Raw genomic sequence first — 72,089 nt, forward strand, 5'->3', positions numbered from 1 at the left:
CTCGGTAAACGAGAAGCTCATTAGAATTTCAAACCCTCTAATCCTGCCTTTTAACCTGTTCAAAGCCTGCCCTGCCTCCTCTGAAATGGATCCCTTCCCACAATTGCCTCATCTTCTATTTTCTCTTTATTTCTAATATCTTCATTTATGGTCTCACCTACATACTTTAGCGCTTGCTTTTATACTATTTACTCTTATTTTTCCTATGTTTTATGTGTTTATATCTTTTCCCTGCTAATGAAAATATAAGTGGGGATAAAACCATACCATTTAATTTTCAATATATTAAAAATTACATATTGACCAATAATAAGCACTAATTTTAGAGACAGGGTCTCACTTTTTCACTCAGGCTGGAGGGCAGTGGCACAATCACATCTTACTGTAATTTCCAACTCCTGGACTCAAGCGATCCCCCTGCCTCAGCCTCCTGAGTAACTGGGACTATAGGAGTGCATCACAGTCCCTGGCTAATTTTTAAAAAAACTTTTTGTAGAGACAAGTTCTCACTAAGTTGCCCAGGCCAGACTCAAACTCCTGACCTCAAGTGATCCTCCCACCTTGGCCTCCCAAAGTACTGGGATTACAGGTATGAGCCATCATGCTTGGATAATAAGCTCTTATAATGTGCTACTCTGTAAGTCTTTTACATACAGATCATGTTGATATTTACAACTATAAGAGGTCGGCACTGGGGAAACCAAGGCTTGGTAAGACTAACAGCTTTGTTTTATGTGTTGTCCAGATGATGAGTGACAGAAGCAGAATTTAAATACAGACCACTTCTGCCTCTGCACCATGAACAATTTAGAAAAACAGAGACACAACAAAAATATAAAAACCAAGGATAATTCTGATCCAGCATTTAGAGACAACCATTGCTAATATTTTGATATGTGGCTTTTGTATTCTTGGCAACCAGCTTCTATGATTGGTCTCAATGACCCCCACCTTCTGCCCCATACACTTTTGTGTAATCCTCTCCTTTGAGTGTGCGTTGGATTTAGTGACTCACTTCTAATGAACAGAATAAGGCAGAAGTGATTGGAAGTAACTTCTGACACTAGGTTATACAAAGACTCTTCTTCCATCTTGGGTTTCTCTTTCTCTGAGATACCCTACTGTGGGAGAAGCAAACTTTTACTGTGATCAGAAATCTACGTGGTAAGGAACATATGTCTCTGATCAACAGCCAGGAAATACCTGAGACCTGCCAAGACCCACATCAGTGACTCTGGAAGGAGATTCTCCCCAGTAGAGCTTTATGGTGACCACCCCAGTCAACACATGGAGTTCGGCTCTGTGGAAGGTGAAAGAGGGTGAGCCTGAGGGGCTCCGCTAAGTGGAGCCTGGATTCCGGACCCAGAGTCTGTGAGGGAATATATGTTTGTTGTGTAAGCCACTAATGGTGGGGGTAATTTGACAAATAGCAATAGGTAAATAATATGTAATCCAAGACACATTTATATAAATATTTGGGTAATCTATGTTTTCCTATCTATCACACTTCAAAATTGAATTTATTGAGTGAAGCAAACTGATGTTATGCTTGTGTTTAATAGTCTTTAAAAAAATTTTTTTAAATTGTAAAATAGAACCACATATAGAAAGTGCACAGTCTACGTGTAGAGTTGAACCAGTTATAAACAAACATCATGGTTCCAATTTCATTACACTGTATTTTTTAAATGAAATAAATATGCAGAGTATATAAAAAATCAGTGACTGTTTCATCTTCAAAGAGAAGATGAAAGGAATACTAAATAGATGCACCATTTTGGGATAGTTTATGAATTAGAGTCTCTAAATCAGTATGAAATATTGCCATATACTTTTCTTTAACCAACGAAAGAGGAAATTCTTAGTCAAAATTAGTCATCAGGAAGAAGTCTAGAAATTATGTCATGGTGGAGCAAACATAATGTGTGGGACAGAGTGGGGCCTCAGTACAAAACTGATGAATGGATGAATAGACTTGGAATTAAAAACATGAATTTCCACTCTCTCTCCCAGCTTGGAAGTGTGTGAATGCTGTATTTGTCACTTAACATATCTGAGCCTTAGTTTTCTCGTCTTTAAAATGAGAACATGCTCATGAAGTTGTGATGTTTAAAATAAATGGCACCTTTATATAAGGCCCTCAATAAATCAATTACTAGTGAATAATGATTTCAGTTTTAGGGCATCATCTAATAGTGATTTATTATTATGTTAATATTAATTGTGCCCATTTAAAATTAAAATTATGTATTATTTGTTTACTTTTTCAATAAAACTTTTTTATCATGGTGTAATAAACATAACATAAAACCATTAACCATAAAACCATCTTAACCATTTTTAAGTGTACAGTTCCCTGGTATTAAGCATACTTCCATTGTGAAACTGTGACACCATCCATCTCCAGAACCTCCTTCATCTTGCAAAACTGAAATTGCATCTGTTAAACAATAACTCCTCCTTCTCCCCTTCTCCCAGCCCCTGGAAACCATCATTCTGCTTTTTGTCTTCCAGAATTTAACTACTCTATAAATTTGAAGTTCTCTAGGTGCCTCATATAAGCAGAATCATATAGTACTGTATGTGTCTTTCCATGACTGGTTTATTTCACTCAGCATAATGCCCTCAAGGTTTATCCATGTTGTACTATATATCTGAACTGTTTTGCTTTCTAAGGCTAAATAATATTTCATTGTATGTATATGCCACTTACTGTTTATATATCTATGTACATTGATAGACACTAAGTTGCTACCCTCTTTTACCTGTTGTAAGTAATGCTGTTATGAACATGGGTGTACAGATATCTCCGTGAGACCTTGCCTTCAATTCTTTGAGATATATGCCCAGAAGCGGACATACTGGATCATAGGGTAATTCTATTTTTAAATATTCTGAGGGACTAATTGCCATACTGTTTTTCACAATGGCTATACCATTTTACACTCCCCTCATCGGTGCACAAATGTTCCATTTTCTGCACATCCTTTTCAATACTTGTTTTTCTTTCTTCTTTTATTTTTTTTTTCAAAAAATAGCAGCCGTTTTGTTTTTTCAAAAAATACAGTCATCAGTATAATTCTAATATATGGTACAACATGGATAAACCTTGAGGTCCTTATGCTGAGTGAAATAAGCTGGTCACCAAGAGACACATACAGTATTATATGATTCCGCTTATATGAGGCACCTAGAGCATTTCAAATTCATAGAGTAGTCAAATTCAGGAAGACAGAAATGCATGCGAAGTGGTATCTCATTGTAATTTATAAACATGTTATTTTGGCTGGGCACGGTGGCTCATGCCTGTAATCCCAGCACTTTGGGAGGCCGAGGCAGGCAGATCACCTGAGGTCAGGAGTTCAAGACCAGACTGGCCAGCATGATGACACCCCGTCTCTACTAACAATACAAAAGTTAGCCAGGCATAGTGGCACATGCCTGTAATCCCAGCTACTCCGGTGGCTGAGATAGGAGAATCGCTTGAACCCCGGAGGCGGAGGATACAGTGAGCTAAGAAGGTGCCACTGTACTCTAGCCTGGGCGATGGGGCAAGACTCTGTCTCAAAAAAATATGTAAAATAAAATAAACATAAAAATTTAGATTTATTAGATGATACATGGTCATAATAAACTAATTTTAAAATATTTTTATAAGTACAAAGAAAGCAACAAATCACCCCAAAATTCCACCAGCAAGAAGTCAGTAGCCAGCCTTGACTTTTGGTGGACATCATTCCAGATATCAGTGTGCATCAAAAAATGCAAGAATTGGAAGCTATTTAGGTAAACAGCTAGTTAATTAAATATACTGGCCATATTTAGCGAAATGAAGCATTTACTTAACTTTAGTCGAATGCAACCAGAGAAAAACTGAAGTTAAACTCAAGCAATTGCTGAAATTTGGATCATGTTTCTTTCATTGCCAGTGATACTATTTCCTCAAATATTCTTCTAAGTTTAGATAAAAACATGCTGAAACCAGGTAAGTTAGTGCCATGTTATTTACTTTTAACATACATATTTCAGTTTTTCATGTGGCACAAATTCTCTTCCTATTATGAAAAATCAGGTGATTCCCACTCTTAATATCTCCTCCCATTTTCTTTCACCCCCTGATTTTTGTTTCTTTTATAATTTTGAATTTAAATGATTGATACACATTCTGTTCTGCAAACACCATTCTTACTGTTGTGTTGCCTGCACTATTTAATGGATTTAGTCCTAACCACTAGTTCTCTTAAGCAAAACTTCTTCACTCTAGAGGTGTCCTTTTTTAAAAAAAGGAAATAAATGTATCATATGATTGTGTTTAGTCTTCCAGTATATTTTACAACATGGCCCATATATTCCCTGGATTCTTTTGTGCTTGGGAATGTGTTTAGTTTTAATATTCTTGGGTTACGCTTTCCTTTATTTGACTATGTAGACTTTACTCTGATTTCCTTTGGAAAAACATTTGTGCAAAGCAGTCAGAGACCAGCTTGATTCCTCCACTCCCTTTTTTTTTTTTTGCCTGGATGAAAGCATTCTCTATGTTTAATACTAATCGGGATACATTCAGTGTCTCTATGTAAATTACGTTGTTTTTCTTCCAATTTATTCATTTTCTTATGATTTGCAGATTTAGCGCAATAGTTTTCTAATATCAGAAAAAAACTTCAGACACGAAGTTACACATCTGAATACTCTTCCATTTGTGGGGTGCTGTGCTTGAGAAATCCAAGGGACCTCTATGTGGTTCAACTTCAAAGTCTTTATTTATCACCATCTCAGATTGATTTATTTGCTTTATCTCTTACCTTTGTATTCACGGTGATGCCCTAAAGCCTTTTTTTTAAAAATGCTTTTGTTTGAATTTTTAGTCGTGCCTAGTCAGTTCTTTGCTGGTTTACATTTATTTATTTAATCTGTAAAGATGTTGCTTTGGCCCTTCCTTGTTTCCTTAACTCGGGAATCTTCCTTTTCATCACAGCATATTGCTTCATCATCTTATTTCTCAGTCTTGTATAAATGATTCCATACTGAGTTTTTTATTGTGCTTTTACAGATCGTGTTTCCTTTCTCTTCTGTGCTCTAGAATGTTTGCATAGTTGAAATGCCATTTCCCCCCTTTTATTCTCAGGCTTAGCTTGGTGAGCTCTGCCCAGATCATCTCTTCGCCCTGATTCAAGGTGGAGGACATATCATTGTTCCTTTGTTGCCTTATCTTTAATAAGGTGGTATTGTCTTGTCATTTCTAGTTAAATTTATGGGCTGTCTGTTTCTTTATGAACATTATTCCAGACTCTGAGGATACAGAGTGTGGGGTGAGAGCTCAGCTCTAGTTGCTGGTTGACCCCACACTGGTTTCGTCTAAGAGTCCACAAAGTGTCCTGTATCAGGGCCCACCACCAGCTGTGTCTCCCATTCATTCACCATCTCAGCGTGGGATACTGCAACAGGCTGGGCTCTGATGGCCCTTGTTCTTTCTGCTAAAGCCTAACATGCTTCACTAATACTGTATTTTCTAAAAATGTTTTTCATATCACAACACTCTCCTGCTCAAAATTCTGCTCAAGATAAAAGCCCTTCAGTGCTTCCTAGGCTTCTATGTGATGGCCACTGGCACCACTCTCCTGTCCCTTGGCTCGCTTGGCCCAGTCACACTGGCTTTCTTGTTGAGCCTCAAATCTGCCAGGCCCACACCATCCACAGGTCTTTTACAGTGTAGTCCCCTGCCTAGAATACTTTTCCCCCAGATAAACACATGGCTTCCTTCTTCAGATCCCTCAGGTCTAGGCTTAGATGTCAAGATATCAATGAGATATTTGCTCATATATACTATTAAATATACTTTCATATATATCGTTATATATAGCAGATGACATGGCACCCTCCATCCCCCATCTCTGTTTTCTTCCTTCCTTTCTTTCTTTCTTTTTTTCTTTCTTTCTTTTTCTTTCTTTCTCTTTCTTTCTTTCTTTCTTTTTCTTTCTTTCTCTCTCTTTCCTTCCTTTCTTTCTTTCTTTCTTTCTTTCTTTCTTTCTTTCTTTCTTTCTTTCTTTCTTTCTCTCTCTCTCTCTCTCTCTCTCTCTCTCTCTCTCTCTCTCTTTCTTTCTTTCTTTCTGCCTCTCTCTCTCTCTCTCTCTTTCTTTCTTTCTAGATGGAGTCTCTATCTGTTGCCCAGGCTAGAGTGCAGTGGCTTGCTATCGGCTGACTGCAACTTCCGTCTCCCGGGTTTAAGCGATTCTCCTGCCTCAGCCACCTGAGTAGCTGGGATTACAGGCACCTGCTACCATGCCTGGCTGATTTTTTGTATTTTTTAATAGAGACGGGGTTTCACCATGTTAGCCAGGCTGGTCTCGAACTCCTGACCTTGTGATCTGCCCACCTCGGCCTCTCAAAGTGCTGGGATTATAGACGTTAGCCACTGCGCCCAGCCCATCTCTGTAATTTTTCTTCAAGGCACTTCACATCATCAGAAACATTTTACCTTTTACTGTCTTTCTTTTTTAAAAAATCATTTGCTTCTCCCCTCAACCACCATGAAAATATAGGACAGCAGCTTTTTTTCTGCTTTGTTCCCTGTTATCTTCAAGTGCCTGGAATGGTGCTTGACATAGAGTAAGCACTCAATTATTTGCTGAATGAATGGATGGATGAATAAGCGAATGTTATGTGGGACTTCTTGCCTCAAATGTTTATTCTTGGCCTTTGCCTTCACTGTCTATTTGTGCATGTTCACTGTTCCTACATGTTCTTTTCCTAACTGTATCTTTGAGAAATTGATCATGGCTTTAGTTTCTGGTGGACCAGAATCTTGTTTGTTTTCTGATTTGCTGTTTTTGAAGTTTGTTGGATAAGGTTGTAGTGTCTTTTCTTATTAAACAGTTTCTGGTGAATTTTTGGCTTGTTGTTCTTTTCTAATTTGTGTGTATGTATGTATGTATGTATGTATGTATTTTTAAATGGAGTCTCGCTCTGTTATCCAGACTGCAGTGCAGTGGCACAATCTTGGCTCACCACAACCTCTGCCTCCCAGATTCAAGCAATTCTCGTGCCTCAGCCTCCCAAGTAGCTGGGATTATAGGCGCACACCATCATGCCTGGCTACTTTTTGTATTTTTAGTAGAAATGGGAGTTTCATAATGTTGGCCAGGCTGGTTTCGAACTCCTGACCTCAGGTGACCTACCTGCCTTGGCCTCCCAAAGTGCTGGGATTACAGGCATGAACCACTGCACCCATCTCTAATTTGTGTTTATTTTAGTAGGTACCAGGGGAGGAAGAAGCTATGATCCCATTTCTTTTCGTTCAGTTTTATCCATTATTTGCATTAAATTATGGGTCTTCTTGAACTAGATTCTACAGATACTAAAAGAGCAGTGCAGTGGGTATAAAACTCAGGCTACAACATTTATAAAAGATATGTGACTTCCTTTCTCTTTTATACTAGACCTTACCATCTATAGCAAGTATAGTAGGCCTCTGCTCCCTGGTGCTAGAAATTTGATCTCAGTGAATTTGAGATCTCTTCTCTGTACCTCGGTGATGTGTCCAGGTTTTTGTTTAAAGGTGGGGGAATCACCTGTTGTTGAAATTTTGAGAGAAGGGAATAAAGGAATCTGTTCTGGATCATCATTTCTCTTTGGTGGCATCAACTAAGCCATGCTTGTTCTTATGTGGCCTCCCTTTTCTGTGCCAAATGAGTGTCTGCTTCATGCCCCTTCTTTACCTCACAGGGCTCTTTCAGATTCACTGGCTCTTAGCTGCTTTGGCTGCATAGTAAATACTTACTCGGCTCGCACACCATGCTGAGTACTTGAGAACTCGCCACTTTCTCAAGTCCTATCTGGCAAAGAAGGTACGGGCTCTGTATTAGTCCATTCTCATGCTCTATGAAGAAATACCAGAGACTGGGTAATTTACAAAGAAAAGAGGTTTAATCGACTCACAGTTCCGCATGGCTGGGAGGCCTCAGGAAAATTACAATCATGGCAAAATATACCTCTTCACAGGGCCACAGGAGAGAGAATGGGGGGTCCAGTGAAGGGGGAAGCCCCTTACAAAACCGTCAAATCTCATGAGAACTAACTCACTATCATGAGAACACGATGGGAAAAACCGCTCTCTTGATTCAGTTATCTCCACCTGGTCCTTCCCATGATGTGATGGGAATTACAATTCAAGATGAGATTTGGTGGGGACACAGTCAAACCATATCAGGTCCCCTCTGTTGTAGAAACCCCAACTTTATGGGGATTCTGTCAGTCTTCAACCCCACCCCCATCTTCACCTGGCACTCAGGTGACAAGACATAGGGTTCATTTCCAAGGATATTCTTTACTCCATTATTTCATGCTATGAACTCTTCATTTAATCTGGGGAGACAGGAAACAGCTTATTTGTGACCTATTATGTATTCTCTGTCTGGAACCAATATTTAAACTTTTGAAGATTGAAAGACTTTTACTCTTCTGTTACTATTACCCTTCCCTGAATCACTCAATGCTACTATGTCTAAATGCCAGAATGAGAGAAAATGAGAGAGAGTCTAGAAACATCAGGAAATATCAGGAAGATGACATTACTTAATATATATGTCATTTCACAAGTGAGCATTCAAGGTATGTCCAAAAGCCTGTACATTGGTTGTAGTCCCCTCAACATCCTACAAAGTCTACTCCCTTTTAGATTTGGGAAACATAAGGCCCAGTGAGATCTGAGAACACCTTCTTTGAGTCTTGCATTTGGGTATTTGAACATATTTTATTTAACACACTAGTAGAGAACAAGAGAGGAATGTACTTAAGCAAAGGGGACCTGAAGGACCTACTCTGATAGACACCCTAAGAAGACTCTGACTCAAGCTCAAATAACATTTCCAGGTTCTTCATGAATTCTTTTTCTGCAATTGGCTCAGCAACTGAATGAAGAGACTTGATAAGTTCTCACCTTTGAATGCACACATCACTCCTGTGGGGTATGGTGAAAACAGCATGGACATTGGCTGGGAACTACCTGATTGTCATCTTGGTTCTACACCTGAATCTCAGAACCTCAGTATGCTCAACTTGAATGTGTGGGTAAGCACGTCTATTTGGCAGAGCTATGGGGAGGCTATGGAGAAATTACTGGGGAGGGGAAAGCATGTTTATTCGAGGAAATGATTCCAGTTTGCCCTCAAGGAAGGCATTGGTTGTCAGAGTGTGGCCCATTCAGGGTGAACTCTCTTTCTCACATCTTGCCACCATGTGTAAGCAGACCAGGTCTCCATCTAGGAGCTGGTCACATCACCTCTATTTCTCAGTCTGTCCCTATGTGGGAGAGGCAATTGAACATTCTTGTCTAGGTAAAGGGATGGATGAGTGGGCTCAGTGACTGCCACAGAGAACTGACCTTTCTAGGACATGGTGTTGTCTTCACTTCAGACCTCAGGCTTGGTTATACACTCACTATGCTGAGCTACCAAGTTTAGTTGAGTAATCCTGCTCTCTCTTGGGAGGAGTGGTGATGGTGATGTTTTTGTGCATCTAGTTACCACACTCTGACTTTGTATCCTATTATTCCTCTTATGTGGAGGAAATACGCCTGGAATATGCAGAGTAAATACTCCTGGAGAGAAGAACAGATAAGTAGATGAAATGCCTACAATAATATGACCGAAAGAACTTTCCATGTGGTAGGTGATGTTAATAGCTAACAGACCTTGGACATTTATTTCTCAAAGAACTTTCAAGATATTAACTTACTTAATCTTCACACAACTCTACAAGGTAGAGACTCTTATTGTCCTATTCTACAGATGAGGAAATAAAGCACAGAGAGGTCCAATAACTTGCTCAAATATATACAGGTGCTAAGTGACAGAGCTGGAGTTTGAACCTGGGGAGTCCTGAGTCTTTGATCTTAATTGTCATGCTGTTCTTAACATGAATACACCCTAATCATATTAGTTTCTTTTCAAATTAGTCTTTCTCTTAGTTTGCATTTTGTATCTTTTTGCCTGGTGTAGACTCAATGAAAATCGGCCCATAAACTGGGTGGAGGTCTGGGAGATGGGCAGGATAATTATCCTTGAAGGGGATGAAAGATGAGAAGGAAGTCTAAAACTGACAATTAAAGATCAGAAGGTTTGAGGTAACTCCTTCCAAGACTGTAAGTACAGGGCTCCAGTTCAGCCACCCTGCAAAGCAAAGACCACCTTGGCCTCCCAGTGAGAAGGACAAAGGCTGACTCAGGAAGCTTCATGGCTGTCCCTGAGAAATGGGACTTCACAGATTTGACCTGAGGTAATCTGTAGAGTAGTGGAGAGGCCACTGGTGAGCCAATCTGCAGAGGCTGAGATGTTGAGTGAAAACTAAACTGGCAGTTTGAAAGATTCTCTGAAGAAGATTTACTAAAATGGAAATAATAATAATAATACTTTGTCATCTTTTTCTCTTGCTTTATGAACAAGTTTTCTACCAGACTGAGTAGAAGAGAGAGGGACAGGCCACCATGGGGTTTACATGTTTGGATGTTTTCTTTCTGACTTTTTGAGATAATAGCTGCTTGGAAATTGGAAAAGTTTAAAGTAAGCTGCCTACTGACTTTTGGTTCAAAATGGCAGCTGCCTGGGGCCTTCCAAAGCTGAACCCCACAGTTTTTCTGGTTAAAACTGTTAAAACTATGGGTGAGAAAGGAAATGAAGACCAAGAGTACAGCCTAATGATAGAATCTGGAACGATTGGTAGTAATGACAGGGTAGATGGATCTGGATTGAGAAAGACCTACCTTGGCTCCAGAATGTGGCATACCCTTGCTTCCCTTTGTGAGAAAAATTCCTCTGAACAAGTAAGAAGAAGCTTTGCTTTTGCCCACTCCCTGAACCTAGACTCAGCCCTAAACTTTGCATCAACTTGAAATGAAGCAATCACTTATTTCCCTTCCTCAGGTGCTAGTCTCTTAAACATTATTCTTTATCTTTCCTCAAGCTCCCTTTTTCCCATTTCCACCAATCCAGGCAGATTCTGCAAATCACAGCAAATTGCTGGGCAGGAATCAGGGCACAATTAAAGTGACCACGGGGAGGCAGGAAATAATGACAAAGCTCTGGAGACAGCTGTCAAGACATGAAGACTTGCACCACTGGGACTAGCTCTGCATGCTGGGCCTTGGGCTGGTCCCATCTTGCATTATCTCTAAGTACCAGAAGCTGGGCTGAGGGCGAGGAAGGGGTACCATACTCAAGGCAGAAGCATCACAGGTGAAAGCTGGTTATTGAGTAGAGCTAGACTGGAGTCTGAACACAAATCATGGATTTGAGATGAGAATTTGACCAAGAGGGCAATGCACCGTGCAAATCATTTCCTGGCATTAATAAATACTGACAAATTGACCTTGACCTATCCGAGGATGAGTAAAACAAACAATATTATCAGCAGCAACAACACCAAGGGGCCGGTGAAAAATGATGCATAGAAAAAGGCATGTGTGTTGAGGGATGAGTAGGGGAGGGAATAACTTCAGGAAGGCAGAGCAATCTTGAAAATGATTTTCCACAAAATCTAGATGATTATTTTAGACAACTGTGCGGCATGCTCAGAAACTGCATGAAGCCTCGGTCTCTCTGAAATTGAAGCAGAATTCTGAAGGCAAGACCTGGAGGGAAATAAAAGCAAAACATGGCTTACATCAGGGAATAGTGATGGGCTAAAGTAAGAAGAATATGCATCAATGGCTGGAATTAAATCCGTGTGAGAGGCAAAAAGGGGCAGTATTTTTGCTCCCTGAAGGTGCGTCACTGCTGTGAACATAGGTGAGAAAATCTTACAGAATTGAGAAAAAAGAGGACAAAGAGTGGAAAGAATGAAAAAAACAACAATTCCTGAGCTAAAACAAAGCAAGGTCATGGCAGATAGAAAGAGCTGACCCCAACTTAGGAAAACTCAACGATAAGAGCCTCCCATCTATGTAGCTTGGTGAAACTTCCAGCCTACTGAGACAAACACAAAACCCAATAAATATCCAGACATAAAACTATGGGTAGTTTCTGAAGAGAAAAATTAGCCTGGTCTTAGTCTTCTTCCTAGCACATTAAATGCCAGAAGACAATTTGGTAGCATCTACAGAGTTTGAGGAAGACAAGGATATGCACTAAGAATATTACGTATATATTCCAGTTAGCATTCACATACCCAGGGAAGAGAATGATATCACTGGATATGGAAAAGAGACAAAATATATTATCTATAAACTCTTCTTGTACATTTTTTAAGACATACTGCAGACTGAGTAGTAAAACACAATTAAGGACTCCGAACTAGATGGTTACCATATAGAAGGACTAGCAATAAGCAGTGATAACAATTAAAGAAGAGATAAGTCTAAATGTCACTATTAAGGCTCTAAAACTGAAATAAAGCCTGAAATCCATTCAGCACACAAAACGTTTATAATATTTAAAATAATGTCACAATAACAATCTAGGTCCCAAGACTTCAAAGAATTATTGACAAAGACTGGGAAATACACAAAATGGAATGTGGAGAAGAAAAATAAAGTGCTGAACTCATGTGTTACAGAATACCTAAGTATTTTTATATTTGCAATGTGTTTATGTATTTTATTTTCATCCAGGCCTATATATATTTTTAATGTTTCTTTCTTTCTTTTTCTTTCTTTCTTTTTTTGTTTTTTGAGATAGAGTCTCTCTTTGTTGCCCAGGCTGGAATGCAGTGGCACGATCTTGGCTCGCTGCAACCTCTGTCTCCCTGGTTCAAGTGATTCTCATGTCTCAGCCTTCAAAGTAGCTGATATTGTAAGTGTGCACCATCATGCCCGGCTACTTTTCATATTTTTAGTAGAGACGGAGTCTCACTATGTTGGCCAGGCTGGTTTCAAACTTTTGACCTTAAGTGATCCACCTGCCTCAGCCTCCCAAAGTGCTGGGATTACAGGTGTGAGCTGCTGTGCCTGGCTCCTATATTTTTTATTTTTCTAACACAAGTTAGTATGTACTTGGCTAATAAAGAAATGGTGGAAGGTGAAAAACACAAGAATTTACAAGAAATAAAACACCCAAAGGTGAATTTGATCTGAAAATTTGAAAATCTACCAATATTAGATTAACTTCTAGTCTCTAAGGAGCCATTTGTGTTTGGTTTTTGGTTTTGTGTCTTTGGGAAAATGGCACAGAGGGAAGTTGGGGTCTGTGGGGAACTCCAAGGTGGCTACTGTTCTGGCCATGGTGTGACCTCACTGTCTCACATTTTCTAGGGTAAAGGAGGGAAGAAGAGAAGTTCCAAGAGATGGATTTAAGGCTCTCCATGGTTTTGCAAAGCTCCGAGAGTGTTATGACCTCTATGTGACCCACGATTGCCCCCAATGAATTCAGGATTCATTTATAGTAGAGAAGTGGGGTCTCCCTACTCCCCATTTTCTATGGAGCAAAGTAGTAGATGTGTGACCTCAGCATTATTAGTCTATCTTTTTTTGCCTCTGCCTCCTTGTCTGGAAAGTGCAGATAACGATCTTATCTCAAAGGTTCCTTAGAAGATTTAACTGAATCAGGCACACAAAGCATCGAACATAGCAAGAGACATGGTAGGTGCTTAATTGATGCTTCACCTTTACCTTCACAGCACTGTGAGATTTCTGTCAATGTAAATCTTGAGGGAAAGATGAAGGATCAATTGCCAGTGGGATGGTTATTTGGAGGTTTCTGGTGTGTCTCTGAAAAGAAGGGGAGGGGGCAACAAAGGAGATAAAGAATAATATCACGGGAGGGATGCTAGGATCTGACTTCTGTGCATTGCCCAACAACCATGTAGTTGGTCAATTTTCCCACACTTGCACAATCTCTTGGCACAACAATTCCACATTGCTTAGGAAATACATTGGGAGAAAAATCCTTCCTCACGTATATTTCTAACGTGAAGGGCTACTTGGTTTTAATAACTGTAAAGCATATCTTTCTTTCTCTAGGAAAGAAAGATTGCTCTCAGTTATGCATTTTGAACACAGAATGGTGAGCAAGTCAGGCTATTTATGGATACCTCTTCATTTGGTTGCATAAGATGAATGCTTCTTGGGAAGGCTCTACTTCCCTAATTCAGGTTCTTGCAGTCTAGAAAGGGAAACTCTCTTGATGAATCATTGACCAAGGCCAAGGATTGGCCAACTTTGATTTTTCAAAACTCAGTCTCTGGTGTCATATTCTTTAGGAAGTCTTCCTGGATCCCCCAATATGCTGGGTTATTTAATATCAACTCAGCATTATCCTCTCCTTCCTTTTATGTTCTTCCCTGCATGAGAGAAGCTAGCCTTGGACCACATTTTCTAGATTTTTGCCAGGAGCGTTCAGGGTTGGATTCTTTTAAGAAGTGTTGGTATGGTATTTTAAAGGCAAAGGAGAAGAAGAAGTTCTTATTCTCAGCAGCAGCCATCAGGGAGTAGGTGTCAGTAGATGCAGAAAGTTTCCGGTGGTTTCCTTCCATGCATCTTCTTGAGAATTATCCAGTTCTGCACAGCTTCCTGGATTCTAGCTTCTCCAGATTTCCTGACCAGCATGACTCCAATTCATCCCACAGTTGTTTAAGCTTTTAATTTCCCATATTAAGTTCCTTTCTGCCTCAACCATGCAGAGTGACCTGTCTTCCTTTCTAGACTTTGAAACTCCAGATTGAGTTAAACATTCTATTCTTAACATTATTTTAGCATCTTTTTCTTGTTATTGTTTAAATCCATAGCTTGCATCCATAGGCTGTGGAGTAAAGAAGAAGCTTCCACAGTTTCTTTAGCTGCCAAGGGAAGTCAAAGGCTCTTAAAATAAAAATTTGGACAGGCTCACGCCTGTAATCCCAACACTGGGAGGCCGAGGTTGGTGGGTCGTAAGATCAGAAGATCAAGACCACCCTGGCCAACATGGTGAAATCCCATCTCTACTAAAAATACAAAAATTATCTGGGTGTGGTGGTGTGCGCCTGTAATCCCAGCTACTCAGGAGGCTGAGGCAGTAGAATTGCTTGAATCCGGGAGGCAGAGGTTGCAGTGAGTAGAGATCGGGCCACTGCACCACAACCTGGTGACAGAGCTAGACTCCATCTCAAAAAAAAAAAAAAAAAAATTTAAAAATGCCCTTACAGCAAATCAAGAACCTGTGCAGCTGACACATATTGGGCACTTTTAGGAACACTAGCAGCATTAACACAGTGACTGGAGATTGAAACTAAGGAAACCAATAGTAGTAAAGTCAGGGACTCTGATGAGTCATTTCAGTATCACAAGGTTAACCACCCCCATGTATTGTGACTCCTAGAGTCACTGGCTTTTTTACTATGCTTAAGATATAACAAACTTACCTACCAGTAGAAAACCAGTTACATTTCTGCACTGCCTGCCACTTAACACCAATCACTATTACAAAGAAGGATGAAGGAATTTAGTAAAAGGTGGTCCCCAGACTGTTAGAGCTGCAAAGCATATGCTCCTCCTTCTTTTTGTCATTCTTTCAATTGTACACCACTTCATCTTGGAGATTTGGAGAAGAAAATAGGAGGTGTAAATCATCTTTTGATAAAATAGCAAACGTATTATAAATCATAGGTTGGCCATTTTCTTTCTTCTTTTTCTTCTTTTTTTTTTTTTTTCTGGTAAAGACACAGATAGTAAATATTTTCAGCTTTATTGAACATAGAGCCACTGTCCTTCCTGCTCCACTCTGCCATTATAGAGAAAACATCATAGATAATATATAAATGAATGAATGTGGCTGTGTTCCTATAAAACTTTATTGACAAAAACAATGGATGGGTCAGAGTGACATTTGGCCCATGGGCTGTAGTTCCTCATCCTCTGCCCCAAAGTAGATCAACTTGGCAAAGCTGTTTTCTTCTAATCTGAAGAATCCTCTGCCCTCATTTATCTTTGCTCCTTGGCCTTAGAAGATGGTCATGATAAAGGTGACAGATGATGTGAAAACTAAAACAAACAAACAAACAAAAAAAACTATTGGGCAAAAGTGTACAGATGGAGGAGAAAGTTAATATTTATTCAACCACTCCTGTACTTCTAACAGATTTTACAATGACTAGCTTAAGACAGACAGACCCTCTCCTTCCTCCTGCATGATGGCTCAAAAAGCAGAGGTTGGCCACCATAAACACAGCATATCCTTAACTATAAAAACCTGCTTAAGAGAAGCACTCACATAGATTCTGCCCACACAGCACTCCTTTCTATGAAGCTCTTCTCATGGTGGTGGTTTGGTTGTGTGTAAGGTGGCCATTGCAGAGTGAAGTGAAGAATAAGCAATAATGCTAATGGTGATAACAAAGAGAAGTGAAAATGCAGCAAAGCATAAACTTGCATCTGACATTTTCTACTACATTTCACCTCTCTGCAAATACACTTTGTATGCAGAACTGTGGAGGGATAAGGAGATGGAGAGTGGCTGTTTCAGAGCCTGGTATAGCTTTGATGCTCAATAAATGTGAATGAAGAATGGAAGAATGAATAAATCCATGCATAAATGGATAGATGGATGGGTGGACTGATAAGGAAGGCACGTTTAGGATAGCTGGATTACAATCTGGTGTCTGCCACAAAACTGTCTATGCAACCCTAAGCAAATCGTGTCACTTCCATGGGCTTAAATTTCTTTGGGAGATTTGAGGTGTTTAGGCTAAATGTTTTCTAAGATCCCTTTAATCTCTGAGTTTTAAATTCGGTATCTTAATTGGTAGTGGGCCAGAGAAGGGACTCTCCCTTCTACCAGTCTTCACTGTGCCTGCTTCCACCTTCTGGGGCAGCTCTCAAACAGATGTATTACAAGATCCTCCTTGCAGCAATGCCTATCTCCACCCAGAATTACAACTCTGACTCTACTCTCGCTACCTATTCTCTTTAATGTGGATGAAGACCTCCTGCTTCTGGTTATTCAGAATTCTCTTTTACAAAGGCTGAGCATCTGAACACAGGAACCTAATTTGAGGAGTGTGCACCGTCTGCCTGATTGGAACCACTCTCCTGCAGAACCTGTGGTCCATCCCTCCCTGTGTACGTGGGTTGTAGGTTCCTTTTCCTCTACTCCAGCTTTCACTCCCTCTCACGGCTTTTCTCTTGTCTTGAAGATAATTTTAAAAAATCTTATTACTAGTTCAATACATGTTTTTTGTAGAAAAAATAGAAAAACAAGCAAAAATTAGGTATGTTTGTAAAATGATAATCCAATGCGAGTTACTATCAACTCATTGTTGTATATCCTTTTGGATATTTTTTCATGCATACTGTAACCTGATTTTTTTCTTTTCTTTGTTTTCCTCCTCTCCCTTCCTTCCTTCCTTCTTTCCTCCCTCCCTCCCTCCGTCCCTCCCTCCCTTCCCTTCCTTCCCTTCCCTTCCATTCCTTCTTTCCTTCCTTCCTTCCTTCCTTTCTTCCTTCCTTCCCTCCCTCCCCGCTCGCTCCCTCCCTCCCTTCACTCCCTCCCTCCCTTCCTCTTTCCTTTCTTCCTTCCTTCCTTCCTCCTTCCTTCCTTCCTTTCAGTTTTAAGTTCAATAGTCTTAAGTATACCCACACCATTGTGCAACTAATTTCCAGAACTCTTTTTATCTTGCAAAACTGAAACTCTGTGCTTATTATATGATAACTCCCTATTTCCTCCTCCTCTCAGGCCCTGGCAACCACCATTCTACTTTCTGTCTCCATGAATTTGACTACTCTAGGTGTCTCATATACTTAGATTCATACAGCACTTGTTTTTTGTAACTGCCTTATTTCTCTTTTGCATAATATCATCAGTGTTCATCTATGTTGTAGTTCATGTCAGAGTATTCCTCCTTTTTAAGGCAGTATAATATTCCACTGTACGTATAAACAGGAGTAACACAGAGATTTTGCAGGCTTGGTTCCAGACCCTCTGAATAAAGCAGATATCACAATAAATTATCACACAATATTTTTAGTTTTCTAGTGTGTATAAAAGCTATGTTTACACTATACTGTGGTTTAAGTGTGCAACAACATGTGATATGGTTTGACTGTGTCCCCACCCAAATCTCAACTTGAATTGTATCTCTTATAATTCCCATGTATCATTGGAGGGACCCAGGGGGAGGTAATTAAATCATGGGAGCTGGCCTTTCCTGTGCTATTCTCATGATAGTGAATAAGTCTTACAAGATCTGATGAATTCATCAGGGGTTTCCGCTTTTGCTTCTTCCTCATTTTCTTTTGCTGCCACCATGTAAGAAGTGCCTTTTACCTCCCATCATGATTCTGAGGTCTCCCCAGCCATGTGAAACTGTAAGTCCAATTAAACCTATTTTTCTTCCCAGTCTTGGGTGTGTCTTTGTCAGCAGCATATATAAGGACTTATAAAACATGTGTGTAAAATAACAATGTACATACATTAATTAAAAATACTTTATTGCTAAAAAATGCTAATGATTATCTGATCCTTCCAAGAGTTACTAATGTAATGTTTTTTCTTGTGGAGGGTCTTGCCTCAATGCTGATGGCTGCTGACTCATCAGAGTGGTGGGTGCTAAAGTTTGGGGTGGCTGTGGCAATATCTTAAAATAAGACAACAATGAAGTTCACTGCAATTGATTCTTCCTTTCAGGAAATATTTATCTGTAGAAAGCTGTTTGATGGCATTTTCCTGACAGTAGAATTTCTTTTATATTTGGAGTCAATCTTCTCAAACCCTGCTGTTGCTTTACTAACTAAGCTTATGTAACATTCTAAATCCTTTGTTATTTTAACGATGTTTACAGTATCTTCACCAGGAGTTGATTCCTTCTCAAGAAATCCCTTTCTTTGCTCATCCATAAGAAGCAAGTTTTCCTCTTTCAAAGTTTTACCATAAGATTGTAGTGACATTCTTTAGTCTCCAATTCAAATTCTAGTTCTTTTGCTATTTTCATCACATCTAGAGGTCTTGAGCCCCTCAAAGTCATCCATGAGAGTTGGAAACCTCTTGCAAACTCCTGTTAATGTGGATATTTTGACTTTGTTACATAAATCACAAATGTTCTTAATAGCACCTACAGTGGTGAAACCTTTCCAGAGGTTTTCAATTTATTTGGCCTAAATCCGTTAGATGAGTCACTATTAGTGGCATCTATAGCCTTATGAAATGTGTTTCTTAAATAATCAGACCTGAAAGTTGAAATTATTCTTTGAGCCATAAGCTGCAAAGTGGATGTTATGTTAATAGGTATGAAAACAACATTAATCTCCTTGTACATCTTCATTGGAGCTCCTGGGTGACTAGGTGCATTGTCAATGAACAGTAATATTTTGTAATAAATCCTTTTTTTTCTGAGCAGTAGGTCTCAACGGTGGGCTTAAAATATTCGGTAAACCACACTGTAAACCAATGAGCTGTCATTTAACCTTTGTTGTTCTATTTATAGAACACAGGTAGAGTATATATAGTGTAATTTTTAAGAGCCCTAGGATTTTTGGAGTGGTTTATGAGCATTGGCTGCAACTTAAAGTCGTGAGTTGCATTACTCTTTAACAAGAGCATAGGCCCATTCTTTGAAGCTCTGAAACTCAGCAGTGATGTCTCTTTAGCTATAAAAGTCCTAGATGATATCTTCTTGAAATATAAGGCTGTTTGGTATACATTAAAAATCTGTTGTTTAATGGAGCTACTTTCATCAATTATCTTAGCTAGATTTCTGGATAACTTGCCATAGCTTCTGTATCAGCACTGTGACTTCATATTGTACTTTTCTGTTGTAGAGATGTCTTCTTTTCTTAAACTTCATTAATCAAACTCTGCTAGCTCCAAACTTTTCTTCTGCAGCTTCCCCACCTCCCTCAGCCCTCATATAATTGAAAAGCATCTTCAGTCCTAGGGCCTTGCTCTGGATTAGGCTTTGGCTTGAGAGAATGTTGTGGTTGGTTTGATTTTCTATTCATACCATTAAAACTTTCTCCATATCAGCAATAAGGTTGTTTTGCTTTCTTATCATTTGTGTGTTCACTGGAGTGGCACTTTTAAAATTTCTTTCAAAACTTATTACTATGCATTCACAATTTGGCTGCTTGGAACGACAGACCTAGCTTTTGGCCCATTTCAGCTTTTGACATATTGTCCTCACTAAGCTTAATCATTTCTAGCCTTTGATTTAAAGTGAGAGACACGTAACTCTTCCTTTCACATGAACTTTTTGCAGCCATTGTAGGGTTACTAATTGGCCTAATTTCAATAGTATGTGTCTCAGAAAATAGGGCCATCTGAGGAGAGAGAAAAAACAGGGGAGTGGCTGGTTGGTGGAGCAGCCGGAATACACAAAATGTGGGTTCATTAAGTTTGCCATCTTGCATGGGTGAGGTTCACTGCACCTCAGAACAATTACAATGGTAAGGCCCAAGGTGACTGATCACAGATCACCATAATTATAATGAAAAACTTTGAAATATTGTGAGAGTTACTAAAATGTGACAGAGACAGGAAATAAGCACACGCTGTCAGAAAAAATGGTGCCAGTAGATTTGCTCAACTCAGAGTTGCCACAAACTCTTGATTTTTAAAACATGGAATATCTGAGAAGCACAATAAAGCAATGTGCAATAAAGTGAGTTGTGCCCTATTACATTTTGTTTTTCCATTCTTCCATCAGTGGGCACTGGGTTTGCTTTCATGTTTTAGCCGTTGTGAATAATGCTACTATGAACATGGGTGTACAAATATCTCCTTGAGATTCTGCTTTCTGTTGTTTTGAACATATACCAAGAAGTGAAATTACCAGATCATATGGATTTTCTTTCCTAACATTTCTGAGAAACGGTTATGCTGTTTTCTGCAGCGGCTAAACCGTTTTACATTCCTACCAACAGTCCCCATTTCTCCACATCCTCACCAACACTTGTTCTTTTCTGTTTGTTCTCATTTTATAGTAGCCATCCTAATGGTGTGAGGTAGTACTCCTTTTTGTGAGTTAGAAAAAGTGGGATCACACAAGTTGGGAACTTGCATTTTCTCCTTCAATACCATACCATGTATATGTTTTTGAATCCACACATATTCATTTCTAGTACCATTTCTAGTGGCTGCAGAGCTTTCTGTTCCATCACTTGCTTCATGCAAGACCCTGAGCAACTTGCTCAAATTTTCCCTGCCTCAGTTTCTGTAGTTCTACAATGGAGGCAATAAATACCCTAAGAGAATGTTGTGAGGGGCAATGGAGTGAAACATGAAAAGAATGTACCATGGTTACCGGCACTTTGGAGGCGTTCATTTAATATTGGTAATTATTGTCAATAGTTTTACCATTTGTGCCCTGCATTTGTAGATCTACAGTATTCCTCATTGACCTTGAGGTTGTTCCTGATTTTTCATTTCAAAAAAAGACATGAAAGCTAGTTACATAATTGTAGTAATTTCCTTTTAAAAGCCACTTGGACAGGCCCCCTTTCTCAGGGATGAGTTTCTGAAGAAAAGAACTCCACCCTATCTGAGACTTGGACTCTGCCCTTGGCTTCCTTAGAATAGCTTTCTGTCATGTAGAGCTGGGGCCACCCCAAAACACACAGCTGTGGCCTTGATTTTTAAAGAAGCCCTCTCTTAATTCATGACCAGGCTATCTCACCTGCCGATCTGTGGATCTGAAGCTGTTCTTGGGGCCCGGCACAATGATGCATGTCTTGGAGAAAGTGCACTCAAATGTTTACCGGAGTAATGCGGCATTTCCTACACCAGTCCCTTGATTGCTATCGGGGGCTTATCTTTACCCATAAAAGGAAGCATGAGCATGTATTAAGTTGTCAATACCAGAAAAATATAAGGTCTAGAACAGAATGCCTGGGAGACTTCCTGGTGTTCTGCTATATATTGTATCTGAGGGTAGAAAGGAGATCTTGCTGGAAAAAGGACAGTGCGGGGCTTTCTGAGTGTGGTGGGTCTGTGAGGCCAGGTTTACTTAGCAGGTAGGGCGTCAGCCTTCTCATTAAACCCAGGGTTTCTTGAGGGATCAGAAGGCCTTCTGTGCATTGAGCTCTTTGCCTCTCATATTTGACTGGCCCATCAAGGGGCGAGAACTGCTAATAGCCAGGAAAGGTCTCTATCCCAAGCATATCTGTGACACAAATACACATCAGAGGAACCTTGTTCTCTAAAATGAAGCTGAGTGCTGCGTGGGCCAGTCAGCCAGATGGCACTGGATTGAAATTCTGTCTCTGACAGTAAATTTTTAATACAGACTCTCTGAACTCTGCAGTCTCCTTGTCTATAAACAAGAGATGAGGTGACCTAATGCAGGCTTTGTGTAAAGATTAAATGAGATGATAGGTGCAACATTCCAGGGGTATAGTTTGCTATATAAGATAAAGAGTGGCCACACTACATTCATCAAATGCATACAAACTGGGTGTGTTTGAAACCTGGGCACTTGCAACAAGGACAAATGCCTGATTTTCATTACTTGACTTTTAAAAATATTGAAGTTAGGACTTCTAAAAGTCCAAAGACTCCAAGTCAGACAGTATGAAAGTAGACTAGCATCAAAATACACAAGGCCCACGATGCAAGAACTCATCCTAGTATAAACTTAAGGACATGTTATGATGTGGTTTGGCTTTGTGTCCCCAATAAAATCTCATCTTGAATTGTAATATCCTCACGTGTCAAAGGCAGGACCAGGTGGAGATAACTGAACCATGGGGGTGCATTTTCCCCCATACTGTTCTCCTGATACTGAGTTAGTTCTCACGAGATCTGATGGTTTAAAAGGGGCTTCCCCCTTCACTGGGCACTCATTCTGTCTCCCACCACCCTGTGAAGAGGTGCCTTCACCCATGATTGTAAGTTTCCTGAGGCCTCCCAAGCCATGCAGATCTGCGAGTCAATTAAAACTCTTTCCTTTATCAGTTACCCAGTCTCAGGCAGTTCTTCGCAGCAGCATAAGAATGAACTAATAAGCCATCATTTTTCCCCTATGGTGTGTCACTATCATAAAAAAAGAAAGTAGTTCATTTATTCCACCAGCAATTCTGAGTGTTCACTGTGTGCCAGGAGTTGTACCAGGCACTGAGGATCCCAACTGAAGGAGACTCAGTTCCTACCTTCCTGGTGAGCCTACTCTAGTGGAGGAGAAAGACGCCTGAACCAACCATCTCATGTCATCAATATGTGCAATAATAGAGGTGCATCCAGTGGTAGCAGACAATAGAATTTTAGAATTGAGAGGAAGCTTTGAAGCTGATCAGTCCAAACCTTTTTGATGTGTGGAGTCTAACTGTGGGCATCCAGCTTTGGCCCCATCATCTCCAATCTCATGGAGCTCACAGCCCATCTCCATTCCCAGCCCTTGGCAGCCTTTGGACAGCTCTGACTGTTTGAAAGTTTTTTCTTATATTGAGCCAGTATTCGTCTCTTGGAAACTGCTACACAGCCCATGGAGTTGGTCCCATTCTTCTTCTGAGTGACAATCCTACAGATATTAAAACTCAGCTTTCAGGTGGCAGGCAAGCAGGGATGGTCTCAGTCTCACACTGCACAAGGAAATAGTGGGGGCTCCTGGGATGCATCCTTCAAGACTTCAAGAAGGGACTCTATTTGACATTGAAGGTATGATGAGACTGCCTAAGTTTGGATTTATTTGGATTTTAACTACTAGTCTTGCCAATTTTACTGTAATTTACAAAGCACATCAGCGTTCATTATTCTGCAATGCCCACATATCAAACTGGTAAGATGGTCCAGAATTATTTATTATTTCCTTTTTGTTCACAAATAAAACAAGGCCAGGAGAGGTATTGTGCTTACATTATACAGCTAACATCTGCTAGATCTGAGACCAAATCTTGAGGCCCTGGGTGTAGAGAAAATGCACCCTGGTGTCTTCTCCCTTCTTGCTAGTTGACCTACATTCAGTCAGTTCTGTCCATATTCAACTTCAAAGTCTTCCCTGAAATTTGTCTTCTTAAAATATTGGCTACATTGTGTGACTCCCTCTATTAAAAAATCCTCAGTAATTTCTCTTAAATTGTAGGATAGACCTGCAAGTCCTTAGAATGACATTCAATGCTCTCAATGCTGCCTGCCTTCCAAGAGTTTCAAGGATAGTAGGGTGGACAGATGAACGACAAAGGAGCACACACTACAGAGATAATTCAGATATAATTACATGCACAAGGTGTTTTGAGAATGGCAGAGGAGAGTGAGGATCAGAGGATGCTTCCAACCATTGGCGATGCCTGAGATGGACTTTAAAGATGTGCATGCCACCAGAGGGTCAACAGGATTCAAGATGACCTGGAGAAGAGAAGAAGCTTCGTGGCTGTGTGGGCAGAGAAATAGAAGTAATTGTGTGTTGCTGGAGCCCTAGGTACCAGAAGGGGCTTGAAGAAACATGAGGCGGCACGAAGCCCAGGCCCGGTCCTGTAAGCTGTCAAATGAAAAAGTTTGGACTTTATCCTGTATGCTGGGATGAACCAAACAGGATTTGAAGCAAGTCAGTGGCTACTGCATTTGGAATTTGCATTGGAAAGCTAGCCCTTTGGTATCCCTGGGGGAAAAATGGACTGGAGTTGGAGGTGGGGGGCAAGCAGAGCTGGGTAGGAGGGGAGTCAGTCTGGTTGCAGGTGATATATGGTAACATTTCATCATGATTCAAGTGAGAAATCAACAAGAGTGACAGTAATCATTAGAAGAGGAGGGATTTCCACATATCCTTAGAAGAGAAAACTAGAGAAACTAGTGAGACAAGTCAGTGCTTGTGGTAGATAAAGGAGAGGGAGAAGTCACACTGCTGTCATGTCCTTAGAAACTTCCAGATGGGGCAGAAGACACTGACTTGCTCATTGTCATTTTCATACTTAGACTAAGGTTTGCAGAAAGGAGATGTGCAGCACCCATTTGCAGAAAAATTGATTTATTTGAGCTGATTGAATAAGAAAGACCTCTCTCACCTTTATGCGTGGTGGCCAAGACTGTTGGCTAGTCACTTATACCCTCTCTTTCTTTTTCCACTCCACTGATCTTCATTTCCTGGTAGTTAGGTGAGATTGTGTAATGGAGTTCTACAAGAGAAATAAAATTTTCACTTTTAGGCCTTGTTCATACACACTCCTCCATGCTTCACCTTTCCTCCAGCTTGATGTGGAGGAACAGGGTGCAGCACTAAGAGAGAAGGAGACTGGTTCCTGGATTGCTTTGTGGATGAGAGCTGACCACCTCCGGAACGGCCAGTTTAGACATTGCACAAGCAGGGAATCAACTTCTATTGTGTATGAGCCACTATGCCTAGATTTGTTTGTTACAGCAATTAGCCTAGCCTAACTAATGCACCTCTTCAGTTTCCAGTCTCACCTGGAAAGAGGGTGCTGCTTTAACTATTAGAGTGAGTCACTGTGTATAGTAGATTGTACACGTTGCCTCATTTAATCTGAAATGTGTTCTGCGGGTTTTCAGCACTCTTTTGCCGAAGAACAAAAAACCCTGAAGCTTGTTAGTTTGCTTAAGGTTATACCATGTTTCCCTACACACAGTGCATGAGATGTGTAATGTAAGCAGTTTCTTTGGAGATTCTTTCTCTCTACTTCCCGTCTCATACTTAGAAAGTAATGCAATCATCAAGAAAAAAAATAGAAGGTGGAAGAGGAAGAGAAGAAGAAAGAAAAATTAGCCATTGAACTTTTCATTGGTTCAGGTATAACTTACATAAATATCAGAGAGATTAACTGGCATTTGCATTGGGCTGACTGTTTGCATTCACAATGACTGATGCCATCACCAATTAGTGCTTTGGAAAGCAGTGCTATACTCCTGTTCCTCCATTCTTACATCGTTTCCACTTTGGGTCTATGCGCTTTAGCCGCACTGACCTCTCAGTTCCTTAAATGTGTTACTATTCTTCCTGCCCCAGGGATTTTGCAAGTGCTGTTTCCTTTGCTGGGAGTGTCATTAGCCCTCCATTTGATTGGCCAATTTGTACTCATCCTTCCGCTTTCTCCTTAGATAGCACTTTCTCAGGGAAGCCCTCCCTGACCCCAAGACTGTGGTATGTCCCCTAATAAAACATCTTATTGCATTCTGGACTTCCCCTTTGTGGCAGTCATCAGAGTTTTTATTGTGTAATCACTTCTATAATTTAGTGTTTATGTCTGTTATGCCCAGCTGACTATCAGCTCCACGAGGGCAGGGATGGAATCGGTGTAGTCAGCCTGACAAATAGTGTTGACTTCAAAAATAGTGAGCAACGGTGAAAAAAAGGTTTTTCCTTTGTGAAACAGTAAAACTCAAACAAAAAAAGGCTGCTGCTTCAAATGGCTTTCTGGGAAACATAGTAGGCATATGAAATTCTGAAATGAATCAGGCTACTTGGTAAGTAGATACTGACTTAAATCTAAACCAGGTTAGGTGCCATCCTATTTCAAAAGCAGAGAATCAGAGTGCAAAGGGCCAGTGCAGCAGATCCCTCCTGATGGTGAGTCAGTGGCAGTGGTGAGTCAGGCAACTCCCACTCACAGCCACCCGTGCACACTCTTGGGGCACTTTCTGTTGGATGTCGACTTGATAGTGACTTGGGAGGCAGGAAGAGCCTTGCCTTAAAGGAGTCAGGAAGAGCATTGGAGTCAGAATCTTGTTCTGCTACTTTTGGGAGCTAAGCAACCATGGGCAACTCTGAGTCTCAGTTCCCTCACTTGTAAAATGAAGAGAATATTATATTTCCACAGCTTACTTGTTGAGTGGTTTGCAAGGCTCAAATGTGCTAATGTCTTTTAATGGGTGGAAATGCCTTACAGTGAGACTGGAACTTGGCAGCTGCTCAAGAAATTGTAACTGGCATCTAGTGCTTTCCCAGTATGGGGTCTTATTTCAGATGTTTAGGGCATGTTTTGTTTGAATTCTGTTCATAAGGAAAAGAAGTGAATCTTTATCTTTTGCTAGTGGATTCAAAAGTTAACGTGATTTCTGGCAAATGGCTGAAACCTGAAGACAGTGATTTGATTCCTTAATTGTGACAGTGTGTGTTCCTTCTTCACAAAGTGTAAGGTATTCTGCAAAGAGTATTACCCTAGTGGAGCTACAGCCTGAATGAAATCTCTCTAGGAAAGAACTTGTGGTAACCTGATCACCGTTAGCAGACAAGATGTTAAAGAGTTTGTTTCCCTAGATTTCAACATTCTTTGAGCACAACTATGCATCAAGCACACCCTGTTAAACACTTTTCACATGCAGTTTTGCTTACTACTTGCCATATTTCTGTGATGAATGTATTATAATTTCTATATTAATGATAAGAAAACTCAGATTCAAAGGGACTGAGTAACCTGCCATGTCACAAAGCTAGTAAATAGCAAAGCTGGTATTTGAACCCAAGTCTCTCCTCAGCCAAATACCATCCACTTCAAAATACATTATATTTCATCTCTAGTAAAACACATTCCATGGAGAGTAAAGACCAAAATTTAGGTAGGATAATCTACATGCACTTTATTAATAATAACGATAAGTTAAATAGTCATAGCATTATTGCCTGGCAATTTTTTGAAACAACTAGAGTTTCCTTTAGAATGTTGTACTTTTCTTTTAACGGAAGCCTTTACTTGATGGTGTGTGAAATCCCTGAGTAGAGAGGATATTTAGGGGAGTGGACAAATCACCAGACTGGGGTGGTTTTGACCCTGAGCCTCTACTTAACATGACTTTGGGGAAATCACATAGGTTCTCTGAGTCACATTTCTCCTCATGTGTGAAATGGGGACAATTATGCTAGGTACTTGCCTACATTTATGGATTTTTTTTTTTTTGACAGAGTCTCATTTGTCACCCAGGCTGGAGTACAGTGGCGTGATCCTGGCTCATTACAACCTCCGCCTCCCGGGTTCAAGTGATTCTCCTGCCTCAGCATTCTGAGTAGCTGGGATTACAGGCGCAAACCACCATGCCCGTCTATTTTTTGTATTTTTAATAGAGATGGGGTTTCACCATGTTGGTCAGGCTGGTCTCAAACTCCTGACCTTGTGATCCACCTGCCTCGGCCTCCCAAAGTGCTGGGATTATAGGCATGAGCCACCATGCCTGGCCCATTGATGCATTTTGAGAGGCTATATCAAGATAATTATACAATGTTATTCGAAAGATGCCATGCTGTGTCAAGGTAGGGTTACAACTTGACTTCCACTTTCTTGAATCCTATAGATCTTCTTGGCATTCTATGTCTGATAACACTTTATGGTTGATCAGCTCTAACAACAAAAGCTCTCTTCCTTTGATTTACAGGTATCCTGAATTATTTCAATTTTTGCATACATGGATGTTTTCTAATCGAGTGAGGTGAAATTCTACTTTGAGGTTGTGGACTTAAGGCATCACTACAGTGGAATTTATTTGCTTTCATTGACAATAAGTGAATCCTTCATTTGTGGACAGCTTTGTTACACAAATTCAGTCTGTGACTGCAGTCCATGGCCTTATCTGGTGAATCTTGTCACTGTCAGAATCAAACTCAAATATTGCAGGGACCAACGATTTCACAGAAGTGGTAATTTCTGAGATCACAGAAGCCTGCTTTGGGGGGTTTCTGTCACTGGCCAGAGACCCTTGATGGAATTACAGCCCTTTATTTCATTCTTGCTTTAGTTTATTTTCTGGAAGCACTGTACTCAGCTTTCTTTGCCTTATCTGAAGAGACAGAGCCAGCCATGAGGTCCAGTCAATTGCATTTCTACAATTTTATTAGAATGGCTGGGTAGATTTGCTTTATTAAACATGAAATGACTGTCTTGGGTATTCATCAGAGTCTCCCACAGATCCTGGAGTAATTTAGTTTCTAGTTTTTTTCTTTTTCTTTCTCTTTTATTTATTATTTATTTATTAATTATTATTATTATTTACAGAAGCATCTGTGGAAAGAGACTAGAACAATGAGCCAGGTGACCCGGGTTACTGAATTACAATTTTGCAAATGTTGTAGGTCACCTTGAGCATAGCCAGATGCCTTATGGTCTTGGTTAGCCGTAAGAGCAAAGTGCCATGGGGCTCAGTGGGGTGGCAAGGGAGTGGCAGGAAAAGATTCTCTAGAGTGACATTTGAGTGAGATTTAAATTATTAACTTGATTTCTTTGGGCAGCCTGGGAGAGGAGCATTCTTCACAGAGGAAGCTGATTAAACAAATCAGTGCAAAATGAAAGTCAATGACTGGTCTCAAAAGTGGTGTATCTTTGGCTGTGGTGGGAAAGAACGATATTCCAGTGGAGTTTGGAGAGGTAGGAGTTTGGGAGCAGGTCATGAAAAGCTTCTAAAACGAAGCTTATGTGGTTACACTGGATAATGGACAATTCCCAAATGCTGCTGAGCATAGGGAAGTGGGGGAAGGAACGCGATTAGAGTATTTTCATTATGCAACCAATATCCAATAAAACACTTTCAAGGCAGCTCAGCGAATACTTTACCAGAAAACCAAAGGGATCATTAGCTCTTCACATTAGCCCTGCATGGTATGTGAACTCCAGTAGCTTTTTCTTACTTCGTAGATGCAGAAATTGAGGCTTGGGGGCTGGGAGTTAAATGGTCAAGGACACTATTCAAATAATGCAGGAGTTTAAAAATTATATTTTAAGATCATGTTATATATTTCTATTTGCTAGAATCCTATTGAATTCATGAATTCCTATGAACTTCAGTTGGAGACTAGGTAACATTTGCTTTGATGCCTTACAAGGTTTCCCATCTCTGGTTTGGAAGTTCTTCCAAGATTCCAAAATGAAAAGAGGCCAACAATGCATCAGTAAAAATCAGAGTCATTAATACTTAGTAGAAATATTTGGCCTTCTCTTTTAATCATTTCTTAGACCCATATCACTATTTTGATAGGCTCTAGGAGAGGCTGGAACATGTCAAAAGAATGCTGTGCTGCTAGAAATTTTGTAATTTTTCTACATCTGCTCTGATAAGGTAGGCTTCAACCCCTGCTATTAATGCCACAGTGGAAGCTCAAGAGGTTCTGGGAGAACAAAAGAACTGCGTCTTCACAAATACTTTTGGAGAAGATTATATATTTATACAGATTTGCAGATAAACTCAAAGAATCCATTTGACTGGACTGTTTCCTGAGGGTTACAATGTTGCATCTCAGAAAATGCAAGAGCAGAACTGTGAAAGAACTGGATAGTTTTTTCTTTAGTTGCCTTCCCAATGATTATAAAAATGAATTCTTGGTTTTTGGCATAGCACTGATAGCTAGCCAATCTAGGTTGAAACACTCACTCTGAAAGCCATTTGTGTAAATTTTGGGAAGACACCTGTTCTGAACCTCAGCTTTTATTCCTTTAAAGTGAGTTATAATACCATCTTCCGCATAAAAGTGCTCTATAAATTCAGTCATACATCTACAGACTGAGCTCAGATACATAGTAAGTGCTCATTAAAAATTACGTGTATTTGGACTTAGTTTTTTTTCCTTCAAGTTCTGGATATTTTAACTGAACTTTTGCTTTTTTTGAGATTCCATTTATAGTAATGCTAATTCCCTTTCAGCTCCTGGATTCCCTTCCAATCATTTGTAACACAAGAAGACTTTCCCAATCTCTGAAGATTTTCTGTCTTCCGTCTTTCCATCTGAGATGCCTTTTCTCCAGCCTCTGAAACCTCTGCATCCAGGGTCGTGCCTGAAGCCAAAGTCAGGTATTAAAAACATTCAGATGTGAAAGTAAAGATATCATTGAGACTAGGCAGAAGATCACCTTTTGGGAGCCCCCCAAAAGTTCACTTTATGTCCTAAGATATAAATGCCACTTTTTTTTTTGTTTGTTTGTTTCGAGAGGGAGTCTTCCTCTGTCGCCCAGACTGGAGTGCAGTGGCCGGATCTCAGCTCACTGGAAGCTCCACCTCCCGGATTTACACCATTCTCCTGCCTCAGCCTCCCGAGTAGCTGGGACTACAGGTGCCCGCCATTCTAAAACATAGAAAAATGCACTTGTTTATACACTGTTGGTGGGAGTGTAAATTGGTTCAACCCTTGTGGAACACAGTATGGCAATTCCTCAAAGACCTACAGGCAGAAATACCATTTGACCCAGAAATCCCATTACTGAGTATATATCCAAAGGACTATAAATTGTTCTATTATAAAGATATGTGTATGCATATGTTTATTGCAGCACTATTCACAATAGCGAAGACATGAAATCAACCTAAATGCCTATCAATGTTAGATTGGATAAAGAAAATGTGGTACGTATACACCATGGAATACTATGCATCCATAAAAAGGAATGATATCACGTCCTTTGCAGGGACATGGATGGAACTGGAAGCCATTATTCTCAGCAACCTAATGAAGGAACAGAAAACCAAGTACTGTGTGTTCTCACTTATAGGTGGGAGCTGAATGATGAGAACACATGAACACATGGAGGGGAACAACACACACTGGCCCCGTCAGAGTGTGGGTGGGGAGGAGGGAGAGCATCAGGAAGAACAGCTAATGAATGCTGGGCTTAATACCTAGGTGATGGGATGATCTGTGCGGCAAACCACCATGGCACACCTTTACCTATGTAACAAACCTGCACATCCTGCACATGTATCCCTGAACTTTAAAAAGATAAAACAAAATAAAATAAGAAAAATGTGCACCTGTAATCCCAGCTACTGGGGAGGCTGAGGTAGGAGAATCACTTGAATCCAGGAGGAGGAGGTTGCAGTGAGCCGAGATCACACTACTGCACTCCATACTGGGTTACAGAGGATGTCTTAAAAAAAAAAAAAAAAGTGAAAGAATAATTTGTCCCAGTTGAAAACTGAAAGTGAGAACTTATTTGTAAAGAGGGTTTTTTAAAGTTTACATAAAGTAAACCATTATCCATTTATTGCAAAGGCACTGAGTTTGCAGCAAAACATAAGTCAAGTTCTAGAATACTACAGATTATTTTTTCAAAATGCGATAATGCGCCTTCCTCATCATTGGGTTTCAATGTGGGAAATTCAGTATCTTCTGCTATTGAAATTAACATTCACTTCTTTTTCGCTTATCCACAGCCATACCCACCCTCATGCTCTGTGTTGCTCAGAAATTCCAAGAAGTTTCCTGACAGAAACAGGCTGGAATGTACTGCAGGTGATAACTGCCAAGAGGTGCATAGGCCACCAAGGCAGGCAGGCCCAGGAACAAGTCCTAGCTCCCTTCCTTTCTGCTCAAAGACTTTGTACAAGTTATTTAGCCTTGGTCATAGGTCAGGTTTCCTAGAGAAGAGAGTCCAAGACTCTGAAGTTTATGTGGAGGACGCTTCTTGGGGAGTAGACTCAGGAACAATTGTGGAGGGAGGGAAGCAGGTATTAGGCAGAAGGAGAAGTGGGACCATAATGCAATTCAGTGGAGGCCTCCAGAAATCCCCACAGGGAATCCTGCCACTGGGTTGGCCCTTCAGAATTGTCCCAGTTGAAGGCTGGGTGTACTGGCTCACACCTGCAATCCCAGCACTTTGGGAGGCTGAGGCGGGAGGATCACTTGAGGTCAGGAGTTCAAGACCAGCCTGGCCAAAATGGTGAAAACCCATCTCCACTAAAAATACAAAACTTAGCTGGGTGTTGTGGCGGGTACCTGTAATCCCAGCTACTGGGGAGGCTGAGGTAGGAGAATCACTTGAATCCAGGAGGAGGACGTTGCAGTGAGCCTAGATCACACCACTGCACTCCATCCTGGGTGACAGAGTGAGACTTTGTCTCAAAAAAAAAAAAAAAAAAAAAAAAGCAAAAAAAGAATTTGTCCCAGTTGAGAAGTGGCAGGGCTCTTGTGTATCCATTTTGACCAGTCATGATTGAAGGCTGCCTTCTGAGGGGGAGTAAACATTGGAGTGAAGAAGTTCTATTTGCCTGAGTCTACAGGCAGCAGCCAGAGATTTGGGTAGCAGGTGAAACGAGTGCCTCCATCCTGGGGGCCCCCTGGGGTAGCCTACCACATCTTCCCCTAAATGAAGAGTGAGTCACAGCCTCAGGGAGCTTTCCTGGGTTATTCTATCTAAAATTTTAGTCCCTTAATCTCACACCCCTTATACCCTGCCTTATTTTTATCCATGGCATTTTCAGTAGTAATTTATTATCGTAATATGAACTCACCTACTTTATAGTAATTTGTTTGTTATGTTTCTGGAACTGCTCTAGAACCCTGTCCAAACTACATGAGGACAGGGATTTGTTTTGTTCATAACATTGCCTAGTTTCTAGAACAGGGCTTGGCATGGACTAAACTCTTTATAAATATATTTTTAGTTCAGTGTAATCATTAAATTAATAAATATAATACAGATTGAGGGCTGACTGTATGGGAAGCACTCAAGTTCCAAACACTTACAGTAACTAATAAAATCTTCACAACTGTCAGGAGACCCTAGTATTAATTATCTCCATTTTACAGATGAAGAAACTGAGGCACAGAAAGTTAATTATCTGACCAAGACCTTGCAGCTAAGAAGCACTGTATTAAGGATCAGAGCCAGGCAATTGAATCCCTACTCCAAACTGCTAAGTCCTACTCCCTTTCTTAGCAGGTCCTCCCTAAAAGCCAGTCATCCCTTCCTACTTACATTCCTTTCTTCCTTGTCACCTAGAATCTGTGCATAGTCATCACATAGTTGGATGCTCCAAATATCTTGGTTGAATCTTTGCCGTTTTACAGATTCAGTCCAAAGGTGAGAGCTTGGCTCAAACTCCTACCTCCTCTTGCCTTTTTCTCAATACTAGCACCTCAGAACTTGATCGATTCATATAACTTTTTTTGTTCGTTTTTACAAAGTCATTGACAAGTTCTGATGCTGTTAGGTTTATGGTGCTATTTTTCAGGCATCATCTTATTTAATCAGCTCATCTTCCCAGGCATATGTGCAGTGCAAGAATGGCTACCTGCATTTCATAGACGAGGAAACAGAGGTTCTAAGAAGCTATTTGGAAGCAAAGTTACTAATTCTAAGTCCCTTATTTGCTCTATTTTTCTCTTTGCTTTTCCTTGTTGGGTGCTAGATAGTAAGAATTAAGCCTGGAACTTTTCTGCTTTCCAGATTTAGTGAAAGTCACATGGAACATTGGTGAGCATTTCACATTTGCTTTTCCCTATTTGACAAATGAGGAATCTGAGGCACAATGAGGTTACATGATTTCCCCAGATCATAGGGTGCTGTCACTGCAGCTGGGATATTAGTTTCAAAGCTCATGTGCTTTTCAGCAACTCCCCTGCTTCTTCTAAGTTAGCAGTTCTGAGGTCTGCTTGGAAGCCCCATCCATCTTTCCTTGAGCAATGTAATAGGGTTCCTGTTTAACATTTTAGAAATAATGCTAATTGAAAGTTTAAAATCTCATTTACTTTAAATGAACTCAGGATGTTATCACTCTGCTGGCCCCAGAAGATATTCAAGGAGATAATATTGGCAGAATTTACTTATTATAAAGATTTCCTTTTCTTGAGTGTCATCAGCAAAATTTTATGGTATTTCCAGAAACCTAAGGGATTGAAGGAATATTTCTTCTCCCCTTTGAATTTAATTTAATCTCAAAGCAGCCCAGGCAATCTTCTTGAGACTGAGCTCCAGAACACAGCTTCCAACGTGGAGAAAAGTAACTTCAAGGAGCCTGTCTTACACAGGTCTGTGGAAAACTTGATGTCCTTGCTATGGGTCTACAGGAGTAACGCTTCTCAGCTCAAGGGCAGGTGTGAGTGGACAGTGAAGGTGGCTGTCACCAGGACAAAATCATATTTACTTTTGCGAGAAATGACGAAGGGAATGCATGTTAAAGTTCTGTCCTTATGGTACAAAAACTCAATTCAGTCCCTGGACTATCAGAGCTCTTTATGACCACTGTTTGAGAACCATCACTCCAATAAAAGCAATGGTAGCTGTGGAGATGTTAGAGTCATCAATAGGTGGAGAGATGGGTTCCCTCAGCCCTTGAAAAAGGGGAGGAATTTGAGACTTCTTCAACAAATAAAATGTGACAAATAAAAAGTGACCTGAAGTAATTTCTGAGGTTAGGTTAGAAGTGCTTCTGTAGCTCCTTTCTGGCTCTCTCTCTCTCAGAAAATGCATTTTTGGATGGCTACCCTGAAGCTGCCATGTTGGAGTGACCACATGAGGAGACCACATAGAAAGAGTATGGGGCCTGAGGAGGCCAGTTGATGCCTTGTAGAGCAAAGATGAGTCTTTCCTGCTGAGTTTGGCCCAAATGGCATCATCATTAACTAAGTAGATGATCAGTACTTACTTATGCATCATGTTGGGGGTGATTTGTCACACAGCAACAGATAATCTTAGTAATAGCCAATATCGTACATGGCAGATTGGAATGTCTTAGTCTCCAATAATTAACAGAGACAAATTCTGCATCTGGAATTTACATTCAAATAACCATGTATACAATGCATCAAATACAAGAGTCACTTCATAAAATGTTATTAAATGAACTGATGAATGAAAGAGTAAATAATCTTAGGGAGAGCTCTTTCTGAAGAAAAACACTTGAGGTCTATAGGAGACCAAATTCCTAATTGAAACCAACCATGGGATGAGGTTGTTAAAAAGCCATAGAGCCCAAGTTAAAGGAGTAAATAGTTTTCTCATTAACTATAATGACTTGATCACAAGGAAGTCTTACGATAGTTTTGGCCATGGCAATTTAAGAGGATCTAACAAACTGAAGGGTGGCCAGGATGGTGTGCAACCTTAAAAACCTGTTCCACGACAAGTTGAGAGGTTAATTAGCCTGGAGAACAGAAAGGAAGACAAAGAAGTTGTTTCAGATCCTTGGAGGAGATGACAGGCTTCTTTTCTGTTACCCACAAGTTGGAGTAGAACAAACAGTCCAATGCTATAAAGTAGCAGTTGGTGAAGTTCTCTATAAACGGGCAGATAGTAAATATTTGAGGCTTCAGAAGCCACATGGCCTCTGTTACAACTACTCACTCAACTCTGCCCTTGCAGCAGAAAAGAAACCATGGTCAGTAAGTAGACAAATGAGATGGTCATGTCCAATAAAACTTTATTTATAAAAACAGGCAATGGGCAACATTTGGCCCCCGATATAAAAAGATTGATTTTTTTTCGCTATAAGCCTGAGTTTCGGCCGGGCGCGGTGGCTCAAGCCTGTAATCCCAGCACTTTGGGAGGCCGAGGCGGGTGGATCACGAGGTCAGAAGATCGAGACTATCCTGGCTAACATGGTGAAACCCCGTCTCTACTAAAAATACAAAAAACTAGCCGGGCGTGGTGGCGGGCGCCTGTAGTCTCAGCTACTTGGGAGGCTGAGGCAGGAGAATGGCGTGAACCCGGGAGGCGGAGCTTGCAGTGAGCCGAGATCACGCCACTGCACTCCAGCCTGGGAGACACAGCGAGACTCCGTCTCAAAAAAAAAAAAAAAAAAAAAAAAAAAAAAGCCTGAGTTTCCTAATAAATAAAGCTACTAAACTTCAGAATTGCTTTAGAGAAGACTGATATTTTCTTAGTGTGTTTAAAACACACTAACTGTACTAGACTGGGACAAAATAGTCTCAACACATATATCTGGCAAAGCACTTCTAAAGAGAGTATGTAAAAAACTCGTACAACTCAATAATAATAGATACTGTCTCTATCCAAATTGGTAAAAGTTTTGGACACTTCATAAAAGAAGATACAGAGATGGCAAATAAACATCTGAAAATAAACATAATCTGTCATTTGAGAAATGCAAGTTTAAATCACAATAAGTTATCAATATACTCATTAAAATGACCGAAATGAGAAAGACTGGCAATATCAAGTGTCAGTGAGAGTGCAGGCAACTGAAACTCTCAACATTGCCAGTCAAAGTATGTATTAGTCCATTTTCACACTGCTATAAAGAAATACCTGAGACTGGGTAATTTATAAAGGAAAGAGGTTTAATTGACTCACGGTTATGCATGACTGAGGAAGCCTCAGGAAACGTACAATCATGGTGGAAGAGGAAGCAGGCACGTCTTACTTGGCAGCAGGTGAGAGAGAGCGTGTGTGAGCACAAGAAAAATTACCATTTATAAAATCATCAGATCTTGTGAGAATTTACTCGCTATCACGAGAAAAGCATGGGGGAAACCACCCCAATAATCCAATCCCTTCCCAATAGTTTCCTCAATCAACACATGGGGATTATGGAGATTACAATTTGAGATGAGATTTGGGTGGGGACACAGAGACAAACCATATCAGAATATAAAGTTCCATAACAATTTGAAAGATATATTTGGCAGTTTCTTGTGAAGTTAAGCACAAGTTAAGATAAGATTGCTTATCATCAATCAGCCATTCCATCAGCTATTCGCTTTATTTACCCAAGAGAAATAAAAATATATGGCCACACAAAGACTTGTACACAAATGTTCATAGCAGCTTTATTTGTGATAGTTTCAAACTGGAACAGTCCAAGTGTCTGTTAACAGACAAATGGATACACAAATTGTGGTACATAGGTACAATTGAATATTTTTCAGCAATGAAAAGAATAAGCTATTGAAACTACAACATGAAAGAATTTCAAAATGTGTTGGGAAAAAGTAGCCAGACACAAAATACATATTTTAGTATGCTGTACACATGAAATTCTAGAACAGGAAAAATTAATCTATAATGACATTTAAGATTTGCGCAAAGCAGATTAGAGGTTGTCTGGGGCTGAGGCTGGAACAGATTGGCTTTAAAAGTTCAGAAAGAAACTTTCTGGTGTCAAAGAAATGTTTTATATTGTGACTTTGATGACAGTTATATGGTACAGTCAAACATCAGTTGTCTGATGTTAGACCAGCAGATAAATTTGTCAAAACTCATCAACTGTGTATATGTGTATTTTATTGTATGCAGATTTTGTCACAATAAAATTGATTTTAAAAAGGGAAAATAGCCAGCCTTTGGGGATACAGTAATAATAATAAGAATATTAATGGTTAATATTTATTGCATGCTTACACTGTACCAGATGTTGGGCCAGGTGCTTTGAGAGCTGATGCTCATTTAATTCTACAGCTATCTTTAAAGTAATAGTGGTATTATCTCCATGTTAGAGATGGAAAACCCAAGCCTCAGAGAGATTTAATAATTTTCACAAGGCCATGCACTAGTTATTTTGTGCAGGTGGGATTATAATCAGATCTATCAGAGTCTCAGACTTTAGGCTCATTAGTTAGAAGGCTGAACCATGTAACTCCAAAAGTTCTTCCTAATTTAAGATTCTAGGAATATTTGCAAACATCAGTTGTCTGATGTTAGACCAGCAGATAAGAATCATGTGGTCTGTTGCCTAATTTAAACATATTTTTTAGTTACTGGGGAGAAGAACCACTGCTGGCCAGTCAAAACGACCATTTGATTTATTGGATAGATCATCAGAAACATCATTTGGAGCATGTGATTGCCAACTCTCAGGCTGAAAAATAAAATGTGGTTGTTTTTACCATTAGGACTCATCTTGCTGTGACCTCACAGAGCATTTATGAGTAGACCTGGTGTGATGTTGATATAATGGTATCTGCGTTATCCAAAAATAAATCAGACAGCTCCATGTGTGTCCTATTCTTGGATCCAGGCTAACGAAGCAGCATTTACTTGCACAACTGGGTCTAGGAGTAAGAGAGTCTCCTTTGTCCTTTCCTCAGAAGATGACCTACCAGTCTCATCTTCTTACCTTCTTGGTTCTCTGGATTTGCTGGTTCTTAAGGAAACACCCCATGCCTCAAATAGACCTGGAGGTCAAACTGTAGGTCCTCAGGGGGATTAAGATATTGGACTTCAGCATTTCTGATCTTTTGGGGCATTTAAGGATCTAAATATTAGTTTGAATAACATTGACCTATAGTATTAGTAATCTTTTGTGATCTTGATGGGGTTAGGAAATTATTTTCAAATGGGAATTTATTCTCTGATGAAGGGTGTATGTTCTGTGACAAATCTCACTCTCATATCAGCTGCAACATTCTCTATGATCACATCACTTTGTGAACATAAAGCAGGAAAAATGAAGAGGCCTGGCACCGAATGAAATACCCATTCTTATAGAATGTTCAGCTTTCTTATGTGTAGGAAGAGTCCATAGGCTAAAGATTATTAAACTCTGCCTTGAGAAAACCAGTTACATTGTCTGTTAGATTGGTTGAGTAAGCTTCTGTAGAATTGATTTTGCCAGTGATTGCATAATGTATCTTAAAGATAGTGAATAATCTCAGGTTCATAGGAGTAGATAATCTAAAACTTGAATAACTAAAGAGGTAATTGGACAGATATATAGCAAATAATGTTGTGCTATTGAATATACTTTTGAACAAAAAGAAAAAAATCACGTTTTCTACTGGACCCAATGGACCAGTCCTATGTATTGTCTATCTATCTATCTATCATCTATCTATCTATCTATCTATCATCTATCTATCTATCTATCTATCTATCTATCTATCTATCTATCTATCTTCATAAGAGTGGAAAAAATGGCAAGTTGAGTTTAATTTCATTTGTAAAACTTCAAATTTGCTTTTCTACTATCTTCTCTCCTTCACTCCAAACCCTGTCTGAGAGATGTATTATCAAGGCTCTGGAACTCTTAAAGTCCTGACTGAGCAGGTTCAAGTGTGATAGAATCCTGGAAAGAATCTCTTAAGGGTCTCAGAAAACTTTTAGACTGTAGCCCAAAAAACATGGCCTGCCTCAATCACAGCAGAGGACATGGCTCTGCATGACCCCAAGAAAAGCCACAGAACCAGACACTTAGAAGGAGCCTTAGCAATCAGGGGACTCTAAGACCAAATTCTGTAGATGGGAGACTTGTGGCAGAGAGAGGTCATATAACTTCCTCTAGGTCACACAGCAATGTAGGAGAAAAGCTAGGATAGGAATAAAAATCTCCATACTTTGGAAGGCAACTTTTTTTTTTTTTTTCTATAAAAAGGTTCTTACTCTTCTTTTGTGTGACCTGTTCACTGTTAAAGCTATTTTACATTTGCTTAATCTGTTCAGTTTTGCAATTCTCATTGGTTCCTTAAGTCAAACACAGAGTTGTGGTGTTACATCTCATATTCTTACCATTGACATCTAGTAATATGTACTAATGTTTGCTTTTACTAAAAGTCAACTTGGTGCTTAGAAATTGTAAATCTTGGGCAAATCCCTCAATTTTTTTCAAGCATTGTAATCTAAGAAATAAATTGAGGAATTTGCCCAAGACTTAGTTTATGAAATAAGACTGGATAATCCTAAACACTCAGTAGGTCATTTTAAAGATTAGAGAAATATATGCTACATTCCAAGCAGAACATCTAGCATGCAGTACAGGCTCTAACAGGTTGGTAAACTTCTTCCATAAAGGGTCAAAGTAAACATTTTGCATTTTGCTAGCCATTTTGTCTCTGCCACCACTGCTTAATTCTGCTATTATAGCATAAAAATATTCATAGAGAATGTGGAACTGAACAAGTATGACTGTGTTCCCATAAAACTTTATTTACAAAAACAAGTGGTGGGCCAGACTTGGCCCAATGGGCTTTTGTTTACAGACTCCTACTTTAAACAGCAGCTACTTAATAGTTATTGATGTGATTATGCTAGAAATTGATGTGTATAGCAGATGATGACGAGTTTCCTTCAAATTCTTTCTGAAAAATTGGTGATGTGTTTTTCCTGGAGAAGCAAGCTGTTCAATTGAGTCATTAAACCCCTTATTGTTGAACAGAGCATTGTGTTGCAGCCATACAGATTTGTAATGCAGTGATATTTCCAGACATGCTGAGGAATGTTCTAATTCTGGCACTGCCACTAATGCACTTTGTAATCTTGGGTGTATCTACTTTCATCTCAGAGCCTCAGTTTCCCTCTCTGTAAAATAAGAGATAAGAATGATGGTCTTACAGTCTCATTCAACTCTAAAATATCATGAGTCTGTGATGCAAATTTTCCATGATGAGCCTATTTAATGTGAATGTCTCATGGACTCTGGGGAGAAAAGACACACATCCTTAAGTCTTTGGGATTGAATTCTCCTATCTACTTGTGAATGTGGAAGGGGCAGGAAGGGAGAGGGTGGTCAGAGTACCAATACTGCTTGTTTTTGTATCACTTTATTTTGGATACAATCCAAATCCACTGGCTTGAAAAAAAATCAACACTCAACTAAATACTTCTTAAATTGTCAAATAATATTTTCTTTAATTCAATAGCACATGCCAATCAGCTACAAAGAATAGTGTTGGGTGTCAACAGAAAATCAAGACTGAAGAGTCCGCACCTTTGCTCTCAAGAAGCTTTCCTTCTCATGAGAGAAGTAGACAACTGACTATAAAATAAAACCACATGGGACATATTCAAGAGGACAATAACAATAACTTCTAATAGAACAATTATAATAACCAGCATGTCTTGAGTGCCTATTATTAGCAAGATACTTCTCTAAGCACTTCATCTAATCTCCTTTGATTCTGATAATGACTCTATGAGCTAGATGCTTCATTTGTCAGATGAGAAAACTGAGGCACAGCCGGTGAGTGGCAGAAGTGGGATATGAACCCAACAGCCTGGCTCTAGAGCTCATGCTTTCAATCACTCTGTTGTATTGTTCCAAAAGGAGTCCATGCTTCATAACATGGGAGTGAGGTAGAAGGAGAGATGTGTTCCACCAGAGAGGGAAGATGGGGTAGAGTAAACTTTAAAGGATGAGAATGAGAGAGAGAACATTTTTCCCACCATGTAGCAACATTCTCCTTGTCATTATTCGGAAAACTGTGAGCAGAGATGTCATACATTGTGTCTACATTTTTGTAGAAAAATAACTGGAGGTAGAACTGGAGCCCAGCTATCTTGCCTCTTCTTCAAAGCTTTCCTTATTTGTTTAAGATATCTGATTTGAGTAACAAGTCAAGGTTTTTGACCCACTTGGAATCTATTTGTACTATTGATTCTTTTATATTTTCTAGATAGTGACTCTTTTTTTAACCTAAGTAGAAATATTACAGAAGAAAAATTAATCATGATGACTTTCAATGAAAAACAGGTAGCGATTGTTATAATTATTTAAAAAGTACTTCTAAACTTTACAACAAAAATTCAATATTTATCCATGCACCACTCAGAAGCAAATCCCCATTTGTGGTGGCACTTGAGGAGCTGCCCAGGGCTTCCTCCAGACCTGACTTGTCAGGGTGGGCTTTGAAGAATTGCTGCAAGTTTTCTAGACCATGCTCCATCCTCCTTCATCAAGCAAATGCAAATGAATCACGCCCTGACCTTTATGAAAAAACAACATGAAACTTCTGTCCTTATTTTCTCCTCTTGATACACAAAAACTGTATCAGAAGCAGCCTTGGGGAAAGGAGATAATCAACTCATTTTTTATTCACATCCCAGTGTCTGCAGCATTTTTTGACCACCCTCAATGGTGCAGACTATTATAGTGAGAGCTAAATGCAAACATTATCCTCAGGGATCATATCTGAAGCTGAATGTGGGGTTACAGCCCTGAGGAACTGGGCTCATGGTGATGTTACCAACAACAATCTCAGCTGAGTAGTGTTGAGTGTTCAGCTTGCTGTCAAACACCACTCATATTGCTGCATTTTTTTCCTCATGGGCACTCTGTGTGGGTCGATAGGCTTTTAAAATCCCCATTTTACAGATGAAAGTCAGTGAAGTTAAACCATTTTCTCAGGGTCACACATTTTGAAAGAAGAGAGAAGGCCAGGCACCGTGGCTTACGCCTGTAATTACAGCACTTTGGGAGGCCAAGGCAGGCGGATCACAAGGTCAGGAGTTTGAGACCAGCCTGGCCAATATGGTGAAACTGTGTCTCCACTAAAAATACAAAAATTAGCTGGGCGTGGTGGTGGGTACCTCTAGTCCCAGTTACTTGGGAGGCTGAGGCAGGAGAATCGCTTGAACCCAGGAGGCAGAGGTTGCAGTGAGCCTAGATTGCACCATTGCACTCTAGCCTGGGTGACGGAGCGAGACTCTATTCTGTCTCAAAAAAAAAAAAAAAAAAAAAAAAAGAAAAGAAGAAGAAGAAGAGAGAATACGTAAAATAAAGAGAATGTGGGGGCCAGGGGCATGTTTTTCTTTGGTTTTGCAGTGGCAGGTGAGCAAAGGGAAGGGCCTGAGAGTCAGATGGGAGGTAGCCTGAAACTCAGCCTACTCTTGTGTCTGCCAGTAGAAGGTGGGGAGTGTCTCTCAGTGAATGCTGATTTATGTATGAGCAACAGAGTGAAGGAGGAAAAAAAAGGAAGCCTGGTTTCTAATTTTATCTTCTGTGGCACTTTACCAAAAAGTCCCTCAAGGTGGCCGGAAGTTGGAAGCCCTCAAGGGGAGAAGCTCTAGAGTGGCATGCAAAGGCTCGGGCAGATGAGAGGACACTGGGAGGTGACCCATCACGAGGTCATCCACCTGGGCCTCTTCCTCTCAGACCTCTCCCCTGCTGCTCATTTGCATAATGGATACCCATATGATATGGGGTTGTTTTATTTACCTTCGCAAGGAGGATGACTGCTTTAGAAAATGGTGAGATGAGAAGCTTTGATTTTCCAAAGCCCTCTTTCTACCTCTCTTGCCCTCCCACTGCCACCCTCTCTCTTTTACTCTCTCTTGTCTTTGCTTTCTTGTTGTCCTTATAAATGAGCACCTTGCTTAAGTGACAAATCTACTTCTTCTAGTGAATGGTTGCCAGTGGGTGTTTGTCTTTGAGAGGTTTATTCCAGGGGGACTTACGGCTATAGTGCATTTAAGCATCCCCGGCTTCTATTTCTTTCATGAAAGAGGGACATTTGGAAGTTTAGGAAGTATACTTAGGTTAGTTCTGCTTTGTTAGTTATCTAGGATTTCCTAAAATAGGCTTCCTCAATTTTGTGTAACGTTCTTGGTGGACCCTGGGCTACATACCCAGAATCCAGAGTTGGAGAAGATCTGGTCTCTGCTTTGAATCCATTCAGCCTTTGCTAATGTACATCTTAGAAGTCACAGTTACACAAGAGGTACAAAAAAGAGCCCATGGAGGACAGAGCTTTAGGAAATTTGTGAACTCCAGGTGATTTATTGTAAAATTTTATTTGCAAGTGGATATCTCTGGGTAGACAGTTCATAAATTTCACTGGGTTCTTAAAGCATGTACAAATTAAAAAAACTAAACTATGGCCTTTGCAATCACAGCAAAAATTTTAGATAACTTATCCCTGGTTATTTACAAGTAGGATCTTCTCTTTCTTGTCACCTGCTCAGACCTACTGGGTTTCCTGCATTTGGGCCTGGTCAACTCACCTTAAAGTTTATCTTCTGATAAACTTTAAGTTTATGTAAACCTCTTACATACCAGATCAATGTTTTCCCATATCCTTTTTCCCAGGACAGGGCCTTGTACTGTTAAGTTTTTACATTTTTTATTGCACTTAGCTCTGTATCTTTCCAGAGATAGGAGCTCCATAAAAAGTGGCTTGCTGGCCAGGCGCGGTGGCTCAAGCCTGTAATCCCAGCACTTTGGGAGGCCGAGACAGGTGGATCACGAGGTCAGGAGATCGAGACCATCCTGGCTAACACGGTGAAACCCCCTTTCTACCAAAAAATACAAAAAACTAGCCGGGCGAGGTGGTGGGCGCCTGTAGTCCCAGCTACTTGGGAGGCTGAGGCAGGAGAATGGCGTGAACCCGGGAGGCGGAGCTTGCAGTGAGCTGAGATCCGGCCACTGCACTCCAGCCTGGGCGACAGAACGAGACTCCGTCTCAAAAAAAAAAAAAAAAAAAAAAGGGGGGGGTTTGCTCAATTATGCTCTTGTCACCCAATTATCTATATAGGCCCTTGCGTGTCCCCAGTTCTGCCTCATCTCTGGTCACTGTGAGATATTCTGATCTCTCCCAAGACAGAGAGAGAATAAAGAACATTCCTTAATTGGGGTGTGCGCATACACACATACTTACTATGGAAGTTCTCGCATCCTAATGCTTTGTTGTTTAACTATCATGTGGAGAGAGGTGTTTGGACATCATATTAATAATAGCTCTTAGTGTGTATGTGGCACATTCCATTTTCAAAGGCATTTATAAACATTGCAAGATGAAAGCTTGCACCACACATCTTGGGAAAAGGGAATGTTAATCACCACCATGCCTGTTCCTTAGAGAGGGTCACAGAATCTGAGAGCTAAGAGGGATGTCAGAGTTCACTGGAGCAACCTTCAGTCTCTGCATAAATCTCCTTTCCCTTGGAGCACACCAGGGGTGGTGAGGTTTTCTCTGCAATCTCTTTCCTCAGTGCATGCAAACTCTGCCATCCTGTAATTTTCAACTATCTCTCTGTCAGTCTATCTATTAATCCATTCTCTTCTCCCTCCATTCTTTCTTCCTTCTTTCCTTTTATTTCTTCTTCTCTTTCCCTCTCCTGTTCTCCCTTCCCCTCTCTCTTTCTTTCTCCCTCCAGAGCCCTGTTGACATTGTAAATACATGAACAAAATGTTAAGCTGCTAAATTTGGAGTGGATTGCTACTTCTCAGTAGATACCGTAACACCTGGGCAGACTGGGAGGTATGATCACCCTATGTATGGTGATATTTCAGGCAGTGTAGCACCCTGCCACCTTCAGGTTGCTTCTAGCCTTGGTTCTCCTCTGTTTGCTACTGTTCTCTGATTTGCAAGCACTCGGGACTTCAGTTCCAGACCTTGTTTCTCTCAGCTGGCAGAGCACCTTCAGATGTTACTCTTGAAACTGCTGCTCTGCCTGAGATAAGTGTATTGTTTTCTCTAAAGTATTGATCTAGAGAACCCTGACCAAGCTGTCTTTTCTTTTTCGAATATCATAATAATTAAAGTAAAGTGAATGTTTGTGAAATGCCTGCTATTTCTCAGGTACTGTGATAAGTACTTCCATGTACATAATCGTCATCAAAACCCAGTGAGGGAGGTAACATTTGTTATTATACCTGTAGATCAGGAAGGAGACGCTCAGAGGTATTTAGTAGCTTGTCCAACGCCTCACAGCTAAGAAGCAATAGAACTAGGATTTGAATCCAGATCTGTCTGGATCTATAACACATACTATTAATATTAATATGGTATTAGTATGCTATTTGGATGCATACGGTGGGTATTTAATAATTATGATGCATTCCCTTCCACCCTTTCAAACCAAGCATCCTGTCATTATTTTTTTCCATCAGAAACCTTCTATTTTTAGAGTCTATCTACCAAATAACCATATTTATAAAATAATAATTATTTTTTCCAGTTTCATATTAACTACAGAAATCGATCTTTTAAGAACAGCAAAATAGCTAGTATTTTACTAGCATTTGTATAGTGCAATGGCTTTTATACATATGATTTCATGGACTCTTCAATAACCCATGGAGGTTGATATTACCATCTCCATTTTGCATATGAGGAAGCAGAGTCCTGATGGAGCTGAACTCCTCACAATCACACTGATACTAAGAAACACTGCTGGGATTAATACTCCATTTGACTCCAATAAGTCTGTTCTTTTGAGCTAACGCCTTCTTATGGCTGATAGTTATGAAATGACCAGTGCTTCCAAACTGAGCTATTGCAATTTCAGGAAAAAAAGGACAAAAATTTTTTAAAATTTTAATTAATCTATGCAGCTGCATCATGATAACTGTATTATTTGCAAGGACCTCAGGTCTATTACACTAGATAACCAGTTAATTGCACTAAGATTATCTATGGAAGAGATATTAGTAACAACATTGCCAAACTCTGCATTCAGATTTAACACAATGTTTACTTAAATAACATGGTTTTGTAATAATAGCGATAATAATATAAATAATATAATCATAGCAATAGCTGCTACTTATGGAGAACTACCGCATGTCTAGTTTTGTGGTAAGTACTTTATATACGTTTTCTCCTTCAAATCCTCCATCAAAAATCTGTCATCTTTACAGGAGTTCTAGTTTCTTCAAAGATAAGTAAAATATACAAGGGTAGTGTTAATATGGGAATTAGGTGCACATCTATCTCACCCCAAAGCCTAGGCTTTAAATCAGTGCAACAGTGATTTAAAGTAGAAAAAAATATCACCTAATTTGAAATAAGCATAAAGAATTTCTATGCATCTTAACATGGGAATCTTATACCTTGAGACAAAGGAGGGCATTCTGAGGACATAGGGGTAGGAGTAGGGATGAGAGGCATAGTTGACGTTTCACAAATCCCAAATTCTAGTGGTGGCCATTCCCTTCCAAATCTTAGATTCAGAGAAGCAGTTATTCCAGATGGTTGGTGCTCATCTTTTTCAATTGATTGGAAGCTACTTGAGGACAAACTACTAGAAGACATTCCATAGACCTTGGGAACAGTGGATGGCATATAATAAAGGCTTAACAAATTTCTTCTGAGTCAGTGTGGACTTACGGGAAGGGAGATTGGAGATGTTGTTATTTTCACAGAATGTGGAGAGGCAGACCTCATGAACACAAATCGAAAGTCTCTGTGATAGGAGAAGAATTTGAAATTGAAGTGCAGGTGAGATAAAGACAGTCCTTGGGCTCCTTCCTGCTCTGCCAGTGATTAGCTGCGTAGTTCTGAGTGAGCCCATTTTCCCTCTCTGGCCCACAGAGGATGACGTTAGCTGCTTATCTTTACAAGAGAGTTGTTATGAACACCCTAAGGCAGAGCATATGTGTAACTTATAGTAGATAATAAAATGATATGAATACAACAGCAGTGACGTCAACCACAACAATGATAAAAAAAAAAAAGCTTCCTTGTGTTGATTACCTACCTGGCATTTTCACACCTTGTCCTCACAACTACCCTGTGGGTTATTATCTCTCCGGTTTACAGATTAGGAAACTTTGAGCTATTATCATTATTAATTATATAATTATTATACGCCCAGAAAAAGTCCTGATATTTGCTCAGTTTTCTGGCAGGTGGCAGAGTAAGAGAGTTGGGGAACCAGTGACAACACCTTGTTGGCCAAAGCAAACCTTCCAATTAAGTCTAATTCAGATTGTGCTGGGAACATCTGTGTCGAACTGGATTCACAAGGGGTTCTTGAAAAGCAGAGCTTGCTCTTTTAATCCAACATTTTGCACAACCCATGGTCCAGGGAAATGTCCAGGTCTTTCTGGAATGGGTCCACTAGGGATGCCTGGATTAAATTAAACTGCTCATTCTGATGCCAACTGGCCACAGGCTTTGGCTAACTCCATTACCTCATCCTCTTTGCTGTCTTGAAGAAACAAAGATAATGACACTTTCCCAAGGCTGGGGCTGGGTAAGCCTTAGTTTGTGAGTGTTTGTAAATGGCTTTGAAGATGGCAAATGTTATTTAAGTACTCAGTATTATTACTTATTGTGGTTTCAAACACTGTTTCTCCTCCCCATTGTCAGTCTACAAAACAATAAAGAACAAGGGAAAAGAGCCTCTGAAGTATCCAAACATCTATAAATTAGGTAACTTTGGCCTGAGCTCTGTGATGGTATCTGCAAACCTAGCATTAGCTTTGCAGCATTTTCGTGTGGGCAGGTGGTTGCTTAATTTGCACTTTAACATGCCAGCAGCAGGTCCTGGCACAGGTTGGGCACACACTGGTAATGCAAGTGCCCTTTGGTTAGACCTGGATTGCTGAGATCAGACTTTCCTGTGTTCTCTTTGTGATGCAAATGAGGTTCTGGAGGAGCCCCTTGTCCTTTCATCATTAACACTTAATGGAAGGGAATTAGCATTCATTGAGTCCTTCTGTGTGCCAGGAACTTTTATGAACATGATCTCATTTATTCTCACAATAATCTGCTGAAACAGATCTGAATGGTCCCATTTTACAGGTGAGGAAACTGAGGCACATGGCAGTTAAATAATTTGTCTATAATCATCTATTAGGGGGCTGAGCTAGGATTAGAATCCAGGATTGTGCAGCTCCAAAGGCCTCGCTGTCTTATTACATTAAATTGTAGGCAACATGCCCTACTCTACCTCCCTACCCCAACTGCCTGGTAAAGTTTCCTCCATCTGCTGCTAAAATCTCTTCTGTGCTCTTTCATTGCTTTCAAGCAGAATAAAGACCACAGCCCTAACATGGCCCTGCACAGTCAGACTCTGGATCCCCTTCCAGCTTTATTCAACCTCATACTCCATTTCAAGTCCTTGAACGTGCCAGGACCTCTCACCTCTGGGCTTTGGCACAAACTGCCTGCAAAATTTTATCTTCTAACTTCTGCAAAACCTAGCTAACTTCTGCTAAACTTTCACACATCATTTTCTAGGGAGGATGTGTTCTCTGAAACTCCAGACCTATAGGTCTCTAAGTGTAGTCCCTGGATCAGCAACTTCAGCATCACCCCAGAACTTATGAAAAATGCAAATTCACAGGCCCCACCTGGACCTTCTGAACCAGAAACTCTGGGTATGTGGCCCAGCTCTCCAGGTGATTCTTTGCCTGATTAAGCTTGGAAGTTTACCAAGGTTTCATAACCTTGATACAACTAACAGATAATTTTTGTTGGTGGTGGTTGAGGAGTGGGGGACTATCCTGTAGCTCCCCGACCTCCAAATCCCCAAATATCCTACATGGTGGGATGTTTAGCAGCCTCTTAGCCTCTAACTTCTCAATGTCAATAGCACTCCTGTTCATTTCTCCACCTTCCCTCGTGTAACAACCAGGAATGTCTTTAGACGTTGCCTAATGTCTCCAGGGGGGACAAAATTGTCCCTAGTGGAAAGTCACTGCCTTAGACTAAAGTATGTCTCCCTGTGAGACACTCCTGTAGCACCCTGAACAGTTGAGATTGTGACTTAATAACTTACTGGAATCATTTATTTAAGGCATGTCTCCAAGGCCGCATTTTCAGCAGCTATTTCACTGTCCGACACCTAGTGGGTTCTCAAGAAATATTGTTGCATTGACTAATTGACATAACAGCTCTGTGTTGCACTTTCTCAAAACCAAGTCTGTACCTGAATTTTCGAAATGAGTCAGGAATCGGGGCTGGAGTGGGATCCTAGGCAAACAGGATCCATAAGATGCTTCCCAATCCGAAGGCAAGTGCTCCTCTTTCAGAACTGTAGGGACAGGGGCTATTGCATCTCTAGCTGGATCGGACCTACATCACTTCTTTTGAAATATAGTGACAGAGAATATGATTAAATGCAGGAGAGGAAAAAAAAGTTCTCTTAGAATGATGCAGGAGGTCCTGACTAAAGATAGGCTGGGTGCCACTGGCACTGAAAGAGAAACAAAACTGCATGCTGCCCACAAGAACAATAAGAAGATTGTTGGTAAAAAGAGACTTGACTCAGCATGCCTTGCCTTGGCTTCAGTCTGCTTGCCAGGGGTACATTTAAATTAAAGAGGAAGGGAAAAGGCAAATTCTGATCTTTTTGCCACCCCAGATTTCCTCAGACTGAGAAATTGTTTCTAGAAGGAAGGTAAAGGAGAGCTGCAGAGTTGAGGAAGAATGTCATTCTTGCTGGCACGCCTTTTCTAAGTTGATCATCAGCATCATAATCGTAGCTGTGTCATATGGCTGTGGATGTGACTGACTTGATTGGGGGGCTTATGGAGGTTCTTCTAACTATTGAAAGTTTGCCCCTTGTTAGGGCTCTGATATGGTTTGACTGTGTCCTCACCCAAACCTCGAGTTGTAGCTTCCATAATTCCCATGTGTCATGGGAAGGACCCGGTGGGAGGTAATTAATCATGAGTGTGGGTCTTCATGATGTTCTTGTGACAGTAAGTCTCACAATATCTGATGGTTTTATAAATGGGAGTTCCCCTGCACACGCTGTCTATGGCCTGCTACCATGTAAGATGTGCCTTTCCCCTTTTTCACCTTCTGCCCTGATTGTGAGGCTTCCCCAGCCATGTGGAACTGAGAATCCATTAAGCCTCTTTTTCTTTATAAATTACTCAGTCTCAGGTATGTCTTTATTAGTAGCATGAGAACAGACTAATATGGGCTCACACCACCACTGGGAATGAGGCCTCCTGAGTTTCATAATAGTGGAGATACGCGGCCAATATCAGACTTCGTGTTACCTAGTGATCCTTACAATTTGGGAGTTGCAGTTGATGTATGAGAAAGTATAGATCTAAGAGGCAAACTTTTTTTGCAAATTTATATATATTTATTTTTTTCAAAGAATATTTTAGTTTTTTTTCTGGAATAAATTTTGAAAGAAGAGGCAAAAATGGGAAAAATAACCTTAGTTTCTTTTTAAACATTTTTACTTCTATTTCATTGTTTGGTTTCAGTTTTGTTACCAGGCTACACTAACAATTTTTTTCCTGCTTTTTTCACTTAACATATCTTTTAAGCATGTAACCAAGTTATTGCAAAATGATATCACTTTCAACGTGATACCTAAATTAAATTTCAACCCATTTTCAAATGTAAAATCATTAAAATGCCACAGTCTTAGAAACAGAAATGTAATATTCTACCATTCAGAAAGCACGTACTAATGTGTTCACTTAAAGTTAAAGCATGAACTCACAATTCCTTTAGCACTAGAGCTCTTAAAAAGCCAATTATTATAAGTTTATTAATTTAAAATTTGTAAGAATTTACATATGACTGGAGCTATACATATATGCATATGTATAATTTCAATCATCACTATATTCTATGCCAAATTAATTTAACAAATCTCTATAGTTGGTGGTTGTTGCCATAATCACCCCTACAACAAACATTTAAGTGTAAGACCTTCATTTCCTGAAATTAAGAGCATTTCCTTTGAAATGAGGACAGAAGTTCAATCATTGGCTCAAAGAATGTGCACACATCTAATCTTGATAAAATGTCCAATGAAACTGCTTCCCAAGGATGTAATTTCATTAGGAGTATTTATCTATTGAATACTATTGAATGTACTCTTATTGATATCAGGTGATATTTAAAATATATGATGGGAAAGATGGTACCTCAGTGCTTGTATTTCTTGGATAATGGGTCAGATTGAAGGGGACAAGGAAGTCTGTGTATTTGATTTTAGGCGGACATGCACAATACGGGAGCAAAATCCCTTTGTTCCTCACTCCATACCCTATGACATCAAGAATCTCAGTTGGGCTTAATTAGAGTGAAGGTGTTTTTCTGCCAGAACTATTCCTTCATGCATACAGTCATAAAATCCATTTTAAAAACTGATAAAAAATAATGCTTGTCTCCTCCACTTCCACCCTCAAAACAAATTCAAATTCCCATCAGAGCTGGATGTCTTACTGCAAGTGTTAAGAATAATTTGTTGCAATGCATATTTTTTCACAGAACCAAATTACTGAAGGGAGTTGTAACCTGGTTTCAAATACTCTTGGGTTCCCTCACTCCGAGCTACTTTTTGTCATTGTCATTAGACCAGAGAGGCTGGTTTTAGAAGCCAAGTGTAGTTTCCCAGCAAAGAAGTGGAGGGATGTACAACTCATACAGAGAGGGGTCTGTTTCCTTTCTTCTTTCTTTCTTCCTCATTTCCTTCCTTTCTTCTTCCCTCCCTTTCTCTCTCTCTCTTTTCCTTTCTTCCTTCCTTCTTTCCACCCTCCCTCCCTTCTTTTCTTCCTTCCTTCTTTTTTTCTCTCATGAGGTATTTAGTCTAGGACAGAATGTATGGTAAATAGGGACTCACTAGGATAATTAATACTACAGAGTCTCTATTAATAGCCATTGGTTTATTAATTAGTTAGGGTAAAGTCCAAATTAGGTGACTGAATGAGGAATGTGGCTTTGGGTAAATTACATTTTTAAACTAACCCAAGGATATTTTGATAATTTTTTTCTCCTTCAATTCTTTCCTCGAACACTCTTTTACTTACCCCTGAAATGGATCTCTTTACTTTCATTTCTTAGGAAGAGAAGTTCTGTGGTGGCAATTAAAGGTTGTTAGACAGAAAAACTTACTACATGTTATTTCTGTGCAGGGATTCCTGTGTAGGACCAAAGACGCAGTTAGGATAGACTAGGCTTCATTTCTCCAGCCTCCAGGGTATACTCTGCGAACTGTCATTTTATTGTTATTGGACTGATTTTAACATATTTGCATATTGTGTAAGTATACCACACTGTTTCCTCTTCTTCCTGGACGCACAACCTACATTTCCCAGCCTTTCTTGCATTTAGGTGTGATCATGTGACTAAAGTCTGACCAGTGGAACATGATCAGACGTGGAAAACAAGGAGGAGCTCCATAAAAATGAGCATGGTGGAAAAAATGGCAGATAAGAGGCTGGACTAACTTGCAGCTCCCACTCAAAGGGACAGAGCAGCATGTGGAGATCCAGTTCTTATGAGCTTTTTCTCTTAAGAACTACCACAGGAATATACCAGGAAAGCCAAGAGTATCTCCAGAGCCTTTGAAGGAGGTAAATTGCTCCTGCAGGCTCCGTGGGACAGCCAAGGAACTGTGAGTCTCCTTGCTTCTTCACCTGAGAGGCTTGTAGCCTCGGGCAAGTTCTCAACAAGAACTGGAAGTGAACTTTATTCTGTAGGCAGGGCAGGGTGGGAGTGAGACTGGCCTTTCAGGCTGTGAGCTGTGTGAGAGCCGGGTGAAGCCTGTGGTTGCCGGTTTTCCCCCACTTCACTGACGACCTGAGTGATCCAGCAGAGACAGCCATAATCCCCCTGGGAACATAACTCCACTGGCCTGTGGACCACACCCCCATCCCCCACAGCAGCCACAGCAAGCCCCAGCCAAGGAGTGTCTGAGCTCAGATATGCCTAACCCTGTCCCCACTTGATGGTCTTTCTCTATCCACCCTCATAGCTGAAGACAAAGAACATAATCTCTTGTGTGCTCTATGGCCCTGCCCATCACCTGAGAAACCTGAATACTTATCCAAAGATGACCCTAGGGCAAGCTCGTATTCTCCCTCTACAATCACAGCTGATGTGCTCTTGAAAGTACCACCTCCTGGCTGGAGGCCAACCAACACAAAACAAGCACACTTAACAAAAATACAACCAAGGACCCTCACAGAGTACACTTCACTCCCCTGCTACCTCCACTGGAGCAGGTGCTAGGATCCATAGCTGAGATACCTGAACACAGATCACATCATAGGACTCTTTGCAGACACTCCCCAACCAGCCTGGAGTCCAATAGCTCCACTGGGTGGCTAGATCCAGAAGAGAAATAACAATTACTGCAGTTCAGCTCTGATGAAGCCCTATCTGTAGGGGAGAGGGGAGAGCACCACATCAAGGGAGCACTCCCTTGGGACAAAAGAATCTGAACAGCAGCCCTTGAGTCCAGATCTTCCCATTGACATAGTCTACCCAAATGAGAAGGAATCAGAAAAACAATTTTGGCAGTATGAAAAAACAAGTTTCTTTAACACCCCAAAAGATCATATTAGCTCACCAGCAATGGATCCAAACCAAGACAAAATCTCTGAATTGCCAGAAAAAGAATTCAGAAGGTTGATTAATAAACCAATCAAAGAGGCACCAGAGAAAGGTGCTACTTAATACTACTTAAAGAAATAAAAAACATGATACAGGATATGAATGGACAAAATCTCCAGTGAAATAGATAGCATAAATAGAAAACCATTACAACTTCTGGAAATCAAAGACACATTTAGATCACAGCCTAGGCACATGGTCATCAAGTTATCTAAAGTCAAGATGAAGAAAAAATCTTAAGAGCTGTGAGGTAAAACATCAGGTAACCTATAAAGGAAAACCTATCAAATTCACAGCAGATTTCTCAGCAAAACCCCTACAAGTCAGAAGGAATTAGGGTCCTATCTTTAGCCTCTTTAAAGAAAACAATTATCAGTCAAGAATTTTGTATCAGTGAAACTAAACTTCACAAATGAAGGAAAGATACAGTCTTCTTCAGACAAACAAATGCTGAGAGAATTCACCACTTCCAAGCCAGCACTACAAGAAATGCTAAAATGCCTTAATCTTGAAACAAATCCTCAAAATACACTAAAATAGAATCTCCTTAAAGCATAAATCTCACAGGACCTATAAAACAATAACACAATGAAAAGGACACAAGATATTTAGGCAACAAATAGCATCATGAATAGAATAGTACCTCATATCTCAATACTAACATTGAATGTAAATGGCCTAAATGCTCCACATAAAAGGTACAGAATGGCAGAATGCATAAGAACACACCAACAAAGTATCTACTGTCTTCAAGAGACTCACCTGACACATAGGGACTCACATAAACTTAAGGTAAAGGGGTGAAAAAGATATTCTATGCAAATGGACACCAAAAGCAAGCAGAAGTAGGTATTTTATGTCAAACAAAACAAAATTTAAAGCAAGAGCAGTTAAAAAAGATGAAGTGGGATACTATGTAATGATAAAATAAATAGTCCAGCAAGAAAATATCACAATCCTCAATATACATGCATCTAACACTGGCAATCCAAATTTATAAAACAATTACTACTAGATCTAAGAAATGAGATAGACAACAACACAATAATAGTGGGGGACTTCAATACTCTGCTGACAGCACTACACAAGTAATCAAGACAGAAAGTCAACAAAGAAATCATAGACATAACCTATACCCTAGAACAAATGGACTTAGCAGATATTTCTAGACCATTCTATCCAGCAACTGCAGAATATACATTCTATTCATCAGCACATGGAACACTGCCTAAGATAGACCATAGGATAAGCCACAAAGCAAATCTCAACAAATTTAAGAAAATCAAAATTATATCAAGTACTCTCTCAGACCACAGTGGAATAAAATTGAAAATTATAAAAGGTACCCTCAAAGCCATGCAAATACATGGGATTTAAATAACCTGCTCCTGAATGATGGTTGGGTCAACAATAAAACCAAGATGGAAATTTAAAAAATTATTTGAACTGAACAACAATAGTGACACAACCTATCAAAATCTCTGGGATACAGCAAAAGTGGTGCTAAGGGGAAGGTTCATAGCATTAAACGCCTACATCCAAAAGTCTGATAGAGAACAAATAAACAATCTAAGGTCACACAAGAAACTAGAGAAACAAGAACAAACTAAACCCAAACTCAGCAGAAGAAAAGAAATAACCAAGATCAAAGCAGAACTAAATGAAATTGAAACAAAAAAATTACAAAAGATAGGGCATTAGGAGCTTAATCAGGATAAGAAGAGAGAAGATCCAAAAAGGTCGATCAGAAATGAAACGGGAGATATTACAACCCATACCACAGAAATACAAAAGATCACTTAAGGCTACTATGAACACCTTTATGTGCATAAACTAGAAAACCTAGAGGAGATGGATAAATTCCTGGAAATATACAACCCTCCTAGGTTAACCTAGGAGTAAATAGAAAATCTTAACAGAGCAACCACAAGCAGTGAGATTGAAATGATAATTAAGAAGTTACCAACAAAAGAAAGTCTAGGACCAGATAGATCCACAGCTGAATTGTATCAGACATTCAAAGAAGAATTGGTACCAATCCTATTGACACTATTCTACAAGATACAGGAAGAGGGAATCCTACCTAAATCATTCTAGAAAGCTAGTATCACCCTAATACTAAAACCAAGGAAGGACATAACAAAAAAGGAAAACTATAGACCATTATTCCTGATGAATATAGAGGCAAAAATCCTCAAGAAAATACTAGCTAACAGAATCCAACAGCATCAAAAAGATTATTCACCATGATCATACAGGTTTCACACCAAGGATGCAGGGATGATTTAACATCTTCAAGTCAATAAATGTGATATATCATATAAACAGAATTAAAAACAAAAATCATATGAGCATCTCAATAGATGCAGAAAAAGCATTTGACAAAATCCAGCACCCCTTTATGATTAAAACCCTCAGCAAAATCAGCATAGAAGGGACAAACCTTAGGGTAATAAAAGTCATCTATAACAAACCCACAGTCAACATTATGCTGAACTGAGAAAAGTTGAAAACATTCCCCCTGAGAACTGGAATAAGACAAGGATGCCCACTCTCACCACTCCTCTTCAACGTAGTACTGTCAGTCCTAGCCAGAGCAATCAGACAAAAGAAATAAATAAAGGGAACCCAAATTGGTAACAAGGAAGTCAAACTGTTGTTGTTTGCTGATGACATGATCATATACCTGAAAAACCCTAAAGAGTCATCCAAAAACCTCCTGTAACTTGTAAATGAATTCAACAAAGTTTCAGGATACAAAATTAATGCGCACAAATCAGTAGCTCTGCTATACATCAACAGCCACCAAGCTGAGAATCAAATCAAGAACTCAACCTCTTTTACAATAGCTGCACAAAAGTAAAATACTTAGGAATATACTTAACTAAGGAGGTGAAAGACCCCTACAAGGAAAATTACAAAACACTGGTGAAAGAAATCACAGACAACACAAACAAATGGAAACACATCTCATGTTCATGGATGGGTAGAATCAATATTGTGAAAAATTACTATACTGCCAAAAGTGATCTACATATTCAGTGCAATTCCCATAAAAAGAACACCATTATTCTTCACAGAACTAGTAAAAACAATCCTAAAACTCATATGGAACCAAAAAAGAGCCAAAACAAGACTAAGTAAAAATAATAAATCTGAAGGCATCACATGAGCTGACTTCAAACTATACTATAAGACCATAGTCACCAAAACAGCATGGTACTGGTATAAAAATAGGCATATAGATCAATGGAACAGAATAGAGAACCCAGAAATAAAGCCTAACACTTACAGTCAACTGATCTTTGACAAAGCAAACAAAAATATAAAGTAGGGAAATGACACCCTATTCAACAAATGGTGCTGGGATAATTGACAAGACACGTGTAGAAGAATGAAGGTGAATCCTCATCTCTCATGCTATAAAAAAATCAATTCAAGATGGATCAAATAATTAAGTCTAATACCTGAAACCATAAACATTCTAGAAGATAACCAGAAAAAACCTTCTAGACATTGGCTTAGGCAAAGAATTTATGACCAAGAACCCAAAAGCAAATGCAATGAAAACAAAGATAAACAGATGGGGCTTAATTTAACTAAAAAGCTTCTGCACACCAAAAGAAATAATCAGCAGAGTAAACAACAACCAACAGAGTGGGGAAAAAAATCTTTGCAATCTATATATCCTACAAAGGACTAATATCCAGAATCTACAAGGAACTGAAACAAATCAGCAAGAACAAAATAAACAATCCCATCAGAAAGTGGCCTAAGGACAGGAATAGACAATTCTCAAAAGAAGTAACACAAATGACCAACAAACACATGAAAAAATGCTCAACATCACCAATTATCGGGGAAATGCAAATCAAAACCACAATGTAATACCACCTTACTCCTGCAAGAATGGCCATAATCAAAAAATCAAAATATAATAGATATTGCTGGGGATGCGCTGAAAAGGGAACACTTTTACACTGTTGGTGGGAATGTAAACTAGTAAAACCACTATGGAAAACAGTGTGGAGATTCCTTAAAGAAATAAAAGTAGACCTACCATTTGATACAGTAATCCCACTCCTGAGTACCTACCCAGAGGGAAGGAAGACATTATATGAAAAAGATAGTTGCACACGCATGTTTATAGCAGCACCATTTGCAATTGCAAAAATATGGAAACAGCCCAAATTCTCGTTAATTGAGTGGATAAAGAAAATGTGGCATATATATGTGTGTGTGTGTTTGTGTATATATATATATAATGGCATTCACAGCAAACTGGACGGAATTTGAGACCATTATTCTAAGTGAAGTAATTCAAAATGGAAAACCAAACATTGTATGTTCTCACTCATAAGTGGGAGTTAAGCTAAGAGGATCCAAAGGCATAAGAATGATACAATGGACTTTGGGGATTTGGGAGGAAGGGGGTGATGGATAAAAGACTACTCAATGGGTATAGTGTACAGTGCTTGGGTGATGGGTGCACCAAAATCTCAGAAATCACCACTAAATAACTTATTCAAGTAGCCAAACATCACCTGTTCCCCCCAAAACGTATTGAAATAAAAATAAATAAATAAGATATCCTAGTGTTAGTGAAGGATATGGAGCAACTGGAATTCTCATACATTGCTAGTGAGAGTGTAAACTGATACAACTCTTTGGAGAACTGTTTGGCTCTGTTGAATAAGTCTGAATATACACATGTCCTATGACTCAGCAATTACTCTACTGGAAATGTTCCCAACAGAAATATAGATATACAATCATCAAAATTTATAGTAGCACTACTTGTTACAGACCCAAACTAGCAACAACTTTAATATACATCAGACAGTAGAATGGATGAATAAAATGTAGTCATATTCACAAAATGAAATACTATCACAAGGAGAATTAATGATCTTCAACTACATGTGACAATAGGAATAAATATTACAAACACAATGTTGTGAGAAATAAAGCAGAGATAGAATTGTTTACATTGTATTATTCACCTTGTAGACAACATTGTTCTGTGGTGGTAAAAGTCAGGACAGTGGTTACCTTTGTTGAGAGGTGAACAGAGCAGGAGGAAAAGGGAGGTTTCTGGGATGCTGATATTTTATTTCTTTACCTTCATGCTGGTCACATGGGTGTTCTCAGCTTGCAAAAACTTTTTGAGCTGCAATTTTTTTCAAGCTCTCTCTCTCTCTCTCTCTCTCTGTGTGTGTGTGTGTGTGTGTGTTGTGCTTCAATAAAAAAAAAAAACTTGACTTAGAAAAAAAACTGATCAGAAATGTTCTACTTTCTGGTTTGGTGCTTAAAGATCTCTCCTTGTCTCTTCCATGGTCTTTCCTGTCTATCATTTTGGTGCTGACATGGACAAGCCATTTTTGGAATTCCATGTTGAAGATGATGGAGCCACAAGAGGGAAGACTCCGTTTCTTGGAATCAGGAATACATCCACTTGCGGATGAACACCAGCCATTTAGGATTTTATATAGGTGGAAACTTCTGTTGTGTTTGGGACATTATACATTTTTGAAATTTGTTTATAATAGCAGCTAACGATACCTTGAGTAATGTTTTTATTACTTGTTAACACAAGTAAGATTAAAACCTGAATTTCATTTAAATTATATGTCTGAGGTTTATAATGAGTTGGCTTTCAGGGAACCAAAGTTTTCTTATGACCAAAAGACAGTTATCTTTCGGATCTTAGAATTAGTCAATGCCAATGCGGGGGCGAAGGTTCCAGATGGAGAGATCAAGGGGTTCTGAGGTTTTTTTGGCCCCTGCTACACTTTCCCAGCCAGAGAACTAATGCCTTCAGGAAGGAGAGAAAGAAAATATCACCCCAGTTTTGGCCTGTTAGCTCTGTTGAAATGTAAACCCTGAATGTTGCACTAAAAATCTTATTAGTCATCCAATACTAGAAACAATTCTGAAAAAAAGATAAAACTAATACCGGTCTCTAGGTAACATTTGTGAAGCACATTGAGATCCTGGCTACAATGCAAGGTCCTATTGCAGAGGATAAAATAAGCAGATAATCCGAAAGCAGGCACTGCCTTTCAGTAGGGAATTCCTCTGAATAAGACACAAAGCTCCTCCTCCATGTTGTCAATGCACTAAGTTCTCTAGAAGCACTGGTAGTCCGCATTTAAATCATATCATTTGAGGGTACAGTTTTGGGGGCTGAAATTGTTAATAGAGTCAGTTGACAATTTCTGTCTTCTAGTACAGGGCTTTGGTCGGGTAGAAAGTAAAAATCTAGAGATGTGGGAAAGAGAAATAGGCCTTGCCACATTTCTCTGAACATACAATTCAACAGAATGATGAAGGACATCATAAAATATACAACGGAAACCCTTCTCCCACAAGTTGTTGCTAAATGCCTCTCTGAGTGTTTGTCTGGGCTGATGAGGTGCTTTCTGGACTGGATAATTTACTTCTCTTTTCTTTGTGGATTCATTCTCTTTTAGTGCCTGAAGATATTCATCCCATTCATAAGTATTATTATTTATAATAAATAAAAATAATAAATAGTAGTATTTGACTGGAGGTTGTATATATTTAAGTAGGGCTCATAAATATTCCCTTACATTCTTTTTCCTTCCTATTTCCTATAACACCTCTGAGCTCTTAATTTAAATATTTGCATATATACACTTATTTATATTTTATAGATATATTTTTCTATCAGAAGGAGCCTTGACTGGAGTCAGGAGGTTTTGATTCAAATCCTGGCAATGACTGGTCTGGTTAATTTGCCATCTGTGGAATGGAAATTGTGGAAAGGTGGGCACTTACGTTCTCTGTGAGATGCGTACATGGTGTGCGGGAAAGGTGGGTCCTCTTTTCACAGCACGTCTTCCAGGTTCAGCATTTCATGGTCAAGTGATATAACCTGTTCCTTATTTCATCACATTGGTAAATCTTCTTTCTCCATTCTTGCCTTCAATCTTCTCTCCTGGAAACAATACAGGTTCATTGTGTATTTCTCTGAAAATAAGACAGAAGAAGAAGAAGGAGAAGGAGAAGGGGAAGGAGAAGAGGGGAGGAGGAGAAAGAAGAAAGGGAGGGGAAGAAGACACGAGGAGAGGGAAGGAGAGGAAGAAGAAGGAGAAGAAAAGGAGAATGATGAGAGGAGGAAGGAAAAGAAGAAGAAAGAAAAAGAAGAAAGAAGAAGAAGAAGAAGGAGGAGGAGGAGGAAGAAGAAGAAATAATTTGTAGTCCTACTTCCTAGAGTTTACCCTTACTAATAACTTGACATATTTTCCTAGGGTTTTGACTAGGTAAGTATATACTTAAAAAAAAGAGAAATTATGAAATTATATTGTATATCTTGTTTTATAACCTAATTTTTCACATTAATAATTAATCAAGAATATTTTTCCTTGATGTTAAAGATTCATCACATTACTTTCCAAGATTGAATAATCTTTTACACCGAGAACAGATTACACTTTATATAAGTTGTTTCCAAGGTTTTTTTTTTAAAGATACACAGGTATCAGTGAACAGTCTTTAGCTGAGGCTAAATCTTTGTAGATTTCTGTGATCATTTCTTTAGGGCATATTCTTAGAAGCGAAATGACTGGGCCAAAGAACATAAACAAACTTAAACTCTGTTTTCAAAAGTTTTGGGTGGGCATGGTGGCTCACACCTGTAATCCCAGCACTTTGGGGGGCTGAGGTGGCCGGATCACCTGAGGTCAGGAGTTCGAGACCAGTCCGGCCAGCATGGTGAAACCCAGTCTCTACTAAAAAAGTATGAAAACTAGCTGGGAGTGGTGGCAGGCCCCTGTAATCCCAGCTGCTTGGGAGGCTGAGACAGGAAAATTGCTTGAACCCGGGAGGCAGAGGTTGCAGTGAGCTGGGATCATGCCACTGTACTCCAGCCTGGGCAACAAAGAGCAAAAATCTGTCTCAAAAAAAAAAAAATACAAAAATTAGCCGGGCATGGTGGCACACACCTGTAGTGTCAGCTACTCTGGAGGCTGAAGCAGGAGAATCGCTTGAACCCGGGAGGCGGGGTTTGCAGGGAGATCATGCCACTGCACTCCAACCTGGGTGATAGAGCAAGACTCTGTTTCAAAAAAATGTTTTTACACACTCCCTTTTCGATTTTGAGGGTACTGACCTTAACGGTCCAGGTGAGTACTTAGTACATAATTTGTGAAGTGGAAGTGTCAAAATCAAAAGTACCTGACAGGGAAGAGGTGAATTTCCTGGAAAAGGCAAGCCTCAAATATTTTCCTACATGTCATCTAGTCTGGAAAATGGAATATCTCTATGGTTCTGAAGCTCTTAAGTTTGCCTGCAAAGCACTGAGAACCGAAGTAGGGTTAGAGGAAAGTGCATATGAGTTACCAACACATATCGAACACATATTTACTGGATGCCCATTAGGTAATTCCTGTACTAGTTACTGGGGATACAATGATGAGAAAAATCAGTGGACTCCTTACTCTGAGAATTTCCAGCCCAGGCAGGCACTTAGATGCCAATCAGATAACTGCCCAGGAAGGTACATGTGATAAATGTCATGAAGGAAGGCTAAAGGATACCATGATAGAATGTAACTTGGTGTCCTCTCCTACTTATAGTGGGGGATGAGAAAAGTTTTCTCTGAGGAAAGGATAAGACAACTGAGATCTGAAGTGGGAGTAGATAGAGTGTGGTCCAAAGCACATTTTAAGCAGAGGAAACTACAGGCACAAAGGCCTTGGGGTGAAACAGAGCAGGGAGAATGTGAGAAACCGAGTCCTGGTCAGTGTGACTGGAATACATGAAGGGCACCCAGAGCGTCAGGAGGTGAGGAGGCCAGCTCTCCAAGGGATACACTTGTAGATCATGTAACAAAGTTTGCACTGGGGTAATGGGCCAGCTCTCCAATGGATGGACTTACAGATCATGTAACAAAATGTGAATCGGAGTAATGGGAAGTCATCAAAGAATGTTTAGCAGGACAGTGACAGAATCAGGCTCACACTTCGAAAATCAGTGTAGAGAAAACTTACCTGATCCCCCTCTGTTTCTTTGCACGTATCGTGTGTGTGTTTGCTTGTGTGTGTGTGTGTGTGTGTGTGTGTGTTCTCCTTGCTTATATCCTTTTCTCCCTCTCTTTGTATTTTTCTGCAGTGGCCGTGGGTTGTCTCTTTTAGAATAACACTCAGTTTCTAAGGAGCCAGCGACCACTGAAGAATCAAATGGGAGGAATTTCATGACTGCCTCTGCCTCTCCCGTCTCTATCTGGGCTTACCATCTAGCAGCTCTCAGTAGAAAGTCTTTCTTTTGCTCTTGGTAGACATAGCTCTTGGTTTTTGAAGTACATACAACAAGTCAATTTAACTCACAACAAAACCCTTTGGTCGCAGATTTTCTGACTTGTGATCTGAGTTTTCACTCCACTTGATGTGCCCAGCCTTTTACCATCCGTCTCCTCTCTTCCCTGCCAATCCAGTCACTCCCCAAACCTCAGGTGTTATCCCCGTCTGGATTCCATCTCCACTGCCCTGTCCTGTGTACATCCTTTGAACCACCATGGTACTTTAATTCACTATCCTCTAAACTTCCCTCATTTATGAAACACCTACACATTTTTTCCCAATATTAGAACACCTTCTGTCTTGGTATTTATGGAATGTTACTCTTTAAATAAAATTTATTTACATTCATATATATTAAAACAATTAGAAAATTTATGCATACGTAAACAATGAAATGTTTGAAAAGAGTGGAAAGGCAATGTCTTTTATTATAAATAGAATAAAATTCTCAAAATATGTGTAATGTTATCAGAACATGGAATATGCACCTATGTACCACCAAAAATCAACTTGTATCCCACCAGAGCTGTGTGTGCTTCATTTTCAGAATAATATAAATGGGTTTCCCAACACCCCTCTTTTATTACCCCAGTTTCCAAAATTCATCATGTTCCTGTGAGAGGGCTCTTTTTAAAATCCTGATCTGATCTTAACACTTTCCTTTGATCCTGCGATTCTAGTATCACCCAGCGATAAGAGCAATGGCACCATGACTAAGGCTACCATTCATGTGCATGGGCTACACTTGCATTTTCTCCAATCCTTACAGTCTCTGAAGGGTAGGGATTCTTACTCCCACTTTACATGTGCAGAAACAACCTTAGAGAAATAAATTTAATGTCCCAAGTGTATAGATCAGTTTGTGACAGGACTTGCATTGGATTCTGGATAGGTTCTTTACTTTACCCGGTGGTCCCTGGAGCCAGAACATATAGGCTGGGAAGAGCCAACTGTTAAATGGTTAGGAATTTTGGAAGCTGATTTTTAAACACAGGCATTATTAAAATCAATATATATCAACCTAAAAGTGTATAAATTATATTGAAAACAGAGGTAACAAATATTCCAAACTCATCATTTTCTGATAATTTGTCCTAGTCATGTCATATTGGTAACTGGAAATTGACCATGGGGGTAGTATTTACACTGCAAAACTTGGCTAATGACTGGGCACAGTGGCTCACACCTGTAATCCCAACAATTTGAGAGGCTGAGATGGGAGGATTGCTTGAGCCAAGAAGTTCGAGACCAGCCTGGGCAACATAGGGAGACTTGATCTCTACAAAAAATAACAATTAGCCAGGCATGATGATGCACACCTGTGGTCCCATCTACTCTGGAGGCTGAAGTGGGAGAATCACTTGAGCCCAGAGGTCAAAGCTGCAGTGAGCTGTGATCACCCCACTGCACTCCAGCCTGGGCAACAAGCAAGACCCTGTCTCAAAAAAATAAAACTTGGTTAATGCTACTAATTAGGGCTTTCCCCAACTCCTATTTCCACAGAGCTGGTTGTTAAACATTTACTAGCACTTGTTGGATAGGATAGGAAGGGGTGATTTCTCCATGCATGATATCAGTTCACTGTAGGATGTAAATACTGGAAAACACTGAAGGAGTCCAATTCAATGGAGTGTAAGCTCAAATTGATATTAAACCAAAAGGAGATAAAAGTGCAAATGATCTCCTATAAGGTCATTTACTTGAGTGATTTACTGGAAATACCGTGGTCAAGTCACAAACATTTTTGTGAGTAAGAAGAAAATTACAAGTCTAAGCACATTCAACGGTGAAACTTATTTGTGTCAGTGTGTTTTGTCCCAAATGATATACACATGATAACATACTGCCTTTTCTTTCCTGACAAATAAGTGTTTCAAATGTAAAATAAACATTTCAGGGCTTTCTGAAATGTTTTCCCAAATAAAACAGGAGACAGCTTGCTTGTGGACTAATGATTTCATCTAATCACAATCTCTCACTCTTTATTGTTTTTAATACATACAATTTTTGAATGGTAATATGCCAATTACCATGTGACTCATTAACCTACATTATTTCTTTGAAAAATAATGTAGTAACTATTGCTGTCATTATAATGTTAAAGAAAGTGCACCTCATAAAGCTTAGGGGACTTACCCAAAGTCAAGCAATTAGCAAAACAAATTCAAGAGCCCAGCCAAAACTGCCTGACCCCAAAGCTTGAGTGCTAAGACAACCACACATTGCGGCCCCCACCATGTGACAAGGACATGAACTGTATTGAATGAATAAATGAATGAATGAATGAATGAATCATCTTATCTTGCAGGTGGATCTTAATAAATGTTAATTGACTGGAAAACCATAACTCTGTGTAATTCTTTCACCAAATTTGATTCTTCACACCAAATGAGATAGTACGCTACATGTAATGAACTTTGCAGCCCAACTACATGTCAAGGTTTCTGAGACCAGCTGAAGTCTCCTGGTTATAACAATGAGACCGAGTGGGAAATCATCAGAGAAAATCTTGTTCAGCACATTTCCTCCCTCAAGTAATCACCAAGGCATCAATCCGGGGAGCCCTCTGATATGGTTTGGTTGTGTCCTCACCCAAATCTCATCTTGAATTGTAGCTCCCATAATTCCTATGTGTTGTGGGAGAGACCCAGTGGGAGATAATTGAATCATGGGAGCAGTTTCCCCCATACTGTTCTTGTGGTAGTGAATAAGTCTCACAAGATCTGATGGTTTTATAACAGGTTTCCTTTTTCTCTCTTGACTCTCATTTTCTCTCTTGTCTGACACCACGTAAGATGTGCCTTTTGTCCTCTGCCATGATTATGAGGCCTCCCCAGCAATATGGAACTGGGAGTTCGTGAAACCTCTTTTTCTTTATAAATTACCCAATTTTGGTTATGTATTTACCAGCAGTGTGAGAACAGATTCATACGCCGTCCTTCCCAGACTTTACTATACAGGGGCAAAATGAGTAAATTGTCCCGAATGTCTTGACAGCAGCAGCACCACCAGGCTGGAGGCAAGAGAGCAGGCTTTGGGCCAGCACTGTCCCTCAGGTCTGCTTGACTCTGCCCCTGTCTCTGGACCTGATTATTTGACTGGAAAATGAAGTGACTGATACAAAGATGGCACAGTAGGGGGTTTGGAGCTTCTTTAAGGTTTTTATCTTCCTTTGATAAAAACAACAACAACAACAGAAACAAAAAGAATATAGGCAAAACCTTTACTGAAGCTAGGGCATTACTAGAGACCGAGTGCCAAACACAGTGATGTGTAGGCTGAGTGGATGAGCAACCTCATACCTTGACCTTGATCAGGATGACCTTCTCAAAAAAGCAATTGTCAATGCCTTAAAAGGTTTAGTTAGTCAGACTTTGAATAGATCCTTTCTTAGTCCATTTTCTGTTGCTATAACTGAATACCTGAGACTGAGGAATTGATAAGGAAAAGAGGTTTATTTAGCTCACAGTTCTGGTGGTTGGGGTGTCCAAGATCAAGAGGCTGGCATCTGGTGAGGGCCTTCTTGCCACGTAATAGCATGGCAGAAGGCATCACAAAATGAGAGGGCAAGAGTGTGTCAGTTCAAGTCTCTGTTACTCTTATTATAAAGCCACCAGTCTGCCGAGCATGGTGGCTTATACCTGTAATCCAGGCATTTTGGGAAGCTGATGCAGGAGGACTGCTTGAGTCCAGGAGTTCGAGATCAGCTTTGGCAACATAGCAAGACCTTGTCTCTAAAAATAAAGATTAAATTAAATTAAAAAATAAAAGCCACCAGTTCTATCATGGAGTGTACCCTCTGATTACTTTACCCTCCCAAAAGCCCCATGTATAACCAACATATGAATTTGGGGATTGAGTTTCCAACACATTAAATTTGGGGTATATATTCAAACCATAGCAGAGCCACAGATGGAAGCTCATAGAAAGGCCAAGGGAGAGATGAGACACGTCTCTCTAGAGACTCAATTTAACTCTGTAGAATAGAATGAAAGTGAAGCCATGCTGTCAAGCCATTGCTATTGTCCACTATCCTCCTGGCTAAGCAAGACTGATGATGCACTTTTGCTTTTCTCAACACCTACCATAATGCCTTGCTCATAGTAGGTCTCCCTATCTGAAGAGTGAAGGGGTTAAGTGTGGTGGGCCAAACTGAAGGACCTACAAGAAAATTTGAAAGTGCATACTGGGTTTGCACCTCTGGTTTTAACTTGTCAAGTAATGTTTTGAGGAGTCCCTTTTAGGGCAGAGTCATCAGGGATGTGAAGAGTAGACAGCCTGAGGTCACTTCTTAACTCTAACCTCAAGAGCTCCTGTTGTCTTCAAAGGGTGTCTGAGGCAGCTGATCTCTTACCCAAGCCCTAGTTATACCTATGGGCTTTGAGGTGGTTGAACATGAGTAGTTGATCTATCTTATAATCAACAGGAGAATAAGAACAGGTGCTATCATCTCCTCTCTGATATCCCTGTGATGCAATAGTCTGAGGAGTCTGAGGCTTTTGTGCAAGAAAACAGTATCTCAGGTCTCCTGCTATGACTCTCTGGGACCAGGGATGTCTGGAATGCTTTGTCATTAGAAGCAGTGGGACTTGCTGGAAAACTTGTGGAGTGTAAGAACTTCAAAGTGGCCAAGGTTGGCCATTGTGATGATTTCTGGAAACTAGATACTAGGACCATGAGAGTCTGCTGTACCTCAATTTGTCCTTTTTCTCTATAGGTTGGGGTAGAGGTTACTCTGCTTTAAATTTAGTTCAGGCCATCATAGAAATCTGTATTCTGGCCCCTTGTATTTATTGATGTTGGCTTAAGGGATCATCCTTTCCAGGAATCAAAACTTTGCAGCCAATAGGTAACTTTACTTGATATACTATTTACGAGGAACCTGTTAAGGGTTTTATATGGATCGTCACTTTAACTCTATAAGAGAAATTGTTATTTTCATTAGGACAAATGAAGCGCAGGGAGCCTAAATAACTAACTCAAGGTCACAAAGTTAGTGAGTGGTACAGCTATGAATGAATCCAGGTCTGTCTTATTCTACAATCTTAATCTATACTTTCTCTACCCTGAATAACTCTGATGGTGAATCTTTAGAAAGACGGTGAAGGATTTGGGTTTTTCTGTGCCTTTCCAACATTAATAGACTTGGGGGACCTGGGCTTGATCTCTATGTTCTTCTCATAATATATAATATTTGGGAGAATGTTCTTCCTCCCTCTATCCCTTCCCACATCCCTTTCCCTTCCTTCCTTCCTTCCTTCCTTCCTTCCTTCCTTCCTTCCTTCCTTCCTTCCTTCCTTCCTTCCTTCCTTCCTTCCTTCCTTCCTTCCTTCTTGTGGTTTTTAGAGTTTATTTCTTTATGTCTAAGTTGGGGAAAAAATAGGGTCTACCCGTAAGGTTGTTATGGAAGTTAAATGAAAGTAGAAATGTAAATAAGGATTCCCAGAGGCTCAGCATTCATAGGGGGAGACAGAAGGCCACACAGCTAGTTCTTGAAAAACACAAGCTATTACAGCAACATAGATGGACACACATTTCATGGAATTGACAAGCTTCCCTTCAATGACTGTATTAATGGAAGAGGTGGCCTTGATTGGATGGATTGTTTTTAGGGTGCCTTTGAGGGTGAGTCAATCTACAGATTGGAACGTGAAATGGGATTTTCACTATTGGAAGGTGATCATGGTTGAATTTCTAAGAAGTCTTTCTGTGGAGGCCTCATAGATGAATTTTCTATCTAAAATGATCGAAGTCTAGGAAGAAAGAGCTTGCTATAAGTGAAGACCTAAAAGAAAGAAAACAAAGAAGAGGGTTCATTATGTAGTGGCTAGAAAAAACGAATAGAGGAGTAGGAAAGAGAAAGGAGGCATTAGGGAGAATATGGAAGAACTGAAAGAAAAGAAGAAATGAGAGAAGAAAGGAAGTGACTGAAAGATGATTAAAAATGTACAAAAGGGGCTGAGCATGGTGGCACATGCCTGTATTTCCAGAACTTTGGGAAGCTATGGTGGGAGGTTCGCTTAAGCTCAGAAGTTTGAGACCAGCCTGGGCAACATAGTGAGACTCCGTCTCTACAAAAATAAAAAATTAAAAAAAGTAGGTGGGCATGGAGGTCTGAAACTGCAGTCTTACTCAGGACTGAGGTAGGAGGGTTTCTTGGACCCAGGAGGTCAAGGCTACAGTGAGTGGTGATCATGCCACTGTACTCTAACCTGGGCAAAAGAGCAAGACCCTGCCTCAGTATGTACATATATATTCAAATATAAGGAAGAGATAATATATGTACATATAAGAGAAAGAGAAGAGAAAGAGAGAGTTAGAGAGAGAGAAGAGAGAAGGAAAAGGAGTGGGATTGAGAAAGAGGAAATGAGAGACAATGAGAAAATAACTATACAAAGAACCTATTGTATGCTAGGTATAGTGCTAACTGCTAGGTAGGTAAAGTTCATTTTACTCCCAACTTTATGTGTGTATAGGTGATTCATTTCCAGATTCAAATGTTTGAAGTGGGTTGAGTCTATAGAGTTTTCTCTTATCAGCTCTTTCTCCTTACATAATTATTTATTTACTTCATATTCATTGAACACAGGGACCAGGCACTATTCTAATTATTCTTAGTAATTAGCTAAAGAAGCCCTGAGATGTGTTCATTCTAGTATGTATGTATGTATATGTATGTGTGTATCATTATCATGATCATCTTATTATTATCAGCATCATTGTCTTTAATGTGCATTTCTCCCTTGAGAGTTTGCAAACAATTCAGTTATCCCATTGTGTGCTCCCAATATTCCTGATGAGGCAGAGATTGTTTTCTCCACTTTGAATATAAGAAAACTAAGATCCAGAGGAGGTAAATGACTTATTACAGGCCACATAGCTACTAGCTAGGACTCATCCCAACTCCTCATCCAGTGCTCAGCCCACCGTATGCATAGGAAGTCAATGTTGCTGACATAGACTGAAAGGGGTTGACACACAGTACTGTGGACTGTTGTGCTCAGTGTGCACAGAGCAGACCTGCATTACATCTCAGCCACTTCTTAGTTGTTTGACTTTTAGCAATGACATAATCTCTGTGAGTCTCAGTATTTTATATAATTTGTGGGTTATAACAGTATAAAGCTTGCTGGATTGCTGGAAATATTAACTAAGATAATGCATAGAAATTGCTTACCCAAGTTCTTGACACAGAGTTAGCTTAAGAAATGTTAGCTATTATCATGGCAGAATTTGCCACCTTTCTTTTGCGCAATGGAATGTGGCAGAGAGGGCAGATCAGGAGCGTGTGTGTCAGTGTCCTCGCTCCTCCCAGTGACTGAAGACTCCTTTGCCTGCTACTAACCCCACTGGGCACCAGGCCAGGGCTCTAAGGGAAACTCCTGTTTGTTCCAGCCAAGAGGAATCAGCTGCCACTTTAATTGACATTGTGTAATGGGGTGCAACCCATGCCAGCTATGACTCCCTGGGGTCATACGCTCCCAGGTCAGGGTCTTGAAAATCTTTTTTGAGGGCTTGAGATTCAGCAGTCCATGGGAAAATGACCCAAAAATATTGTGCATGTTTGTGTAAAAATGTGTTGGCGATAGAGTTCGTTAAGGAGGGATGTAGTGAAAGAAAGAAGTGCTGGTGGGGTGTGGAGAACTGTAGGTTCTTGCTTTACAAATCGGTTAATAAACCCTGTCCCTTGAGAAACCCTAGCCCTTGTGAAATTGGCCTTGACGGGACTGTGACATGGTGTTACAACGAACTAGGGATGTGGAGTCAGATTGGAACTTCTGTATTAATAAAATTTAATTTGTAAAGCCATGCTATGGGGTATCTGTTATGATCTCTATTTTATAAATGAGGAAACTGAAATTCACATGTTGAGATGCTCTAAACCTAGTTTTCCCCTTCTCTCTCCCCAAGATGATCTCATCTGGTCACACGTTTAACTTACCATCTACAGGTTGAAAAAGTCAAAATCTATTTCTAGGCTGTTCTCTCCTCTGAACTCTACTCATATATTAAATGCTTGCTTTCCATTTATACATGAATATCTAATAACCATCTCTAACCTGTTAGGTCCAAGTAGAACCCTTGAAACCTCTTCCCCAAACCCCTACCAGCTTGTTCATCACCAGACCTACGTGTTTCATTGATTATCACCACCATACATCATGTTCCTTGCACCAAAACTCTGCTAACCTGGCTGCTGGTTATTTTCCTAGGTTTCACAAGCTTCCTCATCCACCGTATCCACTCTGTTAGTGAGACCTCTTAACTCTAACTTAAAAACATTTTCCACATCTGTCTGCTTTGCTGCAAATAAACCAAAAGCATCCTAGTCCATGCTCCATCTTCATCCACCTGGACCATTATAATATCTTTCTAACTGATTTCTCACCCTCCTTTGGCCCCCCTAAAATTCATTCTCTACGCAACTATCAAGTAGATACTTTCACGAAGGAAAATAAGCTCTCTTCT

This window comes from Macaca fascicularis, chromosome 8, assembly GCF_037993035.2.
Source record: "Macaca fascicularis isolate 582-1 chromosome 8, T2T-MFA8v1.1".
NCBI lineage: Eukaryota > Metazoa > Chordata > Mammalia > Primates > Cercopithecidae > Macaca > Macaca fascicularis.